The sequence below is a fragment of the Hordeum vulgare genome, chromosome 2H (assembly GCF_904849725.1).
Source record: "Hordeum vulgare subsp. vulgare chromosome 2H, MorexV3_pseudomolecules_assembly, whole genome shotgun sequence".
Taxonomy (NCBI): Eukaryota; Viridiplantae; Streptophyta; class Magnoliopsida; order Poales; family Poaceae; genus Hordeum; species Hordeum vulgare.
The window spans coordinates 657120133-657191523 of record NC_058519.1 but is presented as its reverse complement, the minus strand read 5'-3'; the positions used below and the strand labels follow the sequence as shown (position 1 = coordinate 657191523).

Genomic DNA, 71391 nt, shown 5'->3' with positions numbered 1-71391 from the left:
GTGAGCTGCGTGAGGAGGTGTACATGCAGCCTCCACCTGGGTATTCTGTTCCTGATGGCATGGTATGCCGTCTTCGTCGCTCTCTCTATGGCCTTAAGCAAGCCCCCCGAGCCTGGTTTGAGCGGTTTGCCTCTGTGGTGACTGCCGCTGGTTTTTCACCAAGTGTTCATGATCCAGCATTATTTATTCACCTTTCTCCTCGTGGTCGGACTCTTCTTCTTCTTTATGTTGATGACAGGGTCATCACTGGGGATGACCCTGAGTATATTGCCTTTGTCAAGGCTCGTCTTAGTGAGCAGTTCCTTATGTCTGATCTTGGACCTCTTCGCTACTTTCTTGGGATTGAAGTCTCTTCTACCTCTGATGGCTTTTTTATATCCCAGGAAAAGTATATCCAGGATCTTCTTGCTCGTGCTGCTCTTACTGATGAGCGCATTGTTGAGACTCCTATGGAGCTCAATGTTCACCTTTCTGCTACTGATGGTGATCCCCTGCCTGACCCGACGCGCTATCGTCATCTTGTTGGCAGTCTTGTTTATCTAGCCATCACTCGTCCGGATATTTCTTATCCGGTTCATATTCTGAGTCAGTTTGTCTCTACTCCCACATCGGTTCACTATAGTCATCTCCTCCGTGTTCTCCGATATCTTCGGGGCACAATCTCTCATCGTTTATTCTTTCCTCGCTCCAGTTCTTTACAGCTTCAGGCCTATTCGGATGCTACGTGGGCTAGTGATCCTTCAGATCGCCGTTCACTTTCTGCTTACTGTGTTTTTCTTGGTGGTTCTCTCATTGCCTGGAAGACGAAGAAACAGATTGCAGTTTCCCGTTCGAGTGCAGAGGCTGAGTTGCGAGCGATGGCTCTTTTGACGGCAGAGGTGACTTGGTTACGGTGGTTACTTCAGGATTTCGGTGTTTCTGTCACTACACCGACTCTGCTCTTATCTGACAGTACAGGTGCTATTAGCATTGCGCGTGATCCTGTGAAGCATGAGCTCACCAAGCATATTGGTGTTGATGCTTTCTATGTGCGCGCTGCTGTGCAGGATCAGGTTGTTGCTCTTCAGTATGTGCCTTCCGAGTTACAGTTGGCGGATTTCCTGACGAAGGCCCAGACTAGAGCACAACATGGCTTTTATCTCTCCAAACTCAGTGTTGTTCATCCACCATGAGTTTGAGGGGGGGTGTTAGAGTTATAATACAAGTCATGTATCCTTCTGTAATTATCCCAATGTATAAGGGGTTTCCTGCATATAGTCCACCACCTGTACATGTATATATATACCGGCCTATGACCTCATGGTAATACAAGTTGCTTTCCTAACAGTAGCTTTGGGATGGAGGTCAAACCTGCATAGTTTGATTATTTGTTTTTTAATTAGATTAGTATGGGAGCGAACTGTTCATTGAGGATTTGCCCCCCTTAAAGTCATATTGTTTAAATTCAAAAAAAAATGTGTGGGGGGTGATGTCCCACTGTTTAGCCCTTTTAATTCCAGCACTTAAATAAGATTTTGGGGGCAGACATTGCACAAAAGGATCATGCGGCATGTAGTACCATAATGTTGTATTATCAAATCTAGCATCTCTCCATAACAGATAAATCTAGCACCAGTTCTCAACTTCTAATGATAAATCTAGCACAGATGCATATCTTCGTCGTCGTTGCATCCTTTGTAGCAGATATTTTTCTATGGAAATTTTATTTTGTTGATGGAAGCCTTTGCGCTGCTGTTCACTTTGTGCTGATTGCGACAATATATAACCAAGTAAAGAAATACCAGAATGTCTATGTGGATGAATTGATAATACATAATAATTAGTAGGATTCGTCTCCGGACGCCATCCATAACTCCTGGTCTAAAGTGTGTTGGTGAGATGTAGAGGAGCTTGGTGTTTCATTGTCTGGTTGATGCTGCACGGAAGGTGGAACTGCGAGGAAACAAGACAGGTGGACAATGCGACAGGAAGGAGGAATGCTGATAGATAAATAACACTGTGTTTATATTTTCATTAGTCTGTGAAATTTATTAGAAAATAAATTTTAACCCGTTATTCATTAGTTTGCCGTAATAATATTTTCATCGGAATGCACATGAAATGGCCTATATTGGAATGTGATTATGATATTGTTCAATAAAGAAACATGTGTCCTTCTGCTCTGATCCATAATAAGTATAGTTTTACTTTGGGTTCACATGGACTCAATTAGAATTAGCTCATTTTATAGAAGTTTCCTCAATGGTTATGATGGCTGAAATCACTAGCTATAGTTTCCGTGTTTTTTTTTCCGTTGCAACGCACGGACATGTTTTTTCGTAATTAACCCGTGACCCTAAAACGTTTCATTTTTTTTCTTCAAAAAAGCACCTATCCTCCTCCACTGGTAGCTTATCTGTTCGCGTTCTCCACCACCAGGCGTACGCACCACTGGCGATCTCCGCGGAGGCGGCTGAGTCAACCGGCCGCCCCTCTACCCCCCGCTCCGGTCCCTGCGGACGCACGCACTCCACGATGTGCTGCGGCGATAGGAGGCGCGGCTCGGTCCCGCGGCGGCTCGCGCGTCGCTGCCGCAGATAGCAAGATCTTCTCCCCCTCTGGCCGTGCGCCCGGCCTGCTGCTCCTGGGAGGTCGCGCCTCGCGGCACCGGCGGCGGCGGGAGGGATGCCGTCCCTGCAGCTGCTGCAGCTCACCGAGCGTGGTTGCGGGCTGCTCGTGTCCCGGAGGTGCGCGCCTGCTCAGCTCCAAAGTCTTGTCCTTTCGGACCGATATCTAAAAAAACAAATTTGGAATCTTGATGGTTGTCGATATTGGGTGGAGGCAGGAGGACGCTGGCGGTTGTCTCCGGCGCGCTGGTCGCTGGCGGGGCGTTGGCGTACGCGCGGTCGGGCCGATGCCAAAGGAGGAGAGGCCGTCTGGAGGCCGCTGTCAATGATGGTGACGATGCATTGGGCAGGAATGGGGAGAGGCTGGGTCACAACGACACGGATGGCCGGTTGGTCGGGACGATGAAGCGGAGGAAGAGCGCGCTGAAATCTTTGCATTTCTTGGCTGCTATCCTGCTCAAGAAGATTGGACCGAGTGGCACGCGATACCTTCTTGGCTTGATGTTGACAGCCGTAAGTTCAGACAATTTTACAGAATTGGCAGTTGTTCATAAGCAATGCCATGTTTTTACCGCGCCCGAAGAAGCGAACAGCTAGCTAGCTTTGAGTTTATGTTTTACACAAAGGATTAAGTCCCACTTTCGATATGCGGATGAAAACCAAGTACTTTTGTAACCGTCGATCTAGCCTGCAATCATGTTGGTCCTGCTAATAGTAAGGACAACGTAGAGCATACCGCTTGGATCTGTGCCAACTATTCTACTTAATAGAGCGGGCAAATTGATAATTGCGTGGTGGATATAGCAAGTTTGAGAAGACCCATTTTTGTTAGTTTTGTAGTGCCACAGTGGCACAGTTTAAGCGAATACACGTTTCATATGTTTGATTGGTGACATTTAAAATGGCTAATCTCACTCATGTTGTCCAACTAACGAAGGTGGAGCCACGAGACAGAGGAGGCTAGGAGAAAAGGAGATGCCGGAGGGGAGCAACCCTGGCCGGTCGCTGGCTTCGACGTGGCGGACCAAGGCGGCATCGATGCATAATTGGGTGGGGGCGAGCGAAATCAGGCCAAGGGGGCGCGCGAGGAGAGGAAGAAGTCATAGCCTGCAGGCCCCGTCGTCTCCATCCACTAACCCGGGAGGAGGGGCTCCACCACCACGGCATGGGGACGCCGCCCCAAATGGAAGGGAGGGGGTGATCCCGTCGGTGCTAGAGCTTGGTAGGGTAGGGGACGGGGCGTGATCGAAGAGGCAGGGACGGCCCATCTTAGTGTCAGGATGTGGAAGGCTTCGTGGAATATTAGAAAAGTAAACGACGAAGATAAGGCTATGAGCGAGCGCCAGCCAGGCTGCTGGTTTTTTCTAGCCAACCGACATGTTAGATCGCTAGCGTGGCTGCATCACACATGTGTTTACTCTTTTCCTTCTAAAAAAAATATGTTTGCTCTTCAAACTATGCACACGTCTATTTTTTCATTTGAAGTTGAAGATGACTCATCTTCTTTTTTTAATTTGATTATTTATGTCCATACTCATTTTTTAAATGTTTGCAAATAGTATAAAATGTTCATGAATTCAAAAAATGTTCTTGATTTTAGAAAGTATTCAAAAAAATTATAAGTGTTCATGAATTTGAAAAATTTCGCTGCTTCAAACATGTGCACGAGTTTAAAAAAATGGTCATGATTTCAAAAATTCTTCATGATTTCATGTAATTAGGAGTGATAGTGTATGTCGATAATACAACAAAATATGTCCATGACCATTTAAAATTATGTTTTTTTCCGTTACAACGCACGGACCCTTTTGCTAGTAAGGTACTAATCAAAACAGCCAGCATGTTTAAATTGTGAACACAACGAAGAAAAAACAAAGGCGAAGATCGCATAGCCTAGCGACGTGACAACCGGGGCTTGAACAAGGGAAAATCGGCTTGTCCGCTGTAGCCCTCCGGCGGACGATCGCGACACACACGAAAATTAAAGACATGCACATTGAACAGTTGAGCATTTAAATCTATATATATACCTATATCTATATATTTATTTATATATATACTATTATAAAGGATGGATCGTTTCTGCCATTAATAAAACTACCTTCGAAGTTGACATCTATCATATCACTCATAAGTGACAGAATACACTTTTTATAAAATGTTATGCCATTCCAAATCACAAGTGTTGAATCGGTCTGCTGGCTGGTGCCTTTAACCTCCAAGAGTAGTGGACAGAGTTCGTTACCTTCTTCTCACCGGTTTTCTTCCGTTTCTCTCCTATAAGGAGTTGGGCGCGCGGTCGGATTCGCTATCTCGCGCGGTGTATTTGGGGCGCCCGCTTCCGTGCGCGCCACACTCGAGCGCTCGCGCCACACTCTCTCCTCTCCGCCTCCTATGCCCCGCGCGCGCCGGCGCCGGTGAACTGCACCCATGGACGCACGCGCCGGCACCCCGCTCACCCCACTGTACAGCCGCGACCCCGCCGCCGCCGGAAACCCCAGCGCGGGGAGCGGCGGCCTCGCCGAACACCGCCGGAGCTTCACGTGATGTGGTGCGTGATGAGGTGAGAGGGAGGAAGATTCATCTTCGGAGGCGGAAGAATCGTCTTCGAAAGATGAGGACGAAGACGAGGAAGAGGATTGATGTGTCTTTCATTTGTGTCTTGAACTTTAGTTTGTATTTTGAACTTGGTTGGATGCACTTGTGGGCATGATTTTGAACTTGTAGGCATGAACTTTTATTCATCAACTTGTTTGTGTCAAATTTCACATGTTCATTGCATTTTGATGAATGTTTCAAACTCATGTTGTGTCCAAAATGCCATATATGTGAAATGCCCGGCGAGTCGCGTGCTCTGCATTTTAGCGCGGCTGTTGAAGCCAGCGCTGTGTAGAAGTTAATCATGTTGTTTCTTTAGGATTGGGAAAGAAAGCCAAACCGAATCCTAGTAGTATTAGGATTCCTAGTCCTAGTCTATTTCCATAGTCCCTTGTGGACGTGTATAAAAGACACCCTAAGGGTGTTGATTGTAACACCAGAAAAACGAAAAGCAATACAAAGCAAAGGCTCGACACGGGCCCTTAGCCATCAAATCCATCAATCAGTTTTATTCGTGTCGCTAGTTACGCAAGTTCCGTCAAGTAGCCGGCCGAAGCAAGAATCGCGCAGGCTCGCCTGTACAGCTGCATACACACGTTCAAAAGCCAACAATTGGTATCAGAGCCTCGACGATCTACGATCTACGATGACGGACAGCGACGCTGAGTCGATCAAGTCCGGCAAGGGCGGTGCCAAGGCGATCAAGAACGGCAACAAGGTGAAGAAGGGCGTCAAGTCAGCAACCAGTGGTGGAGGTACGAGCGGCGCCAACGTCCAGGCACATCGCAACATCCCCATCCAGTACCCGATGCTCACCGACGCTAACTACGGCGTGTGGGCGGTGAAGATGAAGATTATTCTCCGAACCCTTCGAGTGTGGCAGGCAATCATGGACGACGACGTCGATGACAAGTCCGACGAAGGTGCCATGACGAGTCCGGATTCCGTGCTAATGACATTGGCGGAGTTCGAGACGGCAAGAGAGGCGTGGAACGCACTCAAGGAGATGAGGATCGGAGAAGATCGCGTCACCAAGGCTCGGGCACAAGTGCTGAAGCGCCAATTTCACAAATTGCAGATGGAGGAAACTGAATCGGTGAACGACTATGCCATGCGTCTTACTACTTTGGTGGGAGAGATCCGCGCGCTTGGTGCAAAGCTCGATGAGACCGAGATTGTAGATAAATTTTTCAGTTCGGTGACTGATAAATTCACGTACATCATCGGCACGCTCGAGCAGCTTTACGACATCAACGACATGACCATAACGAAGGCAATCGGACGCTTGCGGACATGGGAAGAGAATGCTCGTGGCTGTCGGAAAGGCAAAGGAAGAGGTAGCGACCAACTCATGTACTCGCGCGCAGATTGGGAGGCCCCAAGTAGCAAAGGAAGGCGTTATGGTGGCGAAGGCTCAAGCAACGTGAAGCGCGACGGACAAACCGAAAAAGGCAAAGGAAAAGGCAAGCCACAAGGTCGTGGTAAGGCGGACCAATCTAAAGGGCGGAAGACACGGAACTTGGATTTATCCGAGGTTAAGTGCTATAACTGCAACGAGATGGGTCACTTTGCAAAGGATTGTCCGAAGCCTAACAAGCGGGAGATCAAGGCAAATTTGGCAAAGCAGGAAGACGAAGGTCCAGGTCTTCTGATGGCCGAAGTTTGTGATCTCACTGAAACGGTGGTTGTGAAACCAACCCGGAAGGTGCTACTCCATGAGAAGAATGTGACACCAAAGTTATCCGGGGATCACAATGTGTCGTGGTATCTCGACACGGGTGCCAGTAACCACATGATGGGATGCAAGGAGAAATTTCTCGAGCTGGAATATGATGTTCAAGGCTCGGTCAAGTTTGGTGATGGTTCAGCTGTGGAGATTTGCGGGCAAGGATCTGTCCTATTCTAGGGTGTCACAGGCGAACATCGCATACTCACCGGAGTGTACTACATCCCACGGCTTCGCAACAACATCAACTCTATTGGGAAGCTTGACGAGAATGGATGCAAGGTGAATATCGAGAACGGAGTGATGACGATCTTCGACAACCTCCGAAACGTGCTAGCTCGCGTTAATTGCACATGGAATAGGCTATGTATCCTCAACCTTGATCAATCTCAACCGGAGTGTTGGCTCGCCAAGAGTGATGATGATTCGTGGTTATGGCATGCTAGATTTGGACACGTTAACTTCTACGCCTTGAAGAAGATGTCAAAGATGGAGATGGTATCCGGGATGCCAGTTATCGACCATGTTGATCGAGTATGTGACGGGTGCTTGGTTGGAAAACAGCACCGCAGGCCATTCCCTTCTCAGTCTACCTATCGTGCAAGTGATGCACTCGAGCTGCTCCATGGTGATCTATGTGGCCCTATCACCCCGGCAACTCACGCTGGAAAGAAGCACTTCTTCCTTGTGGTAGACGACTACTCGATATATATGTGGGTCGTTCTCCTACGGTCTAAAGATGAGGCGTTTGAAGCGTTCAAGAAGCTGAAGGCTGCAACGGAGATGGAACACAAGCTGAAGGTTCGCGCTCTACGGACAGATCGCGGCGGAGAGTTTACGTCGAACGAATTCAACGATTACTGCGAGAAGATTGGCATAAAAAGGTTCCTCACGGCACCTTACACGCCGCAGCAGAACGGGGTCGTTGAAAGGCGCAATCGAACCATCGTTGACATGGCAAGGAGTTTACTCAAGAGCAAGAACCTGCCGGGGACTTTTTGGGGAGAAGCTATCTCGACGGCGGTCTATATTCTCAACCGGGCTCCAATGAAGGCGGTGGTCGGCAAGACTCTGTATGAAGAAATTTATGGACATAAGCCGAATGTGTCTCATCTACGGACGTTCGGGTGTGTGGCACATGTGAAGACGGCGGAGCCGCATCTCTCAAAGCTTGCCCATCGTAGCACCAAGATGGTGTTCATCGGATACGAGAGGAGTTCCGGCACCAAGGCATACCGTTTCTACGATCCACAAACCAAGCGTCTACGGGTTTCACGCGACGTCGTGTTTGAAGAAAACCAAGCGTGGAATTGGAGCGCCGTATCCAACGATGCTCCATACAGTAACATATTCATGGTTGAATTTCCAACTGATGATGATGCACGGGAGGATGTCCAAGTGGTTGATAAGACGCCCAACCAAGGTGACCACAATGGTAGTGATCATCATGGTGCCGACATCGACGACGACGTGCATAGGTCGCAAGGAGATAGCGACAACGAAACGCACGACACGGGTGGAGATCTCGACGACAACATCGACAACGAGGCGCATAGTGACGATGACAATCAAGATGATGATCATGATCACGACGACTACGCCGACGACACGGATGTCGATGACACACCAGGGTCTCAGCCGTCTTCCTCAAGTGCATCAACACCGACACAATTTGTGTCGCCTCCTTCGCAAGCCACAACGGACTCCTCACGGCCTCGTCGCTACAAGACCCTCAAGAAAGTCTACAAGTACACAAAGCCAGTTACGCTCGAGTACTCCGGACTATGTCTGTTCGGAGTTGAGGAGCCGGCGAACTTCGTAGAGGCGAGCAAAAGTCGTAGTTGGACGCACGCCATGGATGAGGAGATGAAGGCGATTGAGAGCAATGGCACGTGGACTTTGGTAACCCGTCCTCTAAACCAAAAGGCGATAGGTTTGAAGTGGGTTTACAAGTTTACAAGCTACGAGAAGAAAGGTGAAGAAGGGAAAGTTTACAAGCTCAAGAAGGCACTTTACGGGTTGAAACAAGCGCCAAGAGCTTGGAACTCAAAGTTAGACCGGAGTTTGGTCTCGCTCGGGTTCAAGAGATGTCCCCTCGAGCACGCAGTCTATACAAAGAACTCCAAAGGCTCAAACCTGCTAGTTGGAGTTTATGTCGATGATCTGATTATCACCGGAGATAGCGTACAAGAAATTGAACGTTTCAAGGCGCAAATGAAGAACAAGTTTAGCATGAGCGATCTGGGATTACTCAGCTATTACTTGGGCATCGAAGTGAAGCAAAGCTCCGGAAAGATTTCCCTATGTCAATCGGCTTATGCGGTCAAGTTATTGGAAAAGTGTGGCATGTCAGATTGCTACGAGACACAAGTTCCAATGGACCAACGTCACAAGTTGAGCAAGCGTAGCTCAAATCCGCCGGTGGACACCACAATGTATCGAAGCATTGTGGGCAGCCTAAGATATTTGGTGCATACCCTACCTGACTTGGCTTATTCAGTCGGGATCGTGAGTCGTTTCATGGAGAATCCGACAACCGAGCACATGAGCGCGGTCAATCAAATCTTGCGCTATGTGAAAGGCACCATTAATCTTGGTTGCACGTACATGAAGGGAAAGGAAGGATTGATCCTTCGTGGATATTCAGATAGTGACATGGCAGGTGATGTTGATGACCGAAAGAGCATAACGGGCATGGTTTTCTACCTTGGCCCGAATTCGATTAGCTGGAATTCTCAGAAGCAAAAGGTGGTGGCAATGTCTTCATGCGAGGCAGAATACATAGCGGCAAGCACGGCGGCTTGTCAAGCAGTGTGGCTGAGAAGACTCCTAGCTATTCTTGCAAAGCAGGAGGTGCAGAAGGTGTCACTGAAGATCGATAACCAAGCTGCAATCTCGTTGTGCAAAAATCCGGTTCATCACGAAAGGAGCAAGCACATAGATACCCGGTTCTACCATATCCGGGAGTGCATTGAAGAAGGGTTGGTCGAGGTTCAACATGTGAACACGAAAGACCAACTTGTCGATATTTTCACCAAGTCCCTCGGTCGACAGAAGTTCATCGAGATGAGGAGGAAAGTCGGAGTGCAAGAAGTGAAGTCAAGCAACAAGATTAAGGAGGTGAATGTAGAAGTTAATCATGTTGTTTTTTTAGGATTAGGAAAGAAAGCCAAACCGAATCCTAGTAGTATTAGGATTCTTAGTCCTAGTCTATTTCCACAGTCCCTTGTGGACGTGTATAAAAGACACCCTAGGGGTGTTGATTGTAACACCAGAAAAACGAAAAGCAATACAAAGCAAAGGCTCGACACGGGCCTTTAGCCATCAAATCCATCAATCAGTTTTATTCGTGTCGCTAGTTACGCAAGTTCCGTCAAGTAGCCGGCCGAACCAAGAATCGCGTAGGCACGCCTGTACAGCTGCATATGCACGTTCAAAAGCCAACACGCTGGCGGCCGCGCTAAACCAGCCAAAGCGCGCGCGCCAAACAAGTTTTTTGCGTGCGACGCGAAGTGCGTCTGTTGGACATGTTCTTATAAATGGAAATAACTCGGGAAAATGTGTATATTCCAAATAAGACGTTATCTTGCGTGCTAGTCATTTCTAAATTACGTTTATATTGCACCCATAATTTTAATTAATACATTTCTCTATATGGGGTATTTTGAAAATGCCTATTCGTTATGCATGTCCTTACAGGTTGATTCATTTTGGAGGAGATACCTAACATGTTTGCAAGCAAATTAAATCTTGTCTTGAATTACTGTTGCAAGCACATATATAAATCACTAGTGGGGACACGGCCTATAGCCCCGGCCCGTAAGGGGCTTTAGTCCCGGTTCACCAACCGGGACTAAAGGGGCGGGACTAAAGGCCTAACATTTTCGTCCCGGTCCTCTTACACGTCGGGACTAAAGGTGCTCCACGTGGGCTCCTCGTAGCGCCCCAGGGGCAGGCCCTTTAGTCCCGGTTCGTTACACGGTCCGGGACTAAAGATTTTCAGATTTTGCTGTTTTTTGGGGTTTTTTTTGAATGAAAATTATTTTTGGATTTTAGGGTTTTAGGGTTTAGGTGTTCGGGAGATTAACGTGATGCCTCGTTTGGTGTTCGGGAATTAGTTTTCATATAATTTAAATAGAAATAATTATGCGTATATATATAAGATTAACTTATCTTACAAGCGAGCATATATATACAATTATATGCACATCTGAATTATCGGGACTAGAGCCCGTCTATTCGATTACATGGACGAACATCAGTAATGGCCCCTATTTACACTAAATGGTCCTTTGTCATCTATAACTTCCGTTCTCAGAAATCCCGCAAGCTCCTCTGCAACAGCAATCGCGCGTTGCTCTGGTAGGACCTTCGTCCTCATGGCCGTGTGCTATATAAGAAGAGGAGATGAATATGAATATCAATCATGATAACAAAAAATGACGGGTAAAAATAGAGGTGTGAATGTTCATTGCTTACGTCGAATCTGTGCTCCTTGAGCTCAGAGGTAAACGTGCGAATGGTCTCGCAAACATAGTATCCGCATAGATGTGTTCCCCGTGGCTGCTGGTCGCACTTTACGAGAATAGAATATATATAATCAAAATAATAATCTAGCATCATAAATGTATTGAAAATTAATAGAAGTATATCATACTACTACTTACCTGAGCCGCTCTAAAGGTCAGCTTCTCAGGAAATTTACCGGGAGTCACGCACTTGAACCGCTTCCAAACCCTGTCCGACAAGGATAATGATTTGCTAAGTTTTTCATTAATTGATATATCAGAAAATCATCGAAAGAGACCGATAGAGCGCAAGAATGATTAAAATTACCCTTGGAGCATGTCCTGCAAGCTTTGGAACTGTTGCAAGGGTCTCGATAATGGGTCGAAGGCATCAATTCTTCCCTTATCAATTTGAATGTCCAACAGAATCCAATGGAAGCTGCACATGTATATATATATATGTGTGTGTGTGTGTGTGTCAGTAACTTATCAATTACACTTATAAGTGAATGGACACAACAGAGTAAAGACCCTCACTTGAAGTTGTATGGAAACAATATGTGGTCACAGAAATTTTGATCTGTTAGAAACCTTAGAAGGTTTTCCTCCGTCTCCTTGGGATAATTAGTTAGCGTCGTTATATGTATTTTATCTGGGTCAATAAACCCAATATTTATGATTCTCTTACTTTTACAATCCAGAATCTTCATTCTGCATAATAGAGTACAAGTTATATATAGACAATGAATTGAAATAACTAAACAAGTTATATGTAGAGAACGAATTGAAAAACTTACAGACAATAGCAACTCATAAGCGATTTGTCGAGGGCGCCGACATTGTACATCTGGAAGAGTTCATCAAAGTCGATATGGATTTCTTCGGGGCGGCCGTAGTACTCCCGTGGCACACTCAGCACGATCATCGTTCTCCCCTTCTTTGATTCACTTAAGTACCATGTATGCAAGTAACACATATTTGTTGGGAGATCATCTTTGCTGACCAAAGGCTCACCCATGACAAACTTTGGCTTAGGGGCTATCACAGCCTTGGGTATCTTGTCGTCTTGGGAAGACATCAATTCTTCAACCGAGATACCACATTGAGCCGCCAACTCCTTTGCTGTTTCTAAAGCTAGCCCCTGCACCGGAGGGGGGACATTCTCGGTTAACACCTTGAGGGGTGGGATCGACTGTTTGGCCTGTTGTCCAAGCTGAGGAACGTCTGATTTTTTCTTGCTTGTAGTTGAACTGCTCTTTTTCACTTCCTTCTGCAATGTACGTGTATAGTCATCACGCTTATGGTCTAAGTCATAAGGTCTGATAGGAAGATTAGCAGACGTACCTTTGAGAGGGGCGACCGTTTGCGCTTTGCGACCGTTCTCCCTGGGTATCCTAAGATTGTCATTGCAGATGAGGTCCCCTGTTTTTTCGTCGTACGACCCACCATGCGCAAGGAACCAATTTATTGCTCTCAATTCCCACTCACCACGGAGTGGTTCAGGTACGATGCCTTTATCTATCAGATCTTGCTCTTTCTTTTCTCACTTTGGGATGGCAGTCTCATAGCCCCTGGCCCCAGCTTGTGGTGATATTTCTTCTTGTCGGCATTTATCTTGTTCTTTTCTGATAATGCCTGGGCATCTTCTGACTCCTTGTACTCTTGAAATTCCTTCCAGTGATTCGCCTGCTTGGCTAGATACCCCTCGAATACTGGCACTTTCTTTGTCTTCAGATAGTTTTTCCATAGCTTCTTCTTCCAGCTACGGAACAGTTCGGCTCTTCATTCTCACATTCTGGCAGGTTGAAATGTGACATGAGATCATTCCAAAGATTATCTTTATACCTTTCGGCGACATAGTCACTATCGGCTGCCCCTTTGCGCTTGTTCCACTCCCGAACGCTGATCGGGACGTGATCCCTAACGAGAACTCCGCATTGCTTCTTGAATGTGTCAGCAACATTCTTAGGAAGCTTGGGTTCACCCGTAGGCATTATCACCTCAAAGGTGTAATGCGTCCGTGCATCCAACTTTCTAGTCGGGCCTCGTTTCGTAGATTTGCTCGATGTGGAGGCCTAAGAGGGAGAAACATTCGTCAAATGAATGTATATGTATACAATATAGAGCTATCTCCAATATTTTTCACATATTACAAGTGATTGTCGAACTTCATATGTATACCTCGCCGGACTTTATTATTTCTTCACCGGCTTCTCCACCGGCTTCTCCATCAGTGGAGCTATCACCTTCTCCATCATTGGACCTATCTCCTGCCCCATCGGCTTCATCTTTGTGTCGCTCGACCTCCATTCCATATCCGGAGTCGTTTAGATATGATGTCGGAGATTCAGCTGGTTCAACGTCGGGGCCATCTTTGATTATATCTTCGAGAAGTTCTTCCTCTTCGAGGTTCCTGATATGTGGATCCATAGTTCTGCAAAAAACGGACATTTGATTAACTAATAAACTAACAAACTATATAAGAGGGGTTGGAAACTTCGAAGGCTCGTTTTATATAGGAGGACCTTTAGTCCCGGGTCTTGGTTAGAACCTAAACTCTAAAATACCAGCCGGGCGGAGCCCAGTCCCGGACACTTAAGCATATACAATAGCAAAATTAAACTAGTTCTATTAATTTTCTTGCTAAAAATAAACTATTAACACTTAAGCATATACAATAGAAAAATTAAACTATTAACACTTAAGCATATACAATAGCAAAATTAAGCAATAATCTAAGAAACACTATTAACACTTAAGCATATACACTATACAATAGCAAAATTAAATGACAAAAAAATAGTTCTTCTTCTTGTAACCCTAAACTAATTTTTCCTCTTCTTCTATTTGTCCTCTTCTTCTACTTCTTCTTCTACTTCTACTTCTCCTCTTCTTCTACTACTTCTCCTCTCCTCTTCTTCTATTTTTCCTCTTCTTCTCCTCTCCTCCTCTTCTTATTCTCCTTTTTCTTCTTTTCTTCTCCTCCTCTTCTTATTCTCCTTTTTCTTCCTTTCTTCTCCTTTTTCTTCCTTTCTTCTCCTTTTTTCCTTTCTTCTCCTTTTTCTTCCTTTCTTCTATTTTTCTTCCTTTCTTCTCCTTTTTCTTCCTTTCTTCTCCTTTTTCTTCTTTTCTTCTCCTTTTTCTTCCTTTCTTTTCCTTTTTCTTCTTTTCTTCTCCTTTTTCTTCCTTTCTTCCCCTTTTTCTTCTTTTCTTCTCTTTTTTCTTCCTTTCTTCTCCTTTTTCTTCCTTTCTTCTCCTTTTTCTTCTTTGCTTGTGCTGGCCGGAGTGTTGGGCAGGAGGGGGCGTGGGGCTTACCGGCCGGAGGTGTCGACGGCGCGCGGCGAGGAGGACGGGGCGGCGTGCGGCGAGGAGGGCGGCGCGCGGCGAGCAGGACGGCGGCGGCGAGCGGCGAGGAGGACGGGGCGGCGTGCGGCGAGGAGGGCGGCGCGCGGCGAGCAGGACGGCGGCGGCGAGCGGCGAGGAGGACGGGGCGGCGTGCGGCGAGGAGGGCGGCGCGCGGCGAGCAGGACGGCGGCGGCGAGCAGGACGACGGCGACGGCGAGGAGGACGGCAGGCGGCGGCGAGCAGGATGGCGGGCAGCCTGACGGCGTCGTCGAGTTCGTCGCTTGCCGCGCCGGGCAGGAGAACGAGAGGAAGAAGAAGAGAAATGGACGATTTGGGTTCGAAATTTTCTAACTCCCGCTTATACAGGTGGATCTTTAGTCCCGGTTCGTGGCTCGATCCGGGACTAAAGACCCTTTAGTCCCGGGTGGAGCCATGAACCGGGACTAAAGGCCCTTTTTTGGCTGACCAGAAGGCGGGAAGCAGGGGCCTTTAGTCCTGGGGCGTGGCTCGAACCGGGACTAAAGACACCCCTTTAGTCCCGGGTGGAGCCACGATCCGGGACTAAAGGCCCTTTTTCGGCTGACCAGAAGGCGGGAAGCAGGGGCCTTTAGTCCCGGGGCGTGGAAAGAACCGGGGCTAAAGTTTTGCCTATATAAACCCTCGCCCCTGCCCACCATATCCCCTGTTTTTTGGTTGTTGAAGTGTGACCATGCCATGCTCTTGCCACTCTAGTTCATGCACATGACGTGTTCGATGAAATGCCCGAGCCACTCTACTTAAGCTTTCTCCTCTCCAAGCTCGACCTCCAAGCTCCATTTTCCTTAACATTTGTCTAGGTTTGGCGTGCACCAACTGCGAGCACCACCGTGGTGAGCCTCTTGTTCTTATCTTCTTTTTAAAATTAAAAAAATCTTACTTGTATGATTTACATACATACTTGTATAAATTACTCACTTTCATTATTTTTTGTTATTATATGGTGCGATGGTTTTGGTATTCGCCTCCGTCGGCCCTCATCCTGTCTATGATTCGGATGTGGTATATATTATCTTTTATAACTATTTGTTTTATTTAGTGTTTATGACAATTATGACATATATTTTTTTAATCTAGGAGGTATGTGAACCGTAAATTCCAACCCACATAAAAATTCTTGTCGAGAAGTTAAATTTGGTTGAAAAAGAAAACAAATACTTGAAGAAAAAATTGAAAATAATTGAGGATAAGAATATGGAACTAGAGTTGCATGTCACCGATGTCATCGATGATCGCAAGATGAAGATCGATGCGATGCGGTTGAAGATGGATGCAATGCGCTTGAAGATGGATGAAATGCGCTTGAAGATTAGGAATATTAGAAAATAGGCCATTGATAAAGAGGCTTGGTATCATTATGCTGTTGGGTCAATTGTTACCTTAGTTGCGATTTTGATCGCGTTTGTTGTTGCATTTAAATGTTTTACATAGTTGTATGTTGTTTTATGAGAGAACTTTATGTATTTATTTTTTGCAATAATAACATTTGATCACTACTGTTCTTTGGCTTTAATGTGATGTTGAACTTGTATTCATTTGGTCATATGTTCTGCAATGGTTTTTTGATATATTTGATTTCATAATGTTGGAATTATGCCCTAGAGGCAATAATAAATATAGTTATTATTATGATTCCTGTATCAAGATAATCGTTTATTATCCATGCTATAATTGTATTGAATGAAGACTCATTTACATGTGTGGATACATAGACAAAACACCGTCCCTAGCAAGCCTCTAGTTGGCTAGCCAGTTGATCAAAGATAGTCAGTGTCTTCTGATTATGAACAAGGTGTTGTTGCTTGATAACTGGATCACGTCATTAGGAGAATCACGTGATGGACTAGACCCAAACTAATAGACGTAGCATGTTGATCGTGTCATTTTGTTGCTACTGTTTTCTGCGTGTCAAGTATTTATTCCTATGACCATGAGATCATATAACTCACTGACACCGGAGATTTATGCCTTGTGTGTGTCAAACGTCGCAACGTAACTGGGTGACTATAAAGATGCTCTACAGGTATCTCCGAAGGTGTTAGTTGAGTTAGTATGGATCAAGACCGGGATTTGTCACTCCGTGTGACGAAGAGGTATCTCGGGGCCCACTCGGTAATACAACATCACACACAAGCCTTGCAAGCAATGTGACTTAGTGAAAGTTGCAGGATCTTGTATTACGGAACGAGTAAAGAGACTTGCCAGTGAACGAGATTGAAATAGGTATGCGGATACTGACGATCGAATCTCGGGCAAGTAACATACCGAAGGACAAAGGGAATGACATACGGGATTATATGAATCCTTGGCACTGAGGTTCAAACGATAAGATTTTCATAGAATATGTAGGATCCAATATGGGCATCCAGGTCCCGCTATTGGATATTGACCGAGGAGTCTCTCGGGTCATGTCTACATAGTTCTCGAACCCGCAGGGTCCGCACACTTAAGGTTCGACGTTGTTTTATGCGTATTTGAGTTATATGGTTGGTTACCGAATGTTGTTCGGAGTCCCGGATGAGATCACGAACATCACGAGGGTTTCCGGAATGGTCCGGAAACGAAGATTGATATATAGGATGACCTCATTTGATTACCGGAAGGTTTTCGGAGTTACCGGGAATGTACCGGGAATGACGAATGGGTTCCGGGTGTTCACCGGGGGGGGCAACCCACCCCGGGGAAGTCCATAGGCCTTGGGGGTGGCGCACCAGCCCTTAGTGGGCTGGTGGGACAGCCCAAGAAGGCCATATGCGCCATAGGAAGAAAATCAAAGAGAAAAGAAAAAAAAGGGGAAGGACTCCTCCTTCCAAACCTAGTTGGACTCGGTTTGGAAGGGGAGGGTTGCCCCCCTTGGCTCGGCCGAAGCCCTTCGGGGTCCTTGGACCCCAAGGCAAGGCTCCGCCTCTTCCCCCTATATATACGGAGGTTTTAGGGCTGATTTGACACAACTTTGCCACGGCAGCCCGACCACATATCTCCACGGTTTTACCTCTAGATCGCGTTTCTGCGGAGCTCGGGCGGAGCCCTGCTGAGACGAGGTCATCACCAACCTCAGGAGCACCGTCACGCTGCCGGAGAAATCTTATACCTCTCCGTCTCTCTTGCTGGATCAAGAAGGCCGAGATCATCGTCGAGCTGTACGTGTGCTGAACGCGGAGGTGCCGTCCGTTCGGTACTAGATCGTGGGACTGATCGCGGGATTGTTCGCGGGGCGGATCGAGGGACGTGAGGACGTTCCACTACATCAACCGCGTATACTAACGCTTCTGCTGTATGATCTACAAGGGTACGTAGATCACTCATCCCCTCTCGTAGATGGACATCACCATGATAGGTCTTCGTGCGCGTAGGAAAATTTTTGTTTCCCATGCGACGTTCCCCAACAGTGGCATCATGAGCTAGGTTCATGCGTAGATGTCTTCTCGAGTAGAACACAAAAGTTTTTGTGGGCGGTGATGTGCGTTTTGCTGCCCTCCTTAGTCTTTTCTTGATTCCGCGGTATTGTTGGATTGAAGCGGCTTGGACCGACATTACTCATACGCTTACGAGAGACTGGTTTCATCGTTACGAGTAACCCCGTTGCTCAAAGATGACTGGCAAGTGTCAGTTTCTCCAACTTTAGTTGAATCGGATTTGACCGAGGAGGTCCTTGGATGAGGTTAAATAGCAACTCATATATCTCCATTGTGGTGTTTGTGTAAGTAAGATGCGATCCTACTAGATACCCATGGTCACCACGTAAAACATGCAACAACAAAATTAGAGGACGTCTAACTTGTTTTTGCAGGGTATGCTTGTGATGTGATATGGCCAACGATGTGATGTGATATATTGGATGTATGAGATGATCATGTTGTAATAGTAAATATCGACTTGCACGTCGATGGTACGGCAACCGGCAGGAGCCATAGGGTTGTCTTTATACTAACGTTTGTGCTTGCAGATGCGTTTACTATTTTGTTAGGATGTAGCTTTAGTAGTAATAGCATGAGTAGCACGACAACCCCGATGGCAACACATTGATGGAGATCATGGTGTGGCGCCGGTGACAAGAAGATCGTACCGATGCTTTGGTGATGGAGATCAAGAAGCACGTGATGATGGCCATATCATGTCACTTATGAATTGCATGTGATGTTAATCCTTTTATGCACCTTATTTTGCTTAGAACGACGGTAGCATTATGAGGTGATCTCTCACTAAAATTTCAAGACGAAATTGTGTTCTCCCCGACTGTGCACCGTTGCTACAGTTCGTCGTTTCGAGACACCACGTGATGATCGGGTGTGATAGACTCAACGTTCACATACAACGGGTGCAAAACAGTTGCGCACGCGGAACACTCGGGTTAAGCTTGACGAGCCTAGCCTGTGCAGACATGGCCTCGGAACACATGAGACCGAAAGGTCGATCATGAATCATATAGATGATATGATTAGCATAGGGATGCTTACCACTGAAACTATACTCGACTCACGTGATGATCGGACTTGAGCTAGTGTAAGTGGATCATGAACCACTCAAATGACTAGAGAGATGTACTTTTTGAGTGGGAGTTTAGCGAATAATTTGATTAAGTTAAACTCTAATTATCTTGAACATAGTCTAAGTCCACTTTGAATATATTTGTGTTGTAGATCATGGCTCACGCTACAGTCATCCTGAATTTTAATACGTTCCTAAAGAAAGCTAAGTTGAAAGATGATGAAAGCAACTTTGTAGACTGGGCTCGTAATCTTAAGCTAATCTTACAAGATGGGAAGAAGGATTATGTCCTTAATGCGGCGCTAGGAAATGAACCACCTGCTACGGCTGATCGGGATGTTAAGAACGCTTGGTTAGCACGTAAGGAGCACTACTCAATAGTTCAATGTGCAGTCTTGTATGGCTTAGAACCGGGACTTCAACGTCGCTTTGAGCGTCATGGAGCATTTGAGATGTTCCAGGAGTTGAAGTTTATCTTTCAGAAGAACGCCCGGATCGAGAGGTATGAGACCTCCGATAAATTCTATGCTTGCAAGATGGAGGAAAACTCGTCTGTCAGTGAACATGTGCTCAAAATGTCTGGGTACTCAAACCGTCTAGCTGAGCTGGGGATTGAACTCCCGCAAGAAGCTATCACTGACAGAATCCTTCAATCACTGCCGCCAAGCTATAAAGGCTTTGTGTTGAACTAGAACATGCAAGGGATGAACAAGTCTCCCGGCGAGTTGTTTGCGATGCTGAAAGTCACAGAGTCTGAACTCCGTAAAGAGCATCAAGTGTTGATGGTGAATAAGACCACTAGTTTCAAGAGAAATGGCAAAGGCAACAAGGGTAATTCGAAGAAGAGCGGCAAGCCTGTTGCCAATCCGACGAAGAAACCCAAAGCTGGACCTAAGCCTGAAATGGAGTGTTACTATTGCAAGGGTATGGGTCATTGGAAGCGCAATTGCCCCAAGTATCTCGCAGATAAGAAGGCGGCCAAAGAAAAAATCAGGTATATTTGATATACATGTTATTGATGTGTACTTAACCGGCTCTCGTAGTAGTGCCTGGGTATTCGATACCGGTTCTGTTGCTCATATTTGCAACTCGAAACAGGAACTGCGGAATAGACGAAGGCTGGCGAAAGATGAAGTGACAATCCGCGTAGGAAATGGTTCCAAGGTTGATGCAATCGCCGTCGGCACAGTTTCACTTCAGTTACCATCAGGATTAGTGATGAACTTAAATCATTGTTATTTAGTGCCTGCGTTGAGCATGAACATTATATCTGGATCTTGTTTATTGCGAGACGGTTACTCTTTTAAGTCAGAGAATAATGGTTGTTTTATTTCTATGAGTAACATCTTTTATGGTCATGCACCTAATGTGAGAGGATTGTTCATATTGAATCTTGATAGCGATACGCATATACATAACATTGAGACCAAAAGAGTTAGAGTTAACAATGATAGCGCCATATTTTTGTGGCACTGCCGCTTAGGTCATATTGGTGTAAAGCGCATGAAGAAACTCCATGCTGATGGACTTTTGGAGTCACTTGACTTTGATTCACTTGACACGTGCGAACCATGCCTCATGGGCAAGATGACTAAGACTCCGTTCTCCGGAACAATGGAGCGTGCAAGTGACTTGTTGGAAATCATACATACCGATGTGTGTGGTCCGATGAGCGTGGAGGCACGCGGCGGATATCGTTATTTTCTCACCTTCACTGACGATTTGAGTAGATATGGTTATGTCTACTTGATGAAACACAAGTCTGAAACATTTGAAAAGTTCAAGCAATTTCAGAGTGAAGTGGAAAATCATCGTAACAAGAAGATCAAGTTCCTACGGTCTGATCGTGGGGGTGAATATCTGAGTTTTGAGTTTGGTACTCACTTAAGACAATGTGGAATTGTTTCACAGTTAACACCGCCTGGAACACCACAGCGTAATGGTCTGTCCGAACATCGTAATCGTACTCTATTAGAGATGGTGCGATCTATGATGTCTCTTACTGATTTGCCGTCATCGTTTTGGGGTTATGCATTAGAAACAGCTGCATTCACTTTAAATAGGGCACCATCAAAATCCGTTGAGACGACACCATACGAACTGTGGTATGGCAAAAGGCCAAAGTTGTCGTTTCTTAAAGTTTGGGGATGTGATGCTTATGTCAAAAAGCTTCAGCCTGAAAAGCTGGAACCCAAAGCGGAAAAGTGCGTCTTCATAGGTTACCCAAAAGAGACAGTTGGGTACACCTTCTATCTCAAATCCGAGGGCAAAGTGTTTGTTGCTAAAAACGGAGCTTTTCTCGAGAAGGAGTTTCTCTCGAGAGAATTGAGTGGGAGGAAGATAGAACTTGACGAGGTTGTCGAACCTCTCATCCCTCTGGATGGTGGCGCAGGGCAAGGGGAAACCTCTGTCGTTGCAACACCGGTTGAGGAGGAAGTTAATGATGATGATCATGAAACTCCAGTTCAAGTTTCTGTCCAACCACGCAGGTCGACGAGACCACGTGCTGCTCCAGAGTGGTACGGTAATCCCGTCTTATCAATCATGTTGTTAGACAACAATGAACCTCCAAATTATGAAGAAGCAATGGTGGGCCCAGATTCCAACAAATGGCTAGAAGCCATGAAGTCCGAGATAGGATCCATGTATGAGAACAAAGTGTGGACTTTGGAGGTACTACCTGAGGGCCGCAAGGCTATTCAGAACAAATGGATCTTTAAGAGGAAGACGGACGCTGACGGGAATGTGACCGTTTATAAAGCTCGACTTGTGGCAAAGGGTTTTTCACAAGTTCAAGGAGTTGACTACGATGAGACATTCTCACCCGTAGCGATGCTTAAGTCCGTCAGAATCATGTTAGCAATAGCTGCATTTTTCGATTATGAAATCTGGCAGATGGATGTCAAAATGGCGTTCCTTAACGGTTTCCTTAAGGAAGAGTTGTATATGATACAATCCGAAGGTTTTGTCGATCCTAAGAATGCTAACAAGGTGTGCAAGCTCCAGCGATCCATTTATGGACTGGTGCAAGCATCTCGGAGTTGGAACAAACGCTTTGATGAGGTGATCAAAGCATTTGGGTTTATACAAGTGGTTGGAGAATCTTGTATTTACAAGAAAGTGAGTGGGAGCTCTGTGGCGTTTCTAATATTATATGTGGATGACATATTGCTGATTGGAAACAACGTGGAGTTTTTAGAGAGCATAAAGGATTACTTGAATAAGAGTTTCTCTATGAAGGACCTAGGAGAAGCTGCTTACATTCTAGGCATTAAGATCTATAGGGATAGATCAAAACGCCTGATAGGACTTTCACAAAGCACATACCTTGATAAAGTTTTGAAGAGGTTCAAAATGGAACAGTCCAAGAAAGGGTTCTTGCCAGTTTTACAAGGTACGAGATTGAGTAAGACTCAGTGCCCAGCAACTGATGAAGATAGAGAGCATATGCGCTCCGTCCCCTATGCTTCAGCCATAGGTTCTATCATGTATGCAATGTTGTGCACTAGACCGGATGTTAGCCTGGCCATAAGTATGGCAGGTAGGTTCCAGAGTAATCCAGGAGTGGATCACTGGACAGCGGTCAAGAATATCCTAAAGTACCTGAAAAGGACTAAGGAGATGTTTCTCGTGTATGGAGTTGACGAAGAGCTCGCCGTAAAAGGTTACGTCGATGCAAGCTTGGATACAGATCCGGACGACTCTAAGTCGCAAACCGGATACGTATTTATTCTTATTGGGGGTGCGGTAAGCTGGTGCGGTTCCAAGCAAAGCGTCGTAGCAGATTCTACATGTGAAGCGGAGTACATGGCTGCCTCGGAGGCGGCTAAAGAGGGTGTCTGGATGAAGCAGTTCATGACGGATCTTGGAGTGGTGCCAAGCGCACTGAATCCAATAACCTTGTTCTGTGACAACACGGGTGCCATTGCCTTAGCAAAGGAACCACGGTTTCACAAGAAGACCAGACACATCAAACGACGCTTCAACCTCATCCGCGACTACGTCGAGGGAGAGGACGTAAATATATGCAAAGTGCACACGGATCTGAATGTAGCAGACCCGCTGACTAAACCTCTTCCACAGCCAAAGCATGATCAACACCAGAACTGTATGGGTGTTAGATTTATTACAATGTAATTCACATGATGATGTGAGGGCTAGATTAATGACTCTAGTGCAAGTGGGAGACTGTTGGAATTATGCCCTAGAGGCAATAATAAATATAGTTATTATTACGATTCCTATATCAAGATAATCGTTTATTATCCATGCTATAATTGTATTGAATGAAGACTCATTTACATGTGTGGATACATAGACAAAACACCGTCCCTAGCAAGCCTCTAATTGTCTAGCCAGTTGATCAAAGATAGTCAGTGTCTTCTGATTATGAACAAGGTGTTGTTTCTTGATAACTGGATCACGTCATTAGGAGAATCACGTGATGGACTAGACCCAAACTAATAGACGTAGCATGTTGATCGTGTCATTTTGTTGCTACTGTTTTCTGCGTGTCAAGTATTTATTCCTATGACCATGAGATCATATAACTCACTGACACCGGAGGAATGCCTTGTGTGTATCAAACGTCGCAACGTAACTGGGTGACTATAAAGATGCTCTACAGGTATCTCCGAAGGTGTTAGTTGAGTTAGTATGGATCAAGACTGGGATTTGTCACTCGTGTGACGGAGAGGTATCTCGGGGCCCACTCGGTAATACAACATCACACACAAGCCTTGCAAGCAATGTGACTTAGTGAAAGTTGCGGGATCTTGTATTACGGAACGAGTAAAGAGACTTGCCGGTAAACGAGATTGAAATAGGTATGCGGATACTGACGATCGAATCTCGGGCAAGTAACATACCGAAGGACAAAGGGAATGACATACGGGATTATATGAATCCCTGGCACTGAGGTTCAAATGATAAGATTTTCGTAGAATATGTGGGATCCAATATGGGCATCCAGGTCCCGCTATTGGATATTGACCGAGGAGTCACCCGGGTCATGTCTACATAGTTCTCGAACCCGCAGGGTCTGCACACTTAAGGTTCGACGTTGTTTTATGCGTATTTGAGTTATATGGTTGGTTACCGAATGTTGTTCGGAGTCCCGGATAAGATCACGGACGTCACGAGGGTTTCCGGAATGGTCCGGAAACGAAGATTTATATATAGGATGACCTCATTTGATTACCGGAAGGTTTTCGGAGTTACCGGGAATGTACCGGGAATGACAAATGGGTTCCGGGAGTTCACCGGGGGGGGCAACCCACCCCGGGGAAGCCCATAGGCCTTGAGGGTGGCACACCAGCCCTTAGTGGGCTGGTGGGACAGCCCAAAAGGGCCCTATGCGCCTAGGAAACAAAATCAAAGAGAAAAAAAAAGAGGAGGTGGGAAGGGAAGGAAGGACTCCCACCCACCAAACCAAGTCCAACTCGGTTTGGGGGGGAGCCTTCCCCCTTGGACTCGGCCGACCCCCTTGGGGCTCCTTGAGCCCCAAGGCCAGGTCCCCTCCCTCCCACCTATATATACGGAGGTTTTAGGGCTGATTTGAGACGACTTTTCCACGGCAGCCCGACCACATACCTCCACGGTTTTTCCTCTAGATCGCGTTTCTGCGGAGCTCGGGCGGAGCCCTGCTGAGACAAGGTCATCACCAACCTCCGGAGCGCCGTCAAGCTGCTGGAGAACTCTTCTACCTCTCCGTCTCTCTTGCTGGATCAAGAAGGCCGAGATCATCGTCGAGCTGTACGTGTGCTGAACGCGGAGGTGCCGTTCGTTCGGTACTAGATCGTGGGACTGATCGCGGGATTGTTCGCGGGGCGGATCGAGGGACGTGAGGACGTTCCACTACATCAACCGCGTTCACTAACGCTTATGTTGTACGATCTACAAGGGTACGTAGATCACTCATCCCCTCTCGTAGATGGACATCACCATGATAGGTCTTCGTGCGCGTAGGAAATTTTTTGTTTCCCATGCGACGTTCCCCAACACATAATAGAGATGAATCGCCAATAATAATATTTATTATTGGTTTTTTGAACTCCATACTTTTTGACTTCATTTGGTATATTTCGTGGATGTACTTTTTTTTTGAGCTAGTTGACCCTGATATTGAAAAGAACTACAAATAAACTCTGAAAATGTTGAAAGTTGGCATGCTATCATCATTTCACCCACATAGCATGTGTTAAAAAGTTGAGAGGGCTACGACAAAAACTGGATGCACTTCGTGTACAAAACGGACAATCTCTCTCGAAGTATTAGGGTTTTGAACGAGAACTCATCTCTTACAAAGGGATTTCATTTTTGTGAACTTATTTGAACTCCATACTTTTTGTGTGTGCAAAATGCACCATTCAAAGGCACAACACAAAATTTCAACAATTTCTGACTTCATTTGGTATATTTCGTGGATTTACTTTTTTTTGAGCTAGTTGACCCTGAAATTGAAAAGCACTACAAATGAACTCTGAAAATGTTGAAAGTTGGCATGCTATCATCATTTCACCCACATAGCATGTGCTAAAAAGTTGAGAGGGCTACGACAAAAACTGGATGCACTTCGTGTACAAAACGGACAATCTCTCTCGAAGTATCAGGGTTTCGAACGAGAACTCATCTCTTACAAAGGGATTTCATTTTTGTGAACTTATTTGAACTCCATACTTTTTGTGTGTTCAAAATGGACCATTCAAAGGCACAGCACAAAATTTCAATAATTTCTGACTTCATTTGGTATATTTCGTGGATTTACTTATTTGTTTTGAGCTAGTTGACCCTGAAATTGAAAAGCACTACAAATGAACTCTGAAAATGTTGAAAGTTGGCATGCTATCATCATTTCACCCACATAGCATGTGCTAAAAAGTTGAGAGGGCTATGACAAAAACTGGATGCACTTCGTGTACAAAACGGACAATCTCTCTCGAAGTATCAGGGTTTCGAACGAGAACTCATCTCTTACATGGATAATATGAAAATGAAAAGTATTTGAAATTTAGTACGTTCCATACATGCATTACATAAAAGGTTTAATACATTATTACATTATTGCACCAATATTCCTATCTATTATTTCTGTTTTCTTCTGGGTCGTAGCCATGGAGAATCTTCATCATTCAGTAGGATGCTTGGGTCAGTTTTCACTTTGAAGGGCGGAATTTCATGAAACTTATTATAATCTTCTGACATGTCTGTCTTGTCATCTACTCCCACGATGTTTCTTTTCCCTGAAAGAACTATGTGGCGTTTTGGCTCATCGGATGATATCTTCTTTTGCTGATTTCTTTTTCTCGTTAATGTAGACATGTCCTTCACATAGAAAACCTGAGCGACATCATTGGCTAGGACAAATGGTTCGTCCATGTACGCAAGATTGTTAAGATCCACTATTGTCATGTCGTACTTTTGGTCTACAACTAACCCGCCTCCTGTCAGCTTCACCCATTTGCACCGAAATAAAGGGATCATAAAAGTAGGTCCATAGTCAAGTTCCCATATCTCCTCTATGTACCCGTAATATGTTTTCAAACAGTGCCCATTCTCATCTGTTGCATCAAAGCGGACACCACAATTTTGGTTGGTGCTCTTTTTGTCTTGGGCAACCGTGTAAAATGTATTCCCATTTATCTCATACCCTTGGAAAGTACATATAGTCGAAGATGGTGGCCTGGCCAAACAGTACAGCTCATCTCCAACGGTGTCGTCATTTATGAGATGTGTCTGCAACCAACTGCCGAAAGTCTTCTCGTGTTCCCCTTTAATCCAAGAGTCAGCCTTCCCCGGGTTTTCGGAGCGTAGAATATTCTTGTGTCTCACGATATACGGAGCCACCACGGTGGAATTGTGTAGAACTGTGTAGTGTGCTTGAGAGAAAGAATGCCCGTCCATACATACTTTTGCTTTCCTTCCTAGTGTGCCTTTTCCTGTCAGCCTACCGTCATACCGAGATTCAGGAACACCAATCGGCTTAAGGTCAGGAAGAAAGTCCACACAAAACTCAATGACCTCCTCTGTTCCATAGCCCTTGGAGATGCTTCCTTCTGGTCTAGCACGGTTACGAACATATTTCTTTAAGACTCCCATGGACCTCTCGAAGGGAACATATTGTGTAGAAACACAGGACCGAGAATTCTAATCTCTTCGACTAGGTGAACTAGGAGGTGTGTCATTATATTGAAGAAAAGGATGGCAGGAACAACAACTCAAAGCTGACCAGACATTGGACCACATCAATCTGTAACCCTGATAGACTTTCTCGATCGATTACCTTCTGAGAAATTGCATTGAGGAATGCACATACCTTCACAATTGCCAGGCGAACATTTTCCGGTAGAATTCCCCTCAATGCAACCGGAAGCAATTGCGTCATAAGCACGTGGCAGTCATGAGACTTTAGGTTTTGGAATTTTTTGTCTTTCATATTTACGATTCCCTTTATATTCGACGAGAAGCCAGTCGGGACCTTGATACTGAAAAGGACTTCAAAGAAGATTTCCTTCTCTTCCTTAGTAAGAGCGTAGCTGGCACGCCCTTGAAACTGCCCTGGATGCATGCCATCTCTTCCTTTATGACGTTCCTGGTCCTCCCGTGCTTCCGGTGTATCTTTTGACTTTCCATACAAGCCCAGGAAGCCTAGAATATTCACGCAGAGATTCTTCGTCAGGTGCATCACGTCGATTGCCGAGCGGACCTCATGGACTTCCCAGTAGGGTAGCTCCCAAAATATAGATTTCTTCTTCCACATGGGTACGCGCTTATCAGGGCCGTTAGGAACAGGTTGGCTGCCAGGACCCTTTCCAAAGATTACTTTTAAATCTTTGACCATATCAAATACTTCAGCACCAGTACGGATGACAGGCTTCCCCCGGGGTACTGCCTTGCCATTGAAATGCTTGCCTTTTTTTCTTTAAGGGATGCTTGGGCGGAAGAAAACAACGATTGTACGGATACACATTCTTCCTACAGTTGTCGAAATATATACTTTCTGTCTGATCCAAATAGTGCGTGCATGCATTGTATCCCTTGTTTAACTGTCCTGAAATGTTACTAAGAGCAGGCCAATCATTGATGGTTACGAAAAGCAACGCTCGAAGGTCAAATTCCTCTTGTTTGTGCTCGTCCCACACACGTACACCTGGTTCGGCCCACAGCTGTAAAAGTTGATCAACTAATGGCCTTAGGTACACATCAATATCGTTGCCGGGTTGCTTTGGACCTTGTATAAGCACTGACATCATAATGAACTTCCGCTTCATGCACAACCAAGGAGGAAGGTTGTAGATACATAGAGTAACGGGCCAGGTGCTGTGACTGCAACTCTGCTCCCAAAAGGATTCATGCCATCTGTACTCAGACCTAACCATAAGTTCCTTGCGTCAGCTGCAAATCTCGGGAACTCTCTCTCGATTTTTCTCCACTGTCAACCATCAGCGGTGTGCCTCAACTTATTGTCTTTCATACGATCTTCCATGTGCCATCGCAACAACTTCGCATGATATTTATTTCTGAACAGCCGTTTCAACCGTGGTATTATAGGAGCATACCACATCACCTTGGTAGGAACCCTCTTCCAGGGTGGCTCGCCCTCAATATCACCAGGGTCATCTTTTCTGATCTTATACCGCCATGCAGTGCATACCGGGCATTTATCCATATTCTCGTACTTCTCACCGCGGTAGAGGATGCAGTCATTAGGGCATGCATGTACCTTCTGCACGTCTAATCCTAGAGGGCAGACAAGCTTCTTTGCTTCGTACGTGCTGGCGGGCAATTCGTTCTTTCTTGAAAGCATCTTCTTCATCAGTACCAGCAACTTTTCGAATGACGAGTCAGTCACACCGGTCTCTGCCTTCCACTTCAGCAATTCCAGTGTGCTACCCAGCTTCTTCTGGCCATCTTCATAAGTTGGGTACAACAATTTGTTGTGGTCCTGTAACATCTGCTCGAACTGCAACCTCTCCTTTTCTGTGTCGCAACCTCGCCGTGCATCAGAAATGACCCGGCCAAGATCATCAGCGGGCTCATCTGGTTCCCGTTCTTCATCCTGATCTTCTTCTTCATTGTCTTCCATTGCGGTATCAGCATACTCAGGAAACATAGATCGGTAGTTGTCATCATCGTTCTCTTCTTCTTCATCGTCGTCTTCCATCATAACCCCTCTTTCTCCGTGCTTGGTCCAAACATTATAGCCCGACATAAAACCGGACCGAAGCAGGTGGCTCTGAATGACTCTTGAGAAAGTGTAATCCTTCTCATTCTGACATTCAACACATGGACAAAACATATAGCCACCACCATGCTTGTTCGCATCGGCTGCATCTCGAAAAGAATGCACACCTTCTTTGTAAGGGGTTGTGCGTCGATCACCGTACATCCATGGATGGCTCATCTCTGCGTTATACGACAGTATATCAAATACAATCACGATCCTAAAAATTAGTACCGCACGGTCTAAACGAGGAAATATAGTTGCTAACCTTTTAGAATAAGTAGAAATAAAGAGGAAGAGGTTTAAGCGTGGCTCTGGCATCTCATATCGTAGTTGTGTTCGGTGAACTGAAGCGACATCGCTCTAACACACATTTCAACAAACACCTCTAGTGCATCAAAAAAAGTGGAGAGCAAGCACCCACCCACAATCCTCCATCCAAGAAAAATGTAACGAAGAGGGGAGAGGGGGGTTGTGCTATATATAGGCAGAGGACTTTAGTCCCGGTTTGAGACACAAACCGGGACTAAAGGTGGCGCACATGCGGGCTGCCCACCGGTAGCCCTTTAGTCCCGGCTTGGGACACGAACCGGGACTAAAGGCTCCTTACAGGCCGGGACTAAAGCCTCGAGGGAGGATATGAGAATTGGGGCGACGTGGCCGGGCCTTTAGTCCCGGCCCAGAGGCAGGCCGGGACTAAAGGGTCCAGACCAAAGGCCCGTTTTCTACTAATGAATAATACAAAACTAACGCTCTTATGCACATGCTATCATTGAGTACTAAAGTGTACTTTGCTTTTTTTTCTGCCTATTGCATTATTTTTTGGGTATCAGTAAGAAGGAAGACCACAACTGATACCGGAAACTAGTTAGATAATTATATTGTCTAATAAACTGGACACAACTTCGGTTACTTAAAAAATTATCACCCCTTTATATTTATGCACAACACAGTTGATCATGTTGTTTTTCATAAGGCACTATGAAAGATCATGTCGACTTCTGGGCCAACGGCTTCGGCATGCGGGTGCGGATCGCGCTGCGCGAGCTCGGCGTGGCGTTCGACTACGTCGAGGAAGACCTCCGCATGGGCGAGAGGAGCGACCTGGTGCGGCGCATGAACCCCGTCCACCGCTCGGTGCCCATCTTCATCCACCGCGGCCGTCCGGTCTGCGGCTCCCTCAACATCCTCGATTACATCGACGAGGTGTGGAGTGCACCGGGCGAGACCCGCCGCTTGCTCCCCGGCGACCCTGCCGGCAGGGCCGACGCCAGGTTCTGGGCCGACTTCATTGACCACAAGGTAGGCAGAGGGTATACTTCTCTATCGATCGTTGCCATGCATGTTATTCTTTGAGTCCATAAGTTGCACTTTTGTTGAAAAATATAATCACTTTATCTGGATACCCTGGAAATTAGGTGTTTGCTACTCAGACAAGGTTCCTGAAGAGCAAGGGTGGGGAGAAACATGTGGCCAAGGAAGAGTTGGTTGAGCAACTCAAACGCCTGGAGGAGGTGCTCGGGGACAAGGAACATTTTTCTGGTGACGAATTCGGGTTCTTGGACATGGTCCTCATCCCATTTTCAAGCATGTTTCGTGGGTACGAGCAGCATGGAGGGTTTGACCTCGAGGTTGAGTGCCCCAAGCTCATGCGATGGGTGAAGAGGTGCAAGGAGAGGGAGAGCGTAAGAGCGGTTCTTCCGGATGAGACCAAGATGTACGAATTACACAAGGAGTGGTACGGTATTGAGTAGCGAACCCGACTTCCGTAGCTGCACGCGGCTGAATTAATCTGTTTGGTTTCATTTTTTTTTTTTTTTTTTTGCTTCTGGAAATAATATGGGGTTTAGCACTTTGTTCCTTCTTGTATACATAAGTTGTCTATTCATATAGAAACGGAGTTTACCTCTGCGATGCATGTATGCACTTGTACAACCTTTTGGCCAGTCAGCAAGAGACTGGGATATGTACTTCTTTTCAATGGCGTTACTGCAAGTAACTTCACTCATTTGACGCAAAAAAAAAGTCAAAAGGGTACTACACCAACCCCATTAGAAAAATGTAAGAACTATCAACTATAACTTCTAATATAAAGTCACCTTTTTTCTCTTCCACTCACATATATAAATTTAAGATAACATATAAATCTTGCTTTGACTAGCTTCTAAAAAGCTTAACCATAATTTGAACTCTCTTCAAATATTGCATTTCCATGCATCGTAAGAGTGTCTATTTTATTTGGCCAATGCACATCTTGTAAACTAATAGTAGATGCCATTATTAACAAGTTGGAACACAATTAAAGATTCTTACTTGGATATAAATAAATAAACAGTTCATATTGTTAATAAATATACACGTGCTTGCATAGATACAAGACATGAAGACATATGAAGGCGTATCATATTCAATGCATGAACACGTTTAAGAAGCGGAAAGCTCCATGAAGGCCTCCAAAAGAAAATTTCAAATTTCGTGAAAATTCATATTTTAACATTTTAAAAAATTCTGAAAAAAATCATAGATAGATGAAGGTATAATACATAAGTGTGTAATTGTTTAGAACGCAATACTTAGAAATGAGGGTTGTGCAAAAAAGACAAATCTGACACGTTTTAATACATGTTACTATTCATCATTTCGGACCATGAAATTATCTTTTTTGTACGGATCGCGTTTCCAACTATTTTGACTTGAAATTTTGCACACACATGGATCTAACCCTTGTTTAGATATATATGTTTTTTCAGATTTTTTGAAACTAATTATTTTGAATTTTTATTATTCAAAAATCACATTTTTCATGAAGGCCGAGCTCCAAAACGCCATTCTCTTTAAGAAGGCCCTATTTCAGTGCATAAGAGATAGGAAGGGATGAGCAGGTTTGGGATACACACACTAAGGAGTTTAGGACCGTCTGGACTAAGGACACACCTTCCTACTCCCTTCGTTCCTAAATATAAGTCTTTTTAGAGATTTCACTAAAAGACTACATACAAAATAAAATGAGTGAATCTACATTTTAAAGTATGTCTATATCCTCTGTATGTAGTTTCTTAGTGAAACCTTTTCAAAGACTTATAATTAGGAACAGAGAGAGTAGATCGTAACGGGCCTTGATTTTGGGTCGGTTTTACATCACATGGAGGAAAAGCTACACATATATTAGGGTCCAAAGGCCTACGAGCACATATGATTCTGAAGCCATATCAAGATTGAGAGATCTAAACAGAAAAACCTTATTTGAAGCTCTTTGCATCAAATAGTCGGGCAAACGCACAAGAGCAAGATCAACTCGGCCGGCCCATCAACCTCTGCAGGCAGTTTCTTTTTTTGTTTCTTTTGTCCTTTTTTCTGTTCCTTTTTTCCATTTTTTTTTCTTTTTTGTTTTTCTGTTTCTGTTTTCTTTTTTTCTTTTTTTCTTTTTTTCTATGTTTTTTTTTTTAATAAGTTCGTGTTTGAAATTCAGAAAATATTGTTGCTTTTATAAAAATGTTCTTAATTTCAAATAAATGCTATTATTCAAAAACATTCATAACTTCAAAAAATGTTTGGGATTTTACAAAAATGTTCGACATTTTTAGAAAATGTTCGTGATTTAAGAAAAATGTTCCTTTTAAAAAAAATTATAGCTTTTCTGTTTTTTCATTGATTTAATTCGTAACAAATTTTCCTTTTTTTCAAAATATTTATATTTTTAAGAAATGCTTGTCCTGGTGTGAACTTGAGTAAGACTCAAAGCTCGACCATGGCAGAAGAAATAGAAAAGACAAAGGTCGTCCCCTATGCATTAGCCGTAGGCTCTATAGTATGCTATGTTGTGTGCCGCACCAGATGTGTGCCTTGGCATGAATCTGTCAAGGGGTACAAAATTGATCCATTATCCTTAGTAACTAGTGGACTAAGAATTGTTTTCTCGATTATGGAGGTGATAAAAGAGTTCGTCGTAAAGGGTTACGTCAATGTAAGCTTTGACACTAATCTGTATAACTCTGAGTAGTAATCCGGATTCGTATAGTGGAGTAGTCATTTGAAATAGCTCCAAATGGCATGTGGTAGCAACATCTACAGGATGGCATAGAGATTTGTAAAGCACACACGGATTTGAAAGATTCATACCCGTTGACTAACAACCTCTCTCACAAGCAAGATATGATCAAACCCCATGGGTGTTAGATTCATTACAATCGCATAGTGATGTGAACTAGATTATTGACTCTAGTGCAAGTGGGAGACTGTTGGAAATATGTCCTAGAGGCAATAATAAATTGGTTATTATTATATTTCCTTGTTCATGATAATTGTTTATTATCCATACTAGAATTGTATTGATTGGAAACTCAAATACATGTGTGGATACATAGACAACACATTGTTCCTAGTGAGCCTCTAGTTGACTACCTCATTGATCAAAGGTGATCAAGGTTTCCTGGCCATAGACAAGTGTTGTCACTTGATAACAGGATCACATCATTAGGAGGATGATGTGATGGATAAGACACAAACTATGAATGTAGCATATGATCGTGTCAGTTTATTGCTACTGTTTTCTGCATGTCAATGTATATGTTCCTATAACCATGAGATCATGCAACTCGCGGACACCGGAGGAATACATTGTGTGTATCAAACATCACAACATAAATGGGTGACTATAAAGGTGCTCTACAGGTATCTCTGAAGATGTCTGTTGGGTTGGCGTGGATCAAGACTGTGGTTTGTCACTCTGTGTGACGGAGAGGTGTCCCGGGGCCTACTCGGTAATACAACATCACAATAAGCCTTGCAAGCAATGTGACTAAGGAGTTTGTCACGGGATCTTGTATTAGGGAACACGTAAAGAGACTTGCCGGTAACGAGATTGAACTAGGTATAGAGATACTGACGATCGAATCTCGGTCAAGTAACATACAGAAGGACAAAGGGAACAACATAGGGATTAACTGAATCCTTGACATAGAGGTTCAACCGATAAAGATCTTTGTAGAATATGTAGGAACCAATATGTGCATCCAAGTCCCGCTATTGGTTATTGACCGGAGAGTGTCTGAGGTCATGTCTGCATAATTCCTTCGCAGAAGGATCCGTCGCAGCAACTCCGGCGACCTCGCAGCACGACGGATCCGTCACAACAACTCCATCAACCTTGCAGCACCGGCTCGCAGCACGACGAAGCCGTCGCAGCAACTCCGGCGACCTCGCAGCATCGCCTCGTAGCACGACGGAGTCGTCGCAGCAACTCCGTCGCAGCAAGCACGATCACTCGCAGCACGACGACGCCGTCACAGTCGACGACACCGTTGCAAGCTTGCAGCAACCGCCCCGCAGTCACACCATGGTGTTGGGATTCATGAAGCATGGAGGAAGGAGGAAGAGAGCGGAGCTCGCAGCAATGCCTTGAAAGGCGTGGCCTCCCTCCGGCATCGCAGCGGCGAGATCCACCGACGACAGCAACTTGGAGTACTTGGGGTGCGTGAAAACAATGAAGGTAGTCATGGCTGTCGGTGGAAGAGAGAGAGAGAGAAGTGGCGGCAGTTGGGGGAAGGATAAGGATGGACCACACGGAGATCTTTTTACACGGAAGAGAAGAGAGGGGTTTGTTGGCCCCACAGGATGCATGTCGCTAGTGCGACGTGGCTGCGATCCAACGGTTTACATCCGGCTGTTTATAATTATTTTCCTTTTCAGAAGAAAGTACTCCCTCCGTTCCTAAATATAAGTCTTTTAAGAGATTTCACTAAGAGTCTACATACGGAACAAAATGAATGAACCTGCACTTTAAAGTATGTCTATATACATCCGTATGTAGTCAAGTAGTGGAATTTCTAAAAAGACTTATCGAAATCAGCTAATTAAATTATCGATCTAATCGAACAGCAACACTTGAAAAGCGAGGGAGTGGCCTATTGGGACCTCCCGACATCTTTACGGTTCTTCCACCCGCATACTGAACATGTTCAACGATGCATGTGTGTAGAGTAGATTACTTTAGTAGACTACTTAGAAGCTTCCCTCGTCCCTTTCACAGGTTATGAAGTCAAAATGGATATCTTTTAATTAGGTCACATGATAGGATCAACTTTCCACCTGTCGGACATATACAATCATGCCAGTCTAATTAAGTCTCTACTTCCTTCGTTTCAAAATATTATCTACGTCCTTTATTTTGTTTCCGTCCAAACGAATACTATTTACTCTTTCCATTCCTAAATGTAGGTCTTCACAGAGACCCCTTTAGAGATTACATACCAAGAAATTGTTTAATGAATCTTCACTGTAAAATATGTTTATATACATATGTATGTAGTTTGTATTATATCTTAAAAAAATAGATTTAGAAACAAAGGAAGTACGTGACAGAGAACCATCTCGACTACTTCACAAACTAATCGGGCCGCCGCTTCAACCCCCGCATCGCCCCCAACGTCGCCCCCGCTCGGGCGACTTAGGCCGGACGAAACCCTAGCCGTCGCGGGCTCTCCTTCCTTCCATCCCTTCCCACGCCATCGCCAGCCTATAGCCCGGGGGCTGACGGCTGTGGTGGGGGCCTCCCTCTCTCATGCGCTATGGGGATGGTGCAGAGTCCCACGGTGTGAGGAGGCGCGGTGCGGCGGCCGGCTTTGCCTCGTGCGGCAATGGTTGTCGGTGCGGCGGTCGGCCTTGCATCGGGCAGTGGTGTTGGGTGCATTCGGCGGCGGCTACAGGATCTGGGGCAACGGGCCATATGGCCCCGATCGGCGGCATCGACATGGAGGGCCTGGTGGACAGGTCAACGTCATGCGTAGTTTGGACTCCGCACAGATCTGATCTAGCCGATGCGTCCTACTCGTTGCGTGGCGGCTCAGATAAGTGGCGATCCATGCACACGATGCTTGATGGAGGTTCGTCGAGCGGATTCGGGCGAACACCTCGTTCTCGGCTTGTTGCCAAGACCAGCGATGGTGGCACTCTCTTGTGTCTTTACCTTCTTGAAGGCATCACCGTGGAGAAGCTCCGGACCTCTATCCGCTACCTTCGGGGGAAACACTAGATCAGTAGATCAGATAACGGCGGCGCTCATGTGTTGTTTCCTCCTTGGGGCATCATTCTTGGAGGTGTACACGGGCTCAAGGGACCAGTGGACGACTTCTTTGATGGAGCGGTGCTTCATCTTACATGTTGTTGGTGGTGGATCTGGGCGGCATGGTGCAGTGGTCCGATGCATGTAGATGGACTCACGTAGGAGGAGGACAATGTCTGACGTCATGGTGGCATCGACGGCTGAGAGGCCTGACAAGGCCAGTGTGTTAGGTTCTTTTCTGGAGATAGGTAGGTGAAAGACGACGGCGACAACATGAGAGTGCATCTGATCGGTTTATACCCAAATCCAATATGTGGCTTGGTTCGGGCCTCCGGCTTTAGATGCTAGGCTTTCATAGGATGTTTGTTTGGTATTAGGCTCGGATTATCGACAACCTAGCATCAAGTAGATAGAAGTAGCAATGGTTGTTGTTACGAGATAGGCTTCAGACTACTTGATGTACTATTTTGTAAGATTTTTGTGAATAATCAATAAAATGGCTGCATGCATGCATCGTTAGATGCACAAGCCGGGGGTAATCCTCCTTTTAAAAAAAAAAAAAGTGATGGAGAACAACTTTCCATCTGTCGGGCTAGCATACACATGAACGACAATGCCGGTCTAAGTGTCTAGCACCTTATATGCTGTCAGCCATGATATCATCCATTGAAGGGAGCTGGCCGGATCTCCTATAAATCTCATATGTGCTCTCTTGCCTCGCAGAGGTAGAACACGTAGTAGCTTCCATGGCCAACAACATGGTCCACGACGAGAGTGACGTGGTGTGCGTCGACTTCTGGGCTAACCTATTCGGCATGCGGGTTCTGATCGCGCTGCGCGAGCTAGGCGTGTCGTTCAAGTACATCGAGGAGGACCTTTGCGTCCGCGAGAGGAGCGACCTGGTGCTGCGCATGAACCCTGTCCATCGCATGGTGCCCATCCTGATCCACCATGGCCGTCCCATCTGCAACTCCATCAACATCCTCGAGTACATCGACGAGGTCTGGGGTCACCGTCAAGAAACCCAAGTAGGAGGAACCCGGTTGCTCCCTATCGACCCGCTGCACAGGGCTTACGCCCGGTTCTGGGCCGATTTTGTTGACAACAAGGTCTGCGACTGAACTTACGTCCTGCCGGACAACAACTTTGTTTGGTTTCTTTCATGCTTGTTTCATTATTAGCTACCAATATTTATTTGATCATCTATACCACTTCTTCTTTCCAGCGAAATATGTTTCGTTTACACAATTTCTTAAGCTTAATTTGCCGCACACACAAAACATTTACGCTGAAATGAACACGCTTGTTCGGCTGGTTTATTCATCCTTTGCTCTGATGAATTATTTTACCTAGGTGTTCGGCACGGAGATGAGGCTATTCAAGAGCAAAGGTGAGGATGAGAAAGAAGCTGCAAAGGAGGAGCTAATCCGCCAGCTCAAGCAACTCGAGGGGACGCTTGGGGACAAGAACTTCTTCTCCGGCGATGAATTCGGGTTTCTGGACATCGTCATCATCCCATTGTCGAGCATGTTTCGAGCATACGAACAGCAAGGAAAGTTTGATCTTGAGGCGGAGTGTCCCAAGCTGATGCGGTGGGAGAAGCAGTGCAAGGAGAGAGAGAGCATCAAGAGTACTCTTCCGGATGAGGAGGAGGTGTACATGATGCACAAGAAATGGTACGGCATAGAATGAAGTGGGCCATCATCAGTACTAATTAGATTGTGCTCCAAACTTACCACGCTTGTGGAACATGGATAATACTCCATCCATTATTGTTTGACATGAAAACAACTAGTAGTACGCAATGGGTGCGTACGAGTGTGCCTAAGTACGTACAAAACTTGTATTCATATCGTTCCATGATTTTGGAGCTGCCGATGCATGTGGTGCTACATGGCGCTAGAGTGGAATCAATAAAGTTATATGCGCTATATTTCCAAGCGCAGGGAGCGCACGATAGAAACGAAAACAAAGTTGTCATTGTCGAAATAATCAAATTTATATATCGATCCAATCAAAATGCAACACTCGATCGTATCACCCTCACGACATCTTTAAATGGTCCTTTCACCCACATATTGGACATATTCAATGACCGAAGGTTACATCTGAAAAACGTTTAAATCAACCGAACTGATTTAGTCAGGTCATAAGCCAGCAATGATACATCTACGTAAATGTTTACGTACGTTTACGGATAGTCTGATTTGATGATAATTGATTGGATTAAAAAGGGATGAGGCCCACTCACCTCTGAAAATCAGAGGAGGAGGGGGCATGTTTAGATTTGTTGAAAGGTTTAGTAAACTTATGTAGGCTTTAATAGGTCTAGCATTTTTGTAAGCGACCTGGAAGTGATCGACACGCGTCCTATCTGGCCCCATGCGCCGCTTATTCCTCTGCCTTATCCCCACATGCACAGCGACGCACACAACCACACATCTCATTTTCCTTGTCCATTGTCTTCCTCGCTGCATTTTCCCCCTCCCACAGACCTCCCCTCTCCTTTGCCTTCTACCTCCTCTAAATGAGGGCCAACACCAGCAAGCCGACGGCCACCGACGCTGCAAGCTTCCGCTTCTCCTTCGTATTCACTGTCGGGAGGAACAACCTCTTTTCAGCACCTGCTCCTGCATGCTGCGGCAAAGCGAAATGACAGTCTCCCCTCGCCTGCACGGGCAACGACGGCCACATGAGGTGCTGCAACGGGTGTTGCCAGGAAGATGCCAAGGACTGAGGCCGCAATGTGGGTCGCGCGCGCGCACCAGTTTCGGCGACTCCATGTGCAGCGGTCGCTAAAGCAACGGAAGGAACTGGACTATCGCCTGTAAATTAAATCTCACATGTGTTGCGTTCTCGCATGAACAACTTCCACGGGAACAAAGCACATAAGGTGCTAAATATGGGTCTATAGCTCATGTGCGACGTTTTTGATAAGAATTGGCTGCAAAACGACATCGCTGGTAAGAATGGCTCTGCTGCGACATCTCTATGCGCACAAATAGCCCAGGCACAACATGACCCTTAAGCACAATATATATCAGGATTAGGTGGAGCCGGGCGGGACCCACAACTTATCCATGGCGGCATGGGACCCAGATGGCAGCTACTACAGTCAAACAGTTATCCCCTGCGCGCGCATCCTCCCTCTTCTTCTTCTCCGGCGACGAAGCACGGCAACACCGGCGAGCTCCGATTCAGAAAAGCAAATTTACAAGCATTTAAAAGCAAATCGACCGAATTTGAACAAACATAGATCCATTCCAGAAAACATTCCAGAAACAAACATAGATAGGTTCGATTACAAGGGCTCGTCGGAGATGATTACAAGTTCGACACCCTCGATTACACGGGCTCCTAAGCTCGGCCACCTAAGCTCCTACCTCACCCCTACTAGATCTCCAAAAGTGGGCGCTCACCTGAGCCCCAGCGGTGCGGCCCCGACGTTGCGGCGGCGCCGGTCAGTCGGAGTCGGAGTCGGAGGCGCCCCACCCCCTGTCGGCGAGGGATGCCTCGATGGCTTGTCGGAGGCGGATCTCGTCGAGCTCCTCTTCCCTCTGCGGGCGCGCGGCGACCTGTTGGGCCTCTTGGTTGGTGCACTCCATAACCTCGGCCATGACGTCATCGAGCTCGCCGTCGTTGATGTAGTCTTCCGGCAGAAAGCCCGACGGCAGCAGTGCGGGTGCAATGGCGGAGCTGCCCCTCACTGCAGAGGAGCCTGTGGCAGGGGCGACAGGGGCGGCAGAGGAGTGCGCCGCTTCCCCCATCTGGCGGTCGTACTCCTCCACCTCGCGCCGAGCGATTGCACGCGGTGGCGCGAGCCCCCAGTTGGTGTACCTTCGGGCGCCGCGCTTCCGAGCAGCGTCGGAAGCAACCCGTGCCGCCCGTTCGCGGTCAGACTCCGGGGTTTCAGGCGCCGACCGCTTCGACCTCCGGTTTCCACCGCCGGAATGGCCGCCGCGCGAGCTGGAAGATCCTGGCCTCATGATCTGTGCGGCGGCGAGGGTGGCTTACTGGCTTGCGTGGTTTTGGTGGGGTTCGCCGACGGTGAGGGGCGAGAGGGGCTAGAGCGGCGTAGATCTGGAAATAGCTAGGGTACGACACACCTCACCGTATAAATAGCTCCAAGGCGACACTCATGTGACGCGCGCTGACTTCCCTGGCCCACGGGCCAGGTTGACCGCTCGATCAGATTGACCGGTCAGCCCGAGCGCCCTGCTCTGTTTCCAACGTTGCCTTGTTTTCAGTGTTTTTAGTTTAAGGCCGCGCTTGGAATCGATGTAAATAAATACACATGTATTTTTCTTTCAGGTGTAACTTAAACGCGAAGAGCAATTTACAGGTGTAAACGAAAATGGCGAACAGTGGTCTGTATATTTTACAAATGTATTCAGAGTGAAACGACGTCCCAAACAGGGCCTAAATGTTTTCCCCCTTTCCCCTTTTCTGCATATCCTTGTTTAAATGTTTGAGACTTCTCTTGTTCATTTTTGAAACTTGTTTAAATGTTTGTTAAACTTTGGTTTGACCAAGTTTGAAATGAGCATAAAAAATAAAAATAAAAAAATATTGGAAAACTAGTGCACATATTCTTACTTTGTCATATACTAACAACTTAAATTGATTTGGCTGTTTTAGACATGATGGACAAAAACTTGTTTTAGAAATGGGGTATTTACCCCCTTTGGAGCTAATTTGAAACTCATGTGTGAAGACAAATGGTTTTGGGTGTTGAACTTCAAACTTTCGAAAACATCACAAAAGCTTCGTTTTGGAGTGACTAAGAAGGATCCAGGCTTGGTTTGTCATTTTCATGTTTGCAACTTGTTTCAATGTTTGTCAAACTTAGGTTTGACCAAGTTTGAAACGAGCATAAAAAATTAAAAAAAAGGAAAACTAGTAAACATGTTCTTACTTTGTCATATAGTAACAACTCGAATTGATTGGCACCAATTTTCTATTTTTTTGATTTTTTATTGAATTACTTATGCTCAACCCTAACGTTTGAAAACCGTACAACCTCGTTCGTGATAGCCAAGTTTGTGAAGGTTTTTTCATGAAAAACTCTGTAGTACAGATTTCTTATTTTTCCTATGGAGTTAGTCACATATAATGATGATTGCCACAAGTTTCCAATTTTTTTGATATTTTTTTTAAATTATTTATGCTCAACCTTAACGTTTGAAAACCGTACAACCTCGTTCGTGATAGCCAAATTTGTGAAGGTTTTTTTTAATGAATTATGAAATTTTACCAGGACATTCTCCTACCTATAAAACCTCTCTAAACAAATGTTGAGCTCATTTTATTTAGCCAATTATTCCCAGTAATTCTTCTAATATTCTGTCCAGCAGGATGCTGTGTGAAGGAAATCCCACTTTGGCTTATCAAGATCACTCTCAACATTTGTGGACACTCTTTCCTATCCATATCATTGCCGCATGCCAAAATTCAACTCAATTTAGCTAGTAAATATTTCTTGGCAAATTTCCAAAGTTTCTGATCCAAAGAAAGCTTTGTGAAGCAAGTGTTAGCTAGGAGTGTTCAAATGCGTTGAAACTTTGCCATCATCTCAAAATGCTCAAATAATGCGTCTTCTACAAATTTGAGCATCACTCCTTCAATCATGTGACCATAGCATCAAATCTTTGTCTCTGGTCATTATTTTAGATTGTGAAGCAACTATGTTTTATGTTGCTCCATAAATTATGAAATTTTACCAGGACATTCTCGTACCTACAAAACATCTCTAAACAAATGTTGAGCTCATTTTATTTAGCCAATTATTCCTATTAATTCTTCTAAGATTCTGTCCAGCGGGATGCTGTGTGAAGGAAGTGCCACTTTGGCTTATCAAGATCACTCTCAACATTTTTGGGCACTCTTTCCTATCCATATCATTGCCTCATGCCAAAATTCAACTCAATTTAGCTAGTAAATATTTCTTGGCGAATTTGCAAAGTTTCTGATCCAAAGGAAGCTTTGTGAAGTAAGTGCTAGCTAGGACTGTTCAAATGCGTTGAAACTTTGCTATCATCTCAAAATGCTCAAATAATGCCTCTTCTACAAATTTGAGTATCACTCCTTCAACCATGTGACCATAACATCAAATCTTTGTCTCTAGTCATTATTTTGGATTATGAAGCAACTATGTTTTATGTTGCTCCATAAATTATGAAATTTTACCAGGACATTCTCCTACCTATAAAAACTCTCTAAACAAATGTTGAGCTCGTTTTATTTAGCCAATTATTTCCAGTAATTCTTTTAAGATTCTATCCAGCAAGATGCTGTGTGAAGGAAGTGCCACTTTGGCTTATCAAGATCACATGAAATTTATACATCATCTTCATAACCCTAAAATATTCATAGCCTCCAAGTTTCAGCTCCATCCAAGCCAGTATGTGAGTGCCACACCAAAATCTCTATTCTGGACCAGATTAGCTAGTTCCAAAGCAACCCTATTAAATATTGATCCTGTGCTCCTCAAATTTCATAGGATTGTAGTCCTTCCTACCCTAAACCTCCCACACATGGTGCTTTGCCCTTATCCCTTCTCTGTTGAAGTGAGAGCATTCTCCATTATCAAGTTTGCAGATGTGAGTGGTGACTCTTTGGATAGCTTGATATATAAACCTGCAATGAGAGTGAAGCAGCCGGAAAGAGCGCCATGGCCGGCGACCTCCCCCTCTCATCCTTGCTCTGATACCAAATATCAAGACAAAATGAAACCGCGGCTCGCCGATGATCGCCGCAGACATGACCGCAGAGGAGGAAGATGAACCGAGTGGATTTTCAAGCGCATGAACGCCACCGCCGCGACAAGGGCCTTCTGTGTATTTCTCGGGCTCGAACTCGAGAACAGAGGAAAACAGAGGGGGCTCTCACCACAGCCGCCGATGTCGCCGAGAACGAAAGCGCCGCCGCTGCTGTCATCCATAACAAAAGCTCCGCCGCCGCCGCTAGCTCACCACCGGGAACGAAGAGGAGGGAACAACACAGGTTCAGACAGGGATACTCATTCAGACAGGCACGGGGATACGTTTGACCTGATGCACTCACAAGTGGAGCCCGTGCTTACGTGGATAAGTTGTAGGTCCAGCTCCATATTATAGCTAATGAGGGCATCAGTTCAGATTAAGGGCCATGTCGTGTGTGGGATATTTCCACGTTCAGAAATGTCGCACTGAGGCAATTCAGACGAACGACGTCACACTCTTTCCAATTCACCTAAAAAACGTCGCACGTGAGCTATTTGCCCGCTAAATATTTTCCAATTTCTATGACTGCAGATCGCGCATGCAGCTCTGACTGGTGCGTGTCAATGAAGATTAAGCGTTTGACTAGGTACCATTCCCTGTTTTGAAAAAAAAAAGGGATACCCCTTCCCTGATGTTTACTTTTCTCTACTTGTTGAAATTATACTGGTTCCACTCGTATAGGCGTCAGCCATGAGTCCATGATGCTATCGATCAAGTGTAATCGGATCGCCTGTAAATCCTACATGTCTAGCGGCGGCGGCCTCTCTTTTTTGAAAGCTACGTTCAATCCAAGGTTTAGTTTCTTCCCACCTTAAAGACACCTTCGCGCCAAGCGCATTGTAACAGTTGCGCTCGGCCCGAAGCCAGTCGCGTGAGACGGTCGCCGCGGCCCCTCGCTCCACGTTGGTGAGGTAAGATACGACATGCACCAAGTTGTCGCCATGATGGAGCACGGCAACGAGGGCGCGCGAGCGCGAGCATGAGTTTGAGCTTGCCATGTCGTAGTGTGTGTGTGGTGTGTGGGAGAATGAGGGAGTTATGGGTCGGCTGTGCGAGATCAGTGTTGATTTGCCCGGCCCCCTTATATAGAACTCCTGCAGAAAGGAAAGAAGGGCGGACGGAAGGAAGAAGACGGAAGCATCTCTGGAGTATGCTTGCGCGATGCCGTCCAACAGTAGTCGGTAATCTGTTATCGGCTGCGCATTCAAGCCTAAGATAATTAAGCATGTGTTGTTAGGTTGAGATCTCAGTGAAGTGAAGAGACAGGAGGATCAAAATCCAAAGAGAAATGTGTGCTAGCTCGGGTCAACTCCTGTGCGACGTTTTTCCTACGAATTGGCTGCAAAGTGACATCGTTCATAAAAACAGCTCCTCTGCGACATCTCTGTGCGCATAAATAGCCCAGGCATGACATGACCCTTAAGCACAATCTCAGTCAGGATTAGGTGAAACCGGACGGGACCCACAGCTTATCCACGTCGGCGTGGGACTCAGATGGCGGCGACTAAAGTTAAACAGTTTTCCCTTACGCGCGCATCCTCCCTCTTCTTCTTCTCCGGCGACGAAGCACGGCAACGCCGGCGAGCTCTGATTCAGATAAGCAAATTTACAAGCATTCAACCGAAATCGGCCGAATTCAAAGAACATAGATACATTTTAACAAACATAGTGGTTCGATTACACACGGAGCAGTAGTGGTTCGATTACACCCAGTTCTAATGCCGGGCTATTTCGATTACATAACGCGGTATCCCGCAGCTCCTAACCCTAGTTAGATCTCCAAAATTGGGATCACCTGAGCCCCAAGGGTGCGGCCCCGACGAGGCGGCGACGGCGGTCAGTCGGAGTCGGAGTCGGAGTCGGAGGCGCCCCATCCCCTATCGGCGCGGGATTTCTCGATGGTTTGGCGGAGGCGGAACTTGTCGAGCTCCTCTTCCATCTGCCGGCACGCGACGAGCTGCTGGGGCTCGTCCTTGGTGCGCTCCATAATCTCGGTGATGACGTCGTCGAGGTCGCCATCGTCAACGTAGTCTCTCGGCAGAAAGCCGAGGCGTTCGGGGCGCGGTGCCAAGCCCTGCTCCTCCCCCTCCCTCTTCGAAGGCGGCATTGGTGCAGGTGCAATGGTGGAGCTCCCCGCGCCACTCGGGGCAGAGGAGCTACCTCGCGCCGCCGCCACCATCTGGCGGTCGTACACCTCCACCTCGCGCCGAGGGAACGCACGTGGCGGCGCGAGCCCCTAGTTCATGTACTTGCGCGCGCCGCGCTTTCGAGCAGTGTCGGAAGATACCCGCGTCGCCCGTTCGGGGTCAGAGTCGGGCGTTGAACGCTTCGCCCCATTCCAATCCTTGTCGGAGCGGTTTTCGCCGTCGGAATGCTGCCGCGCGAGCTGGAAGATCCGAGCCTCATGATCGTCGCACGACGGCGCTTGATCTGCGGCAGCGGGGCTGGATTGCGTGGTTTTGGTGGTCGCCGGTGGCGAGAGTGGCGCTGATCTGGATGTGTAAATAGCTAGGGTACGACACATTTCGCCGTATAAGTAGCTAGGGTGCGACACTGGGGTGACTTCCGTGGCACACGGGTATTGACCGGTCAACCTCCTAGGTGAGCACGAATAAACTAGGTTTGATCAAGTTTGAAATGAGCATAAAAAATTAAAAAAATTCAAAAAATTGGAAAACCAATGCACATGTTCATACTTTGTCATATACTGACAACTCAAATTGATTTGGCTGTTTTAGACATGGTGGACAAAACAACTTGCTTAGAAATGGGGTATTTATCCCTTTTGGAGCTAATTTGAAACTCATGTGTGAAAACAAGTGGTTTTGAGTGTTGAACTTCAAACTTTCAAAAACCTCACAAAAGCTTCATTTTGGAGTGACTAAGAAGAATCCTGGTTTGTCATTTTTATGCTTGAAACTTGTTTAAATGTTGGTCAAACTTTGGTTTGACCAAGTTTAAAATGAGCATAAAAAATTCAAAAAAAACAAAAAATTGGAAAACCAGTGCACGTGTTCTTACTTTGTCATATACTAACAACTTAAATTGATTTGGCTGTTTTAGACATGATGGACAAAAAAATTGCTTAGAAATGGGGTATTTACCCCCTTTGGAGCTAATTTGAAACTCACGTGTGAAGACAAATGATTTTGGGTGTTGAACTTCAAACTTTTAAAAACTTCACAAAAGCTTCATTTTGGAGTGACTAAGAAGGATCCAGGCTTGGTTTATCATTTTCATGTTTGAAACTTGTTTAAATGTTGGTCAAACCTAAGTTTGAAATAAGCATAAAATAATAATAAAAAATAAAAAAATTGGAAACCAGTACACATGTTCTTATTTTGTCATATACTAATAACTCAAATCGATTTGGCTATTTTAGACATGGTGTACAAACAAACTTGCTTGGAAATGGGTTGTTTGAAAACCCTACAACCTCGTTCTTGATAGTCATCTTTGTGAAGGTTTTTTCATGAAAAAAATCCATAGTCCAGGTTTCTTATTTTTCCTATCGAGTTAGTCACATAGAACGTTGATCGACACCAGTTTTTTATTTTTTTTGAATTACTTATGCTCAACCCTAACCCTTGAAAACCCTACAACCTCGTTCGTAATAGCCAAGTTTGTAAAGGTTTTTTCTTAAAAAACTCCATAGTAGATCTTTACTCTGTCTGGGGGAGGGGGTGGGGGTGTGGGTTAAGTTTCACCCCTCAGTAGATCTTTACTAGCACTGCCGCTGGTTCATTTTTTTTTGGAAAAGGAGGAACACATCCCCGACCTATGCATCAATCGATGCATGCATCCATATTATTAAAAAGGTTCGGAAACAAAGTTATAGTTCCACAACGAGCTCACGAGCTGAGCAATAAACAAATAGTATAAAAGCATATAAAAACTGAGAAACAAGGAAAGAAACATGTTGCAAGAATTCATGACTTCTATAAAAAAATGTGACCCACTTTTAAAAAAAAACAAAGGTGTGCTTGGTAAATAAATTGATGTCCATATATCGTGGTAGTCCAAAAGTCCCTAGGCTATACAGGGTAGAGATGATTTTTCTATAAGCAAGTTGTCATTGTCCAAATTAGCTAACTAACTAATCTCAATCAAAATTGGAATACTCAAACAAGCCAGTGAGTGGGTTGTTGGGGCCTGGCGACATATTTACGACTCGTCACATACATTTGGTACTTGGAAGGCTCCATGATCTCTCTCGAGCATGAAATTCACCTTTGATTTTTTTTAAATCAATTTGTTGCGCATACACATACATATACACCGAATAAGTAGTGCCATGTATGTGTCTCACTTACGTGGCCGTCAGCCATGATGCAATTGAAAGGGAGCTGGATCTCCTGTTAATCTCATATTTAATATCTTCTTCGACAACTTCCAAGAACACACTATGGGTTATTTCCATATCCGATAACACATACCTTCGGCTTCCAAGGGAACCACTTCCTTCCATCATTCTGCTGGCAACAAACCAACTACTACGTACTCCCTCCGTAAATTAATATAAAAGCATTTAGAAAAGTACTTTAGTAATCTAAACGTTCTTATATTAGTTTACAGAGGGAGTACTCTGCAAGAAATAATAAACACAAAAATTACTCGTGCAGATTGGCTGACTTTATGTCAGGTGACTTATAGGGATATACTAACATATGGGCCAGCTAGCTTTCGGTCCCACATGTCAGCTACCCTAAGTTACCTGACCTTCGGACCCACATATTAGTGACCCCAAGTCACCTGACGTTAAGTCAGGCCATCCCAGCCGAGAAATTAATGTTGTAGGTGCAACCATATAATAGTTTGGTAGATGTTATACATCATCAGCACACTTGAACCAAGAAAAACACATACCTCAATGAGGTGTCAACGTACTTGCAAGTTCATACACATCCATACAAAGGGCAGTCCTGAAGTTCTTGGGCCATACTCTATATGTTTCAAGTTTTGTAAAGTCTAGCTAAATTAACAAAGAAAATATCAAGCTTGGCCAAACTTTTCGAAATGTGACTATCGAACAGAAATATACACACTATATTTGCTTCAAAGGGAGTGGGCTTGGTCAGACTCTATATGTTTCAAGTTTTGTAAAGTTTAGCTAAATTAACAGAGAAAATATCAAGCTTGGTCAAACTTTTCGAAGTATGAGGTAGAAATGAGAATTTTAAACAAGGTGTTGTTGTCAAAATCAGCTAATTAATTTTTAATTAAGAAATCCAGTTGGATTGCAACGCTCAAACTAGCCAGGGAGTGGGCTGTTGGGACGTACGCCCTTAACTTTAGAGCATCTCTAGTAGACCCGTATAATGCCTCGATTTGTAAAATAACCGTTAAAATACAGGTTGGGGCTGGAAATGCTGCTAGACCAGACCCCGCAAACCCGTCCGACCCGTATAGTTTTTTGCGGGGCGCGGCAAAATGCTCACCCCAACCCGTTAAAGCGCAGGTCCCCTCTGCCTCGTCGCCGCCCTGTATATATCTAGAGCGGTTGGTTGGCGGGACATTTTAGCCCGCGCTTTTCCCCCACCGACCGCCGCCTTCGATTCCGGCCATACCAGTCGCCTGGATCACGCCGGCGGGCCGCCGCACGCCCTAGATCGACCTTTCCCACGCCCTCGTGCCGCAGCTAGCCGGAAAGCTGCAGATCGGCGGTTGTTTTGTTGCGGCCACCGGATTTGTCTTTTCCGGCCACCGGCAGTTGCGCCCAAGCCATGGAATGGTTGGGAAGCACCCCTACAGCCCCGGCAAAGCGCCAACGCCGCATGCAGGTACTGGTTCATCCTCTAGTCACTGGCGTCGGTTTGCCAGCAAGGACTCTTTCAGCCGTTGCCCGGGCTAGGTGGTCGCCCAGCGGCTTGCCGACTTGCCGATGCCGCTCATGCAGTGCGACAACTGCCTAGAAACAGTGTTGCGGCTCACATCTAACAGGCGGCAGCATCTCGGTGTTGGGGAACGTCGCATGGGAAACAAAAAATTTCCTACGCGCACGAAGTTCTATCATGGTGATGTCCATCTACGAGAGGGGATTTCCGATCTACGTACCCTTGTAGATCGCACAACAGAAGCGTTAAGAAACGCGGTTGATATAGTGGAACGTCCTCACGTCCCTCGATCCGCCCCGCGAACCGTCCCACGAAACGTCCCGCGATCCGTCCCACGATCTGCTCCGATCTAGTGCCGAACGGACGGCACCTCCGCGTTCAGCACACGTACAGGTCGACGATGATCTCGGCCTTCTAGATCCAGCAAGAGAGACGAAGAGGTAGATGAGTTCTACAGCAGCGTGACGCCGTTCCAGAGGTTGGTGGTGATCTAATCTCTGCAGGGCTCCGCCCGAGCTCCGCAGAAACGCGATCTAGAGGTAAAATCGTGAAGGTATGTGGTCGGGCTGCCGTGGCAAAAGTTGTCTCAAATCAGCCCTAAAACCCCACTATATATAGGAGGGAGGGAGGGGAGGAGGCAGCCTCAAAACCTAAAGGTTTGGCCAAAATTGGAGGTGGAGGAATCCTACTCCAATCCTACTTGGAGTAGGATTCCACCTTCCCACTTGGAAACTCTTTCCACCTTGTGTTTTTTCGTTCTCAAACCTTATGGGCCTTAGTGAGAACTTATTCCAGCCCACTAGGGGCTGGTTTATCTCTTCCGATAGCTCATGAGACCCCTTGGGGCGTGATACCCCTCCTGATGGTCCCCGGCACCCCTCCCGGCACTCCCAGTACACTACCGATGAGCCCGAAACTTTTCCGGTAATGCACGAAAACCTTCCGGTAACCAAATGAGGTCATCCTATATATCAATCTTAGTTTCCGGACCAATCCGGAAACCCTCGTGACGTCCGTGATCTCATCTGGGACTCCGAACAACATTCGGTAACCAACCATATAACTCAAATACGCATAAAACAACGTCGAACCTTAAGTGTGCAGACCCTGCGGGTTCGAGAACTATGTAGACATGACCGGAGAGACTCCTCGATCAATATCCAATAGTTGGACCTGGATGCCCATATTGGATCCTACATATTCTACAAAGACCTTATCGTTTGAACCTCAGTGCCAAGGATTCATATAATCCCGTATGTCATTCCCTTTGTCCTTCGGTATGTTACTTGCCTGAGATTCGATCATCAGTATCCGCATACCTATTTCAATCTCATTTACCGGCAAGTCTCTTTACTCGTTCCGTAATACAAGATCCCGCAACTTACACTAAGTCACATTGCTTGCAAGGCTTGTGTGTGATGTTGTATTACCGAGTGGGCCCCGAGATACCTCTCCGTCATACGGAGTGACAAATCCCAGTCTTGATCCATACTAACTCAACGAACACCTTCGGAGATACCTGTAGAGCATCTTTATAGTCACCCAGTTACGTTGCGACGTTTGATACACACGAAGCATTCCTCCGGTGTCAGTGAGTTATATGATCTCATGGTCATAGGAACAAATACTTGACACGCAGAAAACAGTAGCAACAAAATGACACGATCAACATGCTACGTCTATTAGTTTGGGTCTAGTCCATCACATGATTCTCCTAATGATGTGATCCCGTTATCAAGTAACAACACTTGCCTATGGCCAGGAAACCTTGACCATCTTTGATCAACGAGCTAGTCAACTAGAGGCTTACTAGGGACAGTGTTTTGTCTATGTATCCACACAAGTATTGTGTTTCCAATCAATACAATTACAGCATGGATACTAAACGATTATCATGAACAAAGAAATATAATAATAACTAATTATTATTGCCTCTAGGGCATATTTCCAACACTCGGATGGGTATTCTTCAAATGCAAAAACGACAGGGTATGCTCTTCTTCCTCTTCGGCTTTGACATTTATTTGGTTAAATTTCGGTAGCTTATTGAGGTGTTCATCTGTGTAGGAAGGTGGATGCTCATTTTGGTATTGAGAAGAAGAATACATCGATTTATTGATAGAAAGAAACTTAATAGATGTCCGTGCACTCCTTAGTATAATTGAGGCTAACGATGCATCTGCATGTGCAATTAGAAAAGAAATTAGATGAGAAGCAACGTCTAATTCTTTAGAATCAAAGGCGAAAAATGAAGAATGCAAGATGAAGAATTCCCAGATCAACAATGAATGCATGGAAAAGATGATGATCCAACTAGTGGGAGCAGTTATGAAAGTTGGATATCTTCTAAAATGCCTAATTGTGGTTCTTGTTTTCTTTGGTCTTGCTGTTATAGCAAAGATTTGATGAATTATGATGTATCCAATGCCTTTGAAGAAAATAAAGAAGCAACTATATGTGTTTTTATGCCTGAAATTGAAATGGAAATAACATATTTTATGGACCGGCGTGGGCGGTGGCCGAGCAGACAGAATTCTGCTCGGCCGCCGCCCATGCCGGCCCGCAAATGCGTTTTTTCGCGAACTGCAAACGACTTTTACGAATCAACTTTATACAGGTCTCTAGAGATGCTCTTACGGTTCTTTGACCCCGACATATTAGACTTATTTAACGACGCCCGTGTTTGCTACTCGGAAGCTTCCCCTCATCTCTCTCATATGTTAATTAAATTTTTATTCGTTCCGAGACTAACTAAATGTATATTTGAAGGTCATGTGAAAGAGGCCAACTTTCCCCTGTATACATAGACAACAATGCCGGTCTAACTAACTGTCTAGTTAGTGTCAGCCATGATGCAATGGAAAGGAGTTGGATCTCCTGTAAATCTCATATGTGGTGCCTTCTGCTTGCACGAAAAACTCGCAACCTAGGGAACACGCACAGAACGGCGAAGCCATGGCTGAGATATTTACGGATAAAACTACTTTAAACCATACTTGCCCATTGAGGTAGGCGTTAGCAGCCACATGATTAATGTTTTAAATAGCGGGCTATGACAAATAGCGGTGAGCCTCTAAATCAGCTATAGCAGAGTTATAGCGGCATATTTGTACATAGTACCATTTAGCGGCACCCTGATGAAAAGGCTATAGCGGGCTATTTAAAACTATGCACATGATGCCATCAAATATCGATTGAATCGAGTTGGGTCGCCTATAATTTCTAGGTGTTCTGCTGCCTTTGCCCAACAAGTTGCAAGGTTTAATTTCTTCTACGAGTAGACACCATGGTTTTTAATTTCAGTTTAGAAAAAAATTCAGCACCAACCAAAATCACTGAAATTCAGTGAAACTCAGTAATTTCAGTTTGCATTTCGGCCAAAGGACCGTAATATTCACTTGAATTAAATTAAATATTTGTAATTTTCAGAAATATTTGATTTCCAGTGTACTAATGAAATTGCTGAAATATTTTGGCCGAAACGTAATATTTCAGTGTCTACTGAAAGTAATGAAATTCAGTGAATTTCACCGAAATCTCATTGAAAATGAAAACCATACTAGACACTACTGGAATCCGCAAAATTGGGCAGTGAGATTGCCGAGTTCCCTACTCTATACTCCAAGTTAGTGTACTTGAATCAAGAAAATACATAGCTCGATTAAGTGACATGTACTTCCAAGTTCATACTCCCTTCAATTCATCCTAACCCATATCGTTCGTCACTGCTGACCATAGTTAATTTGGACTAAACTAAAACCCCTTTTGCCATCATCGCCTTTAAAAACCCTCTGAAACCTCAAACCCCAAGATACAGAAATCAGCATCACCAACCAACCGAGCTGCCACCCACACACTTTCCTCCTACCAACAATGGCTGATGTGGTGCTGCTGGACTTCTGGGCGAGCCCATTCGGGCAGCGGTGCCGGATCGCGTTGGCAGAGAAGGGTGTCGCCTATGAGTACTGTGAGCAGGACCTTGAGCAGAAGAGCGAGCTGCTGCTGAGATCCAACCCCGTCCACAAGAAGATCCCTGTCCTGCTCCATGACGGCCGGCCTGTATGCGAATCACTCATCATCCTCAGCTACATCGACGAGGCGTGGCCGGAGGTGGCGCCGCTCCTCCCCCGGGACCCCTACGCCCGCGCGCAGGCGCAGTTCTGGGCTGACTACATCGATAACAAGGTATATACAATGGTACCTCGCTTTAAGACAACAAATTAAAGGAGAGAACAAAACCAATCCTCTTTATTTACGTACTTCGAAGCAAGGTTTTAAATTTCTCAATACACCTAATAACAAGCATCCTAGTAATAGTTCATAAGGTCGTTTATGAACCATATGCAGCTTGCCACGAGTCCAACAAGTAAACTAAGCTCAAGGGTGCACGACATTTTCCCGATGACAGGATGCAGGACTAACATTCCAAATGTGAAATTGCAGATCGTTGACTGTCAGACCCGCCTGTTGACGACGAAGGGGGATGCCCAGGAGCAGGCCAAGAAAGACATGATCGGGGCTCTCGAGACCCTGGAGGCCGAGCTCGGCGATAAGGACTACTTTGGCGACGAGGCGTTCGGTTTCGTGGACGTCGCGTTCGTGACCTTGACACCCTGGTTTTATACCTACGAGAAGTACGGTGACTTCAGCGTCGAGGAACACTGCCCAAGGATCATGGCCTGGGCCGCTCGCTGCAGGGAGCGCGAGAGCGTGGCCAAGGCACTTACTGATGCTGAGAAGGTGTATGAGATCGTCCAGGAGGAGTATGGTGCCAACTAAACCGAGTACTCCCTCCGTCTCAAAATTCTTGTCTTAGGTTTGTTTAGAAATGGATGTACCTAAATATCAAAACGTGACTAGATACATTCATATCTAGACAAATCTAAGACAAGAATTTTGGGACGGAGAGAGTACTAGTTTATGTATGTAGGCATGTATTACTGTTATATGCCGATAGTGGCATTTATCTCCTTGGTGTGTGTTCGCTAAACTTTGTCAAACTTTCTGAAATGTACCTTTTGAAAGAAAGAAAACATACACACTATATTGATCGAAAAGGTATTAGGTAGAAATTAAAATTATAATCAGTTTTCGTTGTCAAAATCAGCTAATTAATTGGTAATTAATCAACCCGTTGGAATACAACACTCGGACATACCAATGAGTGGACAACCCGTAAATTGGGATCTCCCGTACCTTTACGGTTCTTCGACCTTGATATATTGGACATGAGACTACACTGATTGTGCAGGGAACTCGGGAGATGGAGGAGGCGTCTAGCGGGGCGTCTTGCGGGGCGTCCCGTGCGGAGGCTCGACAGGAGATCGGATTGCCGGCGCCTAGAGAGGTGATCGGACTGCCGGCGTCTCGCGTCCAGGGATCTGAGTCCGACGATGAGATTCAGGAGATCTCTCCTCGGGCGTCTACTGTTGGGGGTGGGGTGGACTGCTGCTCTGACGGCGGCGAGTTCGGTCAGCTATGGGGTGGATCACGGACAGAGCAGCCTCATCGCCGGTGGGAGGTTCTCTTTCGGGATTTGTCCGCGAATTCTCTGGATAACACGCGAGGGTATATCATTTTACACTTACAGTCTATGTGGGCTACCATTAGAGATGATGAAGGTGACATTCTGGCGGGACGCTATCTCCAAAAGGAGGAATTCCCCAAGGCGGGACAGATCCTTCTCATCCATGGCTACCGTTTGACAGTGCAGGAGCAGTCGACGTTAGGGGCCCAGATCAAGGATTCGGTAAGTGTTCCTTCGCTTCCTAGTCGTTTCGGTGGTAGGTTTTGGGTTCTTGCTGATCAGGATGAAGAGATGGATGAGGAGCTGGGGGAAGGTGACGTGCTGGCAGAGGTGTCGCCGATATCCCTGTATACACCATCTCCGACCACGGCGATGCTACAGGAGCGCAAGGTCCGACGAGACCCCATCCTTGCGAGGAAGAAGACGGAGGCGTCTTCTCAGAAACCATGGATTGGACCGATTCCAAAGGAAAGCCGGCGGCCTATCTCCCTTCTTGATTTCTTCAAGCCAGATTGCTGGATCAAATGCACGAAGAACAAACCGAAGGCAGCTTCCGTTCTTCGGCCGTCAATGCCGCCGGTGATCGCGGAAGGCAAGAGTGTTTCCAGGGCGATAGTTACGGAGTCCCTGCGAGGTTCCAGTGAATTCTTTTTGAATGCTGCGTTGACGGCTGTTGGGCCTGAAGTGCTAGCGAGTTCGGCGGCCTCTTCTCTGCCTAATGCTGGGTATACGGCCCAGGATTTAATAAGTTCAAAACCACAATCTGACCTCGACTCAATATCTCTTGGGTATATGGCCCAGGAAGTTCCAGTCCGGATTGATGTGTCCTGGACTGCGACCAAGTTTGTCGTCGTTACAGCGTTATATCCTCTCGATCGCCTGGTTCCTCCGTCGCCAAGTGCTAGGTTTCGACAGCAACCTAGGGTTTCTCCAAAGCCTGGCTTCCCAAGGCTAGGAACTGGGAGGGCGACTAGGGTGCCGCCTTATACTGCTACGGCGTGGCTAGCTATGGCAGGGCGTGGCTCCAAGCAGTCTGCTACTAGTCGGCAGCCGGGGCAGCACTCGGGCCAGGGGACCCCCCCCCCCCCCCCCGTCGCTAAGTCTTTGGGCTCGACCCCCGCGCAGGCTGGGTCCTCCCAGGCTGCTGTTCACGCTGGGAAGCCACCCATTGGTGCACCCGGGCAGAAGGACTCCACCCAGGCGAACCGACCTCATCGTGGCCGCTGGGGTGATGAAGGTGGCAATGGATACAGTGATGGGCACTATCGTGGGGGTTCATCCTCGGGAGGCAGTCGTGGGTTTGCTTGGCAAAACAATGGATTTAATGCACCTCTGGGTCAGTTTGTCCCGGGGCCTTCTGGACCTGCGTATCCGAGGAGAGGAGGATTTAGACAGAATTGGATTGGCAGAGGGGGCGGGAGGAAGCCTAAACCTCCTATCCCTACTCCTGAGCAGCCTGCTGATCTCAATGATTCTGCCTGGTGTCTACGGCGGAAAAAGCTAAGGAGGTAGCTGCTCCGCCTCCGGCTGATCAGACCTTGGTGAGTGCCAAAGGCGACGGTGCCGAGAGGCCTTCTAAGTGGGCTAGAAAGAAAGACAAAATGACGTGCTATCGGTGCAGTGAGACTGGGCATTTTGTTTCTGAGTGTAAGGCCGAGCTTTGCGTATATTGCTTGAAACCTACATATGGTGCTGATAAGTGTCCTCTTACTGTTGGGCCTATGCCAGTCATGACTATCTCTGGTGTCTCTAGCCAAGATTTGATGTTTTTTGAGTCACCACCTGCTAAGGCTAATGTTCATGCTCCTGAGGCTGGCCTCACGGGTACAGTGACGGTGACTCGGGGGGTGCTGACGGTGGAGCAGATAGTGCAGCAACTTAAGGAGCTGGTTTCCTCTACCTTCAGATGGGAACCTGTTTTGATAGCTGATAATGTTTTCAAAGTCGTTTTCCCTACTAAGGAGGATCTAGCTCAATTGCTTAAGTTCGGTATGTGCAGGGTTGCTAGCACGAGTATTGTTCTTGAGTTTGATACTTGGAAGTGTGAAGAGCCTAAGGGGAGGCCCCTACCCCAGATTTGGGTGCACTTTGCAGGAGCTCCTTCTAGAGCGACTAATGACTTTCAGGTTGCATGGAGTCTGGGATCGCTCATTGGTAAAACTGAGGAGGTGGACATGGTTTACACTAGAGCCAAAGGAGTTGCACGGATGTTGGTTAGTGTTCTTGATATTGAGCTTGTTCCAGATGAGGTTATTTGGACCTTTGAGGGGTTGCGATATACTCTCCAGCTGGAAATCGAAAGCCCTACACTGTTTGATGTACCTGACACAGATAAAGATACTCCCATGGCTGATGGTGATGATGCGCGTGGCTCCAAAGATAATGCGGGGGGGTCCAAGGATACAGGTCCGACCGACTACCCTAATCAGACTACTAGTTCGCAGCAAAATCAGCCTAATCCTACCTCAGGTAATGGCCCAAACAGTTTGGTCTCTGCTATGCACCAGGATTTGTGATTTGGCTCTTTTCAACCCGCGTCCGCGCCGGCAAAGTTTGGTCCTCGGCCGGGATGCAATGAGAGTGTAGTTCGGCCTAGGATGCCGCGCTTTTTGGGAAAGAATCCTCGGTGCAACAAAGAAAGTGTGCAGCCTCAATCTATGTTGCAACCACTGTCTCTGGGGAGTTTCTGGCGGGAGCAAGGGCAGCGAATTATCAGCTTGGTTCGATTGTTGCACCATCGGATGTACAGCCAGATTCTGATAGAGCAACAGCGGATGGACTAGGTCACGGCGAACCTACTGGCTCGGCCATGCAGGTTTCGTTTTTGCACGGGGGTGCTGGTGAGGCCCAGGTGCTGTGCATGCAGGCTGCCGCGGCAAATCAGGAGGACAGTGCTAGCGCTGGGGGGACAGAGCACCACGACACGATACGGCTCGTCTGCCTGCTCCAGCGGATGCAGCGGCTGCTTGCGGCGGCGCGCTGGCCTGTGCAGGAGATACCTAGACGGGCTTCATCCCTGGTGCTGATCAGCCCGATGTTGATGAGGTCCAGCAGGTTACGTACATACATACTGATGCGGCCATGCTGGCCATGCATGAGGATGTTACCGCTGGGGGTGGCAGCGATTTTTCTGGTGCTCTTCTGCCTGCTCCAGTGGCTGTAGAGACCGCTTGTGTCGGAGCGCTGGCCAGCAAAGGAGGCGACCAGATGGGTGATGCCCTTTGTGCTGCTCTACCAGATGACAATTCTGAGGTGATTGTCGTTTCTATGGAGGGTCCAGTTTGTTTGCCCATGGCGGGCACGGAATTTACACCTACTGTTGTTGCACCAGAGTCTAGACTGATCTCGGTTGATGATGTCATAGCATTCGGAGGTGTTCCCAATCCGATGGGTCCGGATAAACGGGCTAGTCAACAGGTACAGTCTCAGCCAGATGTGGATGACCTGCAGATTGGACGGGCGATGCGTATGGCCAAAATGAAGGAGGTTCAGAATTCAACAGGTATGAATTTTAATACTGAACATTCTATTCTTCATTTTACTCCCCAAGAGATTTTAGATAAGGCTACGGCAGTGGGGGTGACTTTGGGTGAGACTAGCCAACAAGTTTCAAAATCTATCAATGACTTATTAGACTTAGAAGTTGATAGGGCATTGGATATTATTCGAAACTCAGCGGCGGTTCGACCTATGAATGATAAGGACATATCGGATATGGGGGGAGTGAATTTATTATGTCAAAACTTAGTCCCTGAGGAGGAGATTAAACAGTCTCAAGTAGATTTCGATGATTCGAACATAGCTACTACTCATCTCAATGATACGGCCAAGGATATTCATGGTTATATGGACCAGGAGTATGCTTTGGATAAGCCAAAGCGCAATTCGAAACGTAGAGTTTATCCAGTCTCTGCTGTTCGTAGGAGTGCTAGATTCAGGACTGCTAAAAAAATTTATGATGAAATATGAAAGGACTTTTTTGGAATAGCAAAGGTCTGAGAGACTTGGCTAAAATTAGGTTCCTTGCAGAATCAACATTGCAACATAGTCTTGACTTCATCGCGTTGATGGAGACGGGGCGGGAAAACTTCACATCGCAGTTTCTTAACTCCCTTTCCGGAGGAGTGGATTTTGAATAGCATTGTCTCCCTCCAAGAGGAAGGTCCGGAGGGATCTTACTTGGGGTACGATGCAATACTCTTCAACTGCGAGAAGTAATAATAGGTGACTTCACGGTAAAATTTAGAATTAGAAACAAGGAAGATGGGTTTCAGTGGGCTCTAGTAGCGGTATATGGTGCCGCTCAACCGGAGCACAAGCCAGCTTTCTTGGCTGATCTGGTTAGAATTTTCGATGAAAATCTACCACTGGTGGTGGGTGGTGATTTCAATATCATCAGGCGAGCTGATGAGAAAAGCAATGATAATTTTGACGGTAGATGGCCCTTTATGTTTAATACGATCATAGAGAGTCTGAATCTACGGGAGATTGAACTCTCCGGTAGGAAATATACTTGGGCCAATTCTCTACATAACCAGACTTTTGAAAAAATGGATAGAGTACTAACTAGTGTTGACTGGGAGCAGAAGTTCCCTTTAGTCACAGTTAGTGCTATGCAGAGGGCTATATCTGACCATACTCCATTATTGTTAGACTCTGGCAATGCTACTCACAAAGGAAAAAGAGATGCTTTCTCCTTTGAGGCCAGTTGGTTCACCCGGGAGAGATTTTTAGACATTATTGCTACAGAATGGAGCAAACATACGGAGGGGAAATCTAGTGTAGACATCTGGCAAAGCAAAATCCGACACCTTAGACAATTCTTGAGAGGTTGGGCTAAGAATATGTTCGGACAATACAAAGATGAGCAAGACCAACTGCTTCAATTTATAGATGCCCTAGATCGTAAGGCTGAGACCACCATGTTAGATGAACATGAAAGGTCGTCAAAATATGAGGCCGAACAGCGGGTGCGTGTTCTCCTCGGGGAAGAGGAAATGAAATGGGCTGTCAGAGCCAAGGTCAGGGCAATTGTCCAAGGGGACAACAACACAAAGTTTTTCCACTTGATTGCAAATGGCAAACATAGGAAAAAGAAAATCATACAACTGGAGCAAGATGAGGGTACCATGGTAGGCCATGAGAACCTTAAAATTTATATCAAAAATTATTATAAACGGTTGTTTGGTGCTCCAGGACATAGTTTTGTATCTATGGACGAGTATCAGACTGCGGACATTCCTCAAGTCGGACAGGCCGACAATGAGAGTCTCTCTGCACCATTTCTAGAGAAAGAGGTGTTACAGGCAATTGAGGGTATGAAAAATGGTAAAGCTCCTGGTCCATATGGGCTTCCAGCTGAGTTTTATAAACATTGTTGGCATATTATAAAGGCAGATCTTATGTCTATTTTCCATGATGTGTTTTCTGGTCACCTTCAACTCTTTCATCTTAATTTTGGTACGATTACGCTATAACCGAAGAAAGAGGGGGCCTCCAGAATTGAACAATTTCGTCCTATATGTCTGCTCAATGTCAGCTTCAAAATTTTCACAAAGGTGGAAACGGATAGGCTAACTAAGATGGCACATTCGGTCGTGCAATCTTCGCAGACAGCTTTTATGCCTGGTAGGAATATTCTTGAAGGGGTTGTCGTTCTGCATGAGATCCTTCATGAACTACACTCCAAGAAACTCAATGGAGTTTTATTTAAGGTTGATTTCGAAAAGGCATACGACAAAGTTAAATGGTCTTTCCTGCAACAAACTCTACGTATGAAAGGGTTTGGCAACATTTGGCGAAAACATGTGGATTGTTTTATAAAAAAAGGAAGTGTCGGTGTTAAAGTAAATGATGACGTCGGTCATTTCTTTCAGACGCTTAAGGGACTTAGGCAAGGAGACCCTATGTCACCTATTTCATTTAACATTGTTGCGGATATGTTGGCGCTAATGATCAGGAGGGCTAATGACAAAGACTTGGTAGGGGGACTAGTACCACATCTAGTTGATGGGGGTGTCTCGATCCTACAATATGCAGACGACACGATCCTTTTCATGGAACATGATCTCAAAAAGGCCAGAAACTTGAAACTCATATTATGCTTGTTTGAACAGCTATCTGGATGAAGATTAATTTTCACAAAAGTGAGCTTTTCTGCTTTGGGGATGCACAAGCTGAACAGCTCACGTATTACCAACTTTTCGGCTGTCAGGGTGGTACATTACCGTTCTCATATTTAGGCATCCCCATTCATCACCGAAAGTTGACCATCAAGGAGTGGAGATGTATCGAGGATCGTTTTGAGAAAAAACTAAGCTGCTGGAAGGGCAAGCTGTTATCCTATGGAGGACGATTAGTTCTTGTCAACTCAGTGTTGACAAGTATGCCAATGTTTCTCCTATCCTTTTTCCAAGTGCCTGTTGGGGTGCGGAAAAGGTTGGATTTCTATCATCTTGATTTTTCTGGCAGAGCGATGAGGTCAAGACTAAATATAGACTTGCTAGATGGGACATTATTTGTAGACCCAAGGATCAGGGAGGTTTGGGAATTGAAAATCTAGAGGTCAAGAACAGGTGTCTGCTTAGCAAGTGGTTATTCAGATTGTCTGTCGAATCGCAAGGGATGTGAGTACAAATTCTAAAGAACAAGTATCTACAACACAAAACCTTAGCCCAGGTCACTGCGCGACCGGGTGATTCCCCTTTTTGGAAGGGTCTAATGAGGACAAAGGCCGCTTTCTTTAACAGAACTAGATTCGTCATTGGAAATGGTGAAACTACTAGATTCTGGGAGGATACTTGGTTAGGAGCGCAACCTTTAGCTCTACAGTATCCGCAACTCTATAACATTGCACAACGAAAACAGACTTCAGTTGCGACAGTGTTACGGCAGACTCCTCTTAACATTCAATTTCGCAGAGCATTGTTCGGAAATAGATGGGTTAGTTGGTTACATCTAGTCAGAAGACTGATGGATATTTCCCTGTCTGATTTTCCAGATAGTATTCGTTGGACGTTGACCACGAATGGTACTTTCTCAGTGAAATCGATGTACGACCATATTATTGATACGTCGCCTATTCCAAAGTCCATGCATATTTGGAAGGTCAAGGTTCCCCTTAAGATAAAAATCTTCATGTGGTTTGTTCACAAGGGAGTTGTTTTAACTAAGGATAACTTGGCTAAAAGACAATGGAAAGGAAATAAAAGATGTAGCTTCTGTCAAACGCATGAGACGATTAAACACCTCTCTCTGAAATGCCCTATGGCTAAATTATTATGGCGCTCATTACAAATTTCTTTCAACATTAAACCGCCTACTAGCATTCACATTTTATTTGGGACGTGGCTAAATGGGGTTAATGTACTTTACGCCAAACTAATTCGGGTTGGAACTTGTGTCATGTTGTGGGCGATATGGAACTGCAGAAATGATCTAGTTTTTAACAGATTGCATTACATTAACTTTTTGCACGTCATCTTCACGGCTACCGCCTTGATCCGCACGTGGTCCTTACTCACTCTTGTGGAAACCAGGGAGCCTTTGGTTACTGGGTGTGTCCGATGGGAGATGGTAGCTCAGGATATCTTCAACCGATATGGATGGCGGCATGCTAATAGGATTGGACCTTAGTCCAGTTTATTAGAGGGTTATAGTCGGTTGTTGGGCGGTCTGATCGCCGTGTAACTTTTATTTTCTTCTTCTTTGAATGATCGGACTCCTTTGTATTTTTTCAGACTATTTCGTTCTTAATAAAATGGTTGTATGCATCACTCGATGCAGAGGCCGGGGCAACGCCTCCTTTTCGAAAAAAAATCTGTTGTCTCTCACATATGTTATGTTAACTTTTTATTTTCTTAGACTTATAAATTAGTATTTCTTATACAGGCAATTAAACTTCTAAGTGAAACAAAGACATGACAAAAGAAAGTCAAATCAGAGAATGAGTGCCTGGCAAATAACAAAAGTGAGATTCATATATCGGGCTGTCCGGAAGTTCTCAAGCTAGTTAGTTTATTTCATCAAAATTCAAGCTTTATAAAGTTTGACAAGTTTATAGAGAAAATAATTGCATCTGCAATACTAAATAAATATAATCATTAGATACATGATTATATTGTCTTTATTTCATATTATTCTTATCGATATTTTTGTGTATAAACTTGATCAAACGTTGTGAAACATGAATTTTGAAAAACAGATGTGCTATATTTATGACGAAGGGAGTACGATGTAGAAATGAGAACTTTTAAGCAAGTTGTCATTGTCAAAATCAGCTAATAAATTATTAATTAATCAATCCAATTGGATTACAATGTTAAAAAAAGTCCAGGGAGTGGGATGTTGGAACCTCCCGTTCCTTTACTGTTCTTCGACCCTGACATATTGGATGTATCTTCTATATCTAAATAGGTAGCCTCCATTAGCATGCTTCTCTTAACAGGCAAGCATGCCACTTCATTATTCAACATGCATATGAAAACATGCAAACATGCATGCATGGAAAATTCCATTCTATCATGCTACTTACAGGTCATGTTTATATTTTTTTCAAAAGCTATTGTTTCAAATATTCATGTTTCATATATCCAAAACCTCACCGAAATATTGCAAAACATTCCCGCAACAACTCGCGGGGCATCATCTAGTTTATTTAACGACGCATGCCTATGCTTCTTGGATGGTTCCCCTCATCTCTCTGACCAGGTAACCTTTTTTTTTTGCACCAAGTAAATTTATATCTTTTAGAAAAGGCCAACATTCCATTGTCGAGCATACACATACATACGCAACAATGCCGGTCTAATTAAGTGTCTAATTAGTGTCAACGATGAAGAAATGGATAGGAGCTGGATTTCTTATAAATCTCAAATGTGCTGCCTTCTTGCATGAGCAACTCCCAAAGCTAGGGAACAAGCACAGAAGGGTGCTGCCATAGTTGAGTTATTTACGTGCAAGACTACTGTAAACTATACTTGCAAGGTTTAATTTCTTATGCTAGTAGAGTTAGTGTAGTTGAACCAACAATATACATAGCTCGATGAAGTGTTATAGACTTCCAAGTTCATACATTGTAGTACTAAAAAAAACCTCGCAAAAAAATGGTACTAAAACCCCATCAGTTCAGCCCAAACCATGAAGGAAAAGGTAAGCTGACCATCAAGGAGAAGGAAATGGTACTAAAGGAAATAGACCATTTTCTACTAGTGCAAGGAGAAGGCTTGCACCATGCATGGCATATGCCACACCAATGGTGCCCGCTCGTACGCCAATGGACACAAAGCATAAATGGCCATGGAGTTGGCCCACGTCGCCGTGACCCACTGGTATGTCGCTCGTGTCAAGGCCGCTGCCCATGTTGAAGCAAAAGCAGCATCATAGGATCTGACATGTCGCCTATGTCAAAGCCGAAGACATTTTCTATTTACTTTAGTTTAACTATAAATGCCATATATAGTTCAATTAATTTAACTGTCTAAATGTTGTGTGTCGACAATTTTTCTGTAAATTCTGCCTTATGCATATGTGAATGCGTTTAAATTTAATACTGAAACTTTGTAACTACTTATTTTCAATAATGTGTATGTTCACATACAAATAAGAAACGAGAGAGAGAGAAAAATAAATAAATGTAAAGTCCAAATTTATTGAAATTGTTTGAAATTTTAAAACAGATTCATGAGGTCATATCATGACTCCGTGCAATTTTCATATTTTGGAACAACTAAAGACCCCTAGTGGAATAAAATTCTATATTGACAATCACGCTGAGAGAGCAAAAACGATTTTGAGAGTTTACACGGCTAGGGTTTAGCTTTGTAAGCTCTTTTGAAGATGATAAGAATATCGATAAATGGAGAAGTGGGGTGGTTATCCACGTCGAGGGCTTGAACCTGGGAAATTCGGGTGCCTGTGTCTAACTCATTCCATCAAGATCTGTTGACAAGATCCTTATGTCGCCCTTAATATATGACTAGCAGGAAGAAGGCACGGCGGCACGCCATGCCCATGTAGAAGCCAGTGCGTGTATTTATGTTGATTTTTGAAAATTCGGTAACACTTGGTGTTAGTATATCTGTATGAACTTTTTTGAATTACTGAAACAACTGAATAAAATTTGCAAGATTGTCCAAGGGGCAGTGCAAAATGCTAGAAGCCTAGAGCACATAGAAAACGTTCACAATTCCAAAGTACTAAAACTGAACCTTGTAGACGCTATCTTGACTTCAAACCTCCTAGATAGAAACTGTCTTAGCATCAAACGCAGAGTTCCAAAATTGTGTGCCTCAAAAAAAAGTAATGGAGTGATACCATGTGCAACCTTCTTATATAGTAAAGTGAATTGAGTTGTGCTCAAAACTTTGTATATATTTAACTGAGAGTATGTGTCTTAACTTTCTATTGAAGTGAATGAAATTAGCAAGAAGACGTGGTTATGTACCTTTGCTTCACCTGTTTGCAAACATATGATTGGGATAAGAAATATAAATTAGCGGAGGAATAGTTTCTTATGAACAGAGTGATCTTACTTAAGTATGTGGCAGGTTAACCTTTACAAACAAAAGTAGATTTCAGAGTGATCTTACTTATGAGTTACCTCATTCGCTAACCGATCTGACAGATGATTTCTTGGAAATCATGCAGAAAGTATTTAAACTCTTCAACCAAAGGACCATACAGGAACCTATACCTCTCTGCAGAAACCAATGTTGCAGCGACGCATATGATGTCCATCTCCAAAATAAGCCTAGTGACCTCGATCTGTGCTGCCTAGTTCACACCTCTTCGACATGCAAGAGTTTTGCAAACTCCAGGATGCAAGATCTAGACATAAATTTCAGAGGAACAAAATCCCAGATAAACCACAGGAGTGCACTTACACGATACGAAGTGAAAAATAAAATTTGAAAAGACAACTAAAAAAGAAGATGATACAAAAAGAACAAAGAAGTAGCTGCTGAATTTAGTATATCTTAGACACTAATATTATCTGTTTATTTTTATTTCAGAAAGTTATTTTTGAACCCAGCTTAGTAGCGGAGCATTTGTTACCCTTTGGAATAGCTCACCTGATGGTAAAAAATAAATAGTATTGCGCGGGAAACATCTTATTATATTAATAAACTACACATATTTAAAAAACTTGTACTCTTGCAAGCACCACAGTCTCCGAAAGATATTTGCCGATATACATCTCAATTTGGAACTGTGATAACCAGTCAATCACTATGATTTACCAAATTTGAGTAGCAGAGTTATATGTAGCAGAGAGTGAAGTGCCTATAAAAGGAAAGTTTAATGTCAATGGAATAAGAGAGGTCCAAGTAGAACTCTTATGATATGTACAATCCACAGGCAAAGGAGTATAATATCATCAATGATATATAGGAAGAGAGGCTCCTTCTTTATTACTTCATTACTATTCAATTTGAATGCATAATCCACACTACACTGATCCAAATATGTGCTGTATATATGCAGCATAAACCAGGAATCCTTAGAAGCAACTTAATGCTCTTATTAACTCACAATTAGAAGGATGGATATTTGGTGAAGTAGGCAGACGGCCCCTCTAAATGAAACTTTTTCCTATTCTGATTCATGCATCTTTTGTTTTCCTGTTAGATCCACAAATTTTAGATTACTATATGACCATACTATCGTTTTTAACACAACTTCTGTGTAGGTGCTGAAGACAATAATAAATTTCAAGGATCTAAGAATAATCACAAAGGTCATTATGCCTGAATCGGTAAACTTCCATACAGCTATGGAAATGGTTCTCGTGATAAAAATGAGAGTAAAATCAATTAAAAAAAGCAAGCGGCCATTCAAAGTTTCAAACAGAAGATGAAATTTAATTCATATGATGAAAGCCATCATCCACCAGAAACCATATTATTGTGATAAAAATAAACACTACTACATCAGGAGTACAAAAATACAGATGCACATATCCAAGGTGTTTTGGCAGACTTTGAACAAACACAATAAATTTAACAAAGTAGACAATTTGATGATAGCTAATTCTCTCAAGCAATTATTTCAGTAAAAGTTCAGTATGCACACAATTATGTGTTATCATTTCCAGAGTGAGACATTACTGAAGAAAAAAATATGTAAGATTTTGTCATTGTAGGCCAGGGCCAGTTGAAACTGACGCATTGGAAAAGACCAATTGATCATCAAATTTGGACCTTCTCTTGTTCTCTTGGACCTCTAGTGTTATCTTTCTCTTGTTATCTTGCATATTGAGGCGGACATGGTTCAAGGAGAAATAAAGGTACTGAGATTCCTACAACGGTGTAAGTACAGAAAACTGTAATTACATTAGGAGGTTGCCATCGACAGTGGCAGCCGTCTGGGACGACGCAAAGTAGGAGGCATAGACGGCCTCCTCCAACTGCAATCGAGATGGGGAGGGGCATCCTCCATCCACTCCGGGAGTCTCTGTTGGATCCCTCCAAGGCCGCGCGGTGCGACGATCCGTTGGAGACGAAGCTCATCCATGGCGGACTGAGCGGAGCCGTGGTTGCGGACCAGGCTTGTGGCGGCAAATAGGATAGTGGTGGGGCTGGAGACCGTTGGGGAAAAGGAAGGCGGGGTGGAAGCCATTGGCGGCAGCTCCGGACCGCGGGAAGAGAAGGTAAGGGAGGGGAGGACGCCATGGACCGGGGTGACGACGGGAGGAGGGGGTGCCGCCATAGACCGACACGATGGCTGGATGGAGGAGGCGACGGCGGCGGCTCCTTTTTCTCGCCGTCGTCCCTCTTTGGCAAGATATTTGTGGACTTCAGCTGTAATTTCTGAGAGTAAAAATAGTCAAAACATAGAAAAGAAGCCAACACGTGTCGATCGAATGGAGCAACGACACCGAGCGCTGGGAACGCACGACGTGCGAGCTAGCTTAGTAGCTTTAATATAGTGTATGATTCCTCTGTGTGTATGCTCTCATATACATGGTACATGGATTTTGTGCATTTACACACATTTGTACTATGGGAAACGCAAAATTAACATGCTCGAACTATTAAACTTCTAACCGAAAAATATGACAAAAGAGTGTCAAATTAACAAAAACGAATGCTCAGTTCAGAGGTCCCTAATGCTCTGTGCATACCAAAATATAGTGCTTATATTTATTCTGTTCCACCTGGTGCTTATAGATTTATTTTATTAAAGAAATCAAGCTTCATAAAGTTTGCGCAAATCTGTAGAGAAAAAGATCTACATCAGTAATACCAAATAATATCACTGTTACATACATGCTGAATCATTTTATATTGTATTTATTCTGTACTATCAATTTTGATGTTATACCTACGAACTTGCATGGTTGAAGTTTGTAAAGTTCGACTATAATAAAAACTACCGACATTGTATGGCACGGACATTTCCCCATGTATTCTTCCAGCACGACACCGTGCGTATCCTTCTATTTGCCGAGCGGCCACACATCCATGGCTATGACACTACAATGATGTCACCAGCACATCGGTTGAAATACATATGTTGGGCTGCGCGTTTATATTACTATATCACGCTGTGGTGAAACCCACAAAATTATACGTGCTATATTGTTACACTTTTGCTTCGGTACACCCCTTCCCTCACAAAACGTATAAAAGAGAATATATACACATCTCATATTGTACACTATAGGCCGTCGTACCTATACTTATCTCATATTTATACGTACGACAACCTATAGTGTACAATACAAGGTGGGTATATGTTCTCCTTTATACGGTTTGTGGGAGAAGGGGGGTGTACCGAAGCACACCTGGTATTGTTAACCAAAGGGAGTACAAGATTGAAATGAGAAGTTGGAACAAGTTGTCATTGTCCAAATCAGCCAATTAACTAATCATTCCCAATCGAATTGCAACAGTCAAAGAGGCCGGGGAGTGTTTTTTCTGCCGCATGTCGGACATATTCAACTATGCGTGCGTTTGCTACTTGGAACTTGGAAGGTTCTCCTCCTCACTTTCATAGGTTAAGTTATATAAAAACGATATCAATCACCTGATAGGGACCGACTTTCCACCTGTCGGGCACATACAGCAAGACCGGTCTAATTATTTGTGTGTGTGTTTGTCATCCATGATGCAATGGAAAGCAGCTTGGATCTCCTGTAAATCTCACATGTGCTGCCTTTCTTGCATGGACAAGTTCCAAGTGAACGGTTTTGCACGGCACTAGCAGCTACTCTATAACCGGTGCGTGTCAATGAATATTAAGCGTTAGAGACTGGGTACCCTTCCCTGATCGATGTTTTTTACTTTTCTCTACTTCCTCTTGTTGAAACTATACTGCTTCATTGACATAAGCTAAGCATCAGCAATAATGCCATCGATTGAGTGGAGCTGGTTCGCCTATAAATCCCAGTTGCCTGCATGCTGCCTTTTGAAAATTATTCGATCCAATCCAGGCCTCCATTTCTTCCCACCTTGGAGATAGGACACAGGGAATGGAGAAAGGCATGGACGCCGGGCTGCTGGGCGAGGTGACCTGCGTCGACTTCTGGTGCAACGAGTTCGGCATGCGGGTGCGGATCGCGCTGCGCGAGCTAGGCGTGCCATTCGAGTACATTGAGGAGGACCTCCGCGTCCGCGAGAGGAGCGACCTGGTGTGGCGCATGAACCCCGTCCACCGCTCCATCCCCATCCTCATCCACCATGGCCGCCCGGTCTGCGGCTCCGTCAACATCGTCGAGTACATCGACGACGTATGGGGCCAGGTAACCCGTCGTTTGCTCCCCGCAGACCCGGCCGACAGGGCCGGCGCCAGGTTCTGGGCTGACTTCATCGACCACAAGGTATATATGGCATGCAAACTGTTCTTGTCACTTCCATTTTCTGCTGGAGTAAATTCCATTTCATCGTCAACGTGTAAATTCATCAGTGATCGTCTTAACGAAATTATAGGTGTTCAGCACCCAGACGAGGTTTTTCACGAGCAAGGGCGAGGAGAAAGAGGCGGCCAAGGAAGAGTTGGTCGAGCATCTTAAACGTCTAGATCGGGAGGTGCTCGGGGACAAGTGCTTCTTTTCTGGCGACGAATTCGGGTTCTTGGACGCTGTGTTCATCCCATTCTCAAGCATGTTTTACGGGTACCACCAGCATGGAGGGATTGACCTCGAGTTGGAATGCCCCAAGCTCACGCGATGGGAGAAGAGGTGCAGGGAAAGGGAGAGTGTAAGCGAGGTTCTGCCAGATGGGAAGGTCCAGTACGAATTACACAAGAAGTTTTACGGCATTGAGTGAACCGAATTTCGGTCGAATCGAAAATGTACTCCTAACGTTCCAAAATAATTGAAGTTATAGGATTTTCCTTACTCAAACTTGGTAAAGTTTAACTAAGTATATAGAAATATCTGTAAAGATCTACGATATTTAATATATGTAATATGAAAATATATATCATAACTAAACTAATGGAATCAAATTTATTTTGTAGATGTTTACATATTTGTAGATAAACTTGGTCAAACTTGATGAACTTTTGACTTAGGAGAATCCTAAAACTTTAATTATTCTAAAACGAAGTGAGTAGTGTGCTATTTGTACTTGGTTTTTGTTGTTCTTTATCCGTGTTTAAATCTTTGTATTTTGTAAACTGAGGTGTACAAATCATAGTTATCGGATTTCTTAAATCATCGTCGACCTCCGATCTAGATCAATCGACCTAGATCGGTCTTCGAATGAAAAAGCGTGGCTATTCCTTGGATTGGCCACACCCTTATCCGGGCCTTTGAGCTCCATCAACGTGTGGGTCAGCGTTCTGCTAGGCCATGTGCAGGTGCTCATGTTGTAATTTGGAGGCTTAAGGGCATCTCCAACCATGTATCCTAAATCGGATAAACTACACGTACAATGACGTGTTCGGGCGCGTTCCCGGACACGTGTACAGAAGCCGGAAATCAAACCATGCACAATAGATGATCGCCTCAAGTACGACCTCCTCTATCTGACATCTGTATGTTGAATCAATAGCATTTTTTCATATGTAAAGATTCTGGCAAACATATGCATCACAACCAAAACTTACTTAATGTTCAACAAGTTTTTACATCCAACCAATCCCAAAAGTTTTCTTGTTCATGCAAATAACATCAATTTTTGCCAGGAAACAGGTATCAATGGCAAATTCTTCATTGTGCAGTCGGCTAGTCCTCACGGGCCGGCTCCTCCAACTCGATGCCAAGCTCTTGAACAACCTTGTCCGGTAGGCTTGCACGATCTTCGCTGCATCATGATACAAGTCTTCTGTCTTCAACGTCAACATCTTGGCATCGTCCGAGTTGGGCATGAAATCAACTCTCATCTCTTCGAGCTTGATCTTCTTCTCCGTCTCCACCATGTAATGACTCTATATTTTGCCACTTTTAGTAGAGGGTATGATATGGTTTTCATCGGTTTTTTGGCATTTCTCCATATTTCTAATGTTAAACTTTAGAGAAAGAAGAAAACTTGTTATTCCTTTGTTGTGCAGAAAAATATAATTTTGGAAGGAAACCAATCAAGATCCCACCATATGACGCAAGATTGAGAAACTTTTGTATTGGCCAAACTTGCACCTATGCATCGAGAGCAGAAGACGGTATCTGGTGCGAGCGCATGCGCTCGTAGCAGAGGCCGTACCATGCGCCACCAGCTTTATCATATCTAGAGGAAC

At 45.1% G+C, this 71391-nt stretch overlaps 5 protein-coding genes across 6 annotated transcripts; all 5 read left to right on the top strand.

The window, feature by feature from the left end:
* The first annotated feature begins 2365 nt into the window (after positions 1 to 2365).
* Positions 2366 to 3996, top strand: LOC123431289 (ABC transporter D family member 1-like). Of its 2 annotated transcripts, XM_045115112.1 has the most exons (3): positions 2366 to 2726; positions 2825 to 3119; positions 3544 to 3996. In XM_045115112.1, exons 1-3 carry the CDS (start codon positions 2665 to 2667, stop codon positions 3568 to 3570), a joined length of 384 nt encoding a protein of 127 aa, XP_044971047.1. In that variant the 5' UTR covers positions 2366 to 2664; the 3' UTR covers positions 3571 to 3996. The 2 variants fall into 2 exon arrangements, with proteins under 2 accessions (XP_044971047.1, XP_044971046.1); XM_045115111.1 differs by lacking the exon at positions 3544 to 3996 and having other exon boundaries at positions 2825 to 3512.
* Positions 3997 to 30510: 26514 nt separating this feature from the next.
* On the top strand, positions 30511 to 31283 carry LOC123428939 (glutathione S-transferase U20-like). The gene is made up of 2 exons (XM_045113030.1): positions 30511 to 30831; positions 30948 to 31283. The coding sequence occupies exons 1-2, from the start codon at positions 30511 to 30513 to the stop codon at positions 31281 to 31283; spliced, it is 657 nt and encodes a 218-aa protein (XP_044968965.1).
* A 6016-nt stretch (positions 31284 to 37299) lies between these two features.
* On the top strand, positions 37300 to 38522 carry LOC123431288 (glutathione S-transferase U19-like). Its single transcript, XM_045115110.1, has 2 exons — positions 37300 to 37698; positions 37943 to 38522. The coding sequence occupies exons 1-2, from the start codon at positions 37336 to 37338 to the stop codon at positions 38279 to 38281; spliced, it is 702 nt and encodes a 233-aa protein (XP_044971045.1). The 5' UTR covers positions 37300 to 37335; the 3' UTR covers positions 38282 to 38522.
* A 14489-nt stretch (positions 38523 to 53011) lies between these two features.
* Positions 53012 to 54200, top strand: LOC123431287 (probable glutathione S-transferase). The gene is made up of 2 exons (XM_045115109.1): positions 53012 to 53369; positions 53628 to 54200. The coding sequence occupies exons 1-2, from the start codon at positions 53058 to 53060 to the stop codon at positions 53961 to 53963; spliced, it is 648 nt and encodes a 215-aa protein (XP_044971044.1). The 5' UTR covers positions 53012 to 53057; the 3' UTR covers positions 53964 to 54200.
* Positions 54201 to 69035: 14835 nt separating this feature from the next.
* On the top strand, positions 69036 to 70025 carry LOC123431286 (probable glutathione S-transferase). The gene is made up of 2 exons (XM_045115108.1): positions 69036 to 69532; positions 69642 to 70025. The coding sequence occupies exons 1-2, from the start codon at positions 69185 to 69187 to the stop codon at positions 69978 to 69980; spliced, it is 687 nt and encodes a 228-aa protein (XP_044971043.1). The 5' UTR covers positions 69036 to 69184; the 3' UTR covers positions 69981 to 70025.
* Positions 70026 to 71391: the final 1366 nt, after the last annotated feature.

Excerpts from the sequence above, each read along its gene's own strand:
- LOC123431289 (XM_045115111.1), top strand. The coding sequence starts at position 2,665 with ATGCCGTCCCTGCAGCTGCTGCAGCTCACCGAGCGTGGTTGCGGGCTG. Across the intron at positions 2,727-2,824 it reads GGGCTGCTCGTGTCCCGGAG|GAGGACGCTGGCGGTTGTCT; the intron begins GTGCGCGCCTGC and ends GGGTGGAGGCAG.
- LOC123428939 (XM_045113030.1), top strand. The coding sequence starts at position 30,511 with ATGAAAGATCATGTCGACTTCTGGGCCAACGGCTTCGGCATGCGGGTG. Across the intron at positions 30,832-30,947 it reads CCGACTTCATTGACCACAAG|GTGTTTGCTACTCAGACAAG; the intron begins GTAGGCAGAGGG and ends CCTGGAAATTAG.
- LOC123431287 (XM_045115109.1), top strand. The coding sequence starts at position 53,058 with ATGGCTGATGTGGTGCTGCTGGACTTCTGGGCGAGCCCATTCGGGCAG. Across the intron at positions 53,370-53,627 it reads CTGACTACATCGATAACAAG|ATCGTTGACTGTCAGACCCG; the intron begins GTATATACAATG and ends GTGAAATTGCAG.
- LOC123431288 (XM_045115110.1), top strand. The coding sequence starts at position 37,336 with ATGGCCAACAACATGGTCCACGACGAGAGTGACGTGGTGTGCGTCGAC. Across the intron at positions 37,699-37,942 it reads CCGATTTTGTTGACAACAAG|GTGTTCGGCACGGAGATGAG; the intron begins GTCTGCGACTGA and ends TATTTTACCTAG.
- LOC123431286 (XM_045115108.1), top strand. The coding sequence starts at position 69,185 with ATGGAGAAAGGCATGGACGCCGGGCTGCTGGGCGAGGTGACCTGCGTC. Across the intron at positions 69,533-69,641 it reads CTGACTTCATCGACCACAAG|GTGTTCAGCACCCAGACGAG; the intron begins GTATATATGGCA and ends ACGAAATTATAG.